Source organism: Ylistrum balloti, unplaced genomic scaffold (assembly GCF_031769215.1).
Source record: "Ylistrum balloti isolate Yb309-2 unplaced genomic scaffold, AGI_CSIRO_Ybal_v1 Utg370020, whole genome shotgun sequence".
In the NCBI taxonomy this organism is placed as follows: Eukaryota; Metazoa; Mollusca; class Bivalvia; order Pectinida; family Pectinidae; genus Ylistrum; species Ylistrum balloti.
In genome coordinates, this window is record NW_026782088.1 from 477689 (window position 1) to 549777 (window position 72089).

At 36.9% G+C, this 72089-nt stretch overlaps 1 protein-coding gene across 1 annotated transcript; it reads left to right on the forward strand.

Annotated features, from left to right (window-relative positions):
- Positions 1-16401: 16401 nt before the first annotated feature.
- LOC132548623 (fibroblast growth factor 18-like) lies at positions 16402-54575 on the forward strand. Its single transcript, XM_060212496.1, has 5 exons — positions 16402-16514; positions 37341-37404; positions 46408-46588; positions 48761-48867; positions 53920-54575. Exons 1-5 carry the CDS (start codon positions 16402-16404, stop codon positions 54322-54324), a joined length of 870 nt encoding a protein of 289 aa, XP_060068479.1. The 3' UTR covers positions 54325-54575.
- The last annotated feature ends 17514 nt before the right edge of the window (positions 54576-72089 follow it).

A 72089-nucleotide genomic window follows, 5' to 3' on the forward strand; every position in this document is an offset into this window, starting at 1 on the left:
AAAGAAGGCACAAACACAGCGTGATTAGACTGGGGCTCTTCAGATCTGTCCTGGGAGAGTCATATTAATACAGGTACTTCCTCGTCAGGTTATATATAGAATGTTGAAAATGTCCCCGAGAAACAAAATAATCATATCTCAAAATTTTATTAAAATCAAATAAAGAAACTGGAATTATCTTGGTCTTTTTCGATGTACACAAAGATCATTTATGAAAAACTAGCTATATCAACCTTAGCTGTGTGAGTATGGTAGAAAGAGAAAGTAGAAAGCAGACCAATCTCCTATATCAACTTTAGCTGTGTGTGTATGAGAGAAAGGAGGAAAGCAGACCAATCTCCTATATCAACCTTAGCTGTGTGTGTATGTGAGAATGAAGAAAAGCAGACCAATCTCCTATATCAACCTTAGCTGTGTGTGTATTAGAGAAAGGAGGAAGCATGCCAGTCTCCTATATCAACCTTAGCTGTGTGTGTATGAGAGAAAGGAGGAAGCATGCCAGTCTCCTACATCAACCTTAGCTGTGTGTGTATGAGAGAAAGAGAAAGAAGGAAAGCAGACCAATCTCCTATATCAACCTTAGCTGTGTGAGTATAGGAGAGAGAAGGAAGCATGCCAGTCTCCTTTATCAACCTTAGCTGTGTGAGTATAGGAGCGAGGAGGAAGCATGCCATTCTCCTATATCAACCTTAGCTGTGTGAGTATAGGAGAGAGGAGGAAGCATGCCAGTCTCCTTTATCAACCTTAGCTGTGTGAGTATAGGAGCGAGGAGGAAGCATGCCATTCTCCTATATCAACCTTAGCTGTGTGAGTATAGGAGAGAGGAGGAAGCATGCCAGTCTCCTATATCAACCTTAGCTGTGTGAGTATAGGAGAGAGGAGGAAGAATGCCAGTCTCCTATATCAACCTTAGCTGTGTGAGTATGGGAGAAAGAGAAAGTAGAAAGCAGACCAATATCCTATATCAACCTTAGCTGTGTGAGTATGGGAGAAAGAGAAAGGAGGAAACAGACCAACGTCTTATATCAAACTTAGTTGTGTGAGTATGGGAGAATATATCCAATTTGCCGTAAGCAAAGTTGAAGACGTTCATGTCACAGAAGAGGAAAGCATATGTCTCCTTGGATGGTGTAAAATTACAATTATCCTGAAATAGAGTGGACAACTTCAATCTTCAGAGAGAGAGAGAGAGAGAGCAAGATATTAAGCAGTGTGAAAAAGGTAAAAAATTTCGAAGAGTTTAAGCATTGTAATGTTCGATAAGCAGGGATGAAATTGTTCATATCTCGGACTTTTAAGAAGAGGAAAAAAGCGATGTGATCCAGGCAGATGAAATGATTTCATATTCATGAACAGGATAAAGAGTCTTTCAAATTCCCTTTACACGGTTTTCCTTGTTTTTGGTTTAACGTTCTTATAACTTTTAAAGTTACTGATAAAACAATAATTTTTGTAGATACAGGAACAATAGAACATCAAAAGTGTAATAATTAAGGAGTGGTTATGTTCTGGTTTCTCCAATCTTCAATAAAAGAGATTCAGAAGAAAACGAGAAACCATGATTCTCCGAAAAGGGGACATGTAAAAGGCCTCTAACGATATTCATGTTTTGTGTATCTTACTTAACTTGCCTCGTGCCCTCCTGTAGTAACAGTGCAGACGCATGTCCTGATATCTCGGCTTTGGTTTTGGGGCGCATGTCCTGATATCTCGGCTTTGGTTTTGGGGCGCATGTCCTGATATCTCGGCTTTGGTTTTGGGGCGCATGTCCTGATATCTCGGCTTTGGTTTTGGGGCGCATGTCCTGATATCTCGGCGTTGGTTTTGGGGTGCATGTCCTAATATCTTGACCTTGGTTTTTTGGGACGCATGTCCTAATATATTGGCCTTGGTTTTGGGGTGCATATCCTGATATCTTGGCCTTGGTTTCTGGGCGCATGTCCTGATATCTCGGCCTTGGTTTTGGGGCGCATGCCCTGATTTCGTTGTCTTGAGTAAAGGTATGTATACTGATCTGGCTTTTGTTTTGGTACTACTTTCTTGGTCTTGATTTCGGTACATATATCCTAGTTTCTTGTCTTGATTTGGGAGGGAGGGCATAACTTGGTTTCTTTGCCACCTACTTACGTGTTCAGTTGAAGTAACGTGAAATGGATTGGCAATCCTGAAAATTAAACATGCCATCTTTTAACGTATTGATACAATACTGTGTGATATACTAACTTTTGGTCTTATTTCAATGAAATGATTCTGACTTAGTTTCGTAATGATAAGTATTTTCATATCACATAACTTTTTTTTCTGCATTGGTATTAACATACGCTAACACGTGTCAAATACAAACAGGGATGGGGAGGCTATTCTATGAGAAATGTCACCCGTACATCGCCGCAATTCGTTCTAATTCAGGCACAAGTCCTCGTGTACTTTCAAAGTCATCCACGAGATTGCGCAAAATCAATAGCAGTATTGAAGTATCTTAGACTTTTAAATATATATTTTTAATAATTTTCTTAGTACGGGAAGGAGTGTTGAAGATAAGATATGTCAGAGGGATGGGATGAAATACCTGAGACACATATTACACTCGGGTTTTATTGCATATAATACTCCGCTTAGCTTTCGGAACCATATTTCAAATTTGAATTCTTGAAATTATTTGAAATGGATTGTCGATGTATTATAGAAGAGGAAGAATGATTTATTAGTATCAAAAAATAGATAGCTAAGTAAACCGGAGAAGCTAATATTTGTTTCCTCGCGCGATTGGAATGTAAACTATGTCGTACGCGAAGTGTCGGAATTAGTCGAGTATTTCCATTCACGAAAGTTGATTTCCTATGACGTCACGCAGCACGTTCATAGTCTATATCAAGGTGTATTTCGTTCATTCACTAAATTTAGTGTGTTTACGAGCGAGCGAGGACACTGTGATAAGACTTCTTCACACTATAGCCCAGTGATACGAGTGTTTTAACAAGACAGAATGTCTTCCTCGTGCGAAGTCGTTGCGATTCCTAACTTGTGAATAGTCATGTGCTTATTTGTATTTTTTGCATTCCAAGAGGTGGCAAACTGCTGTCAATTCCTGTATTCCAGTGTTGACAGTTTCTGAATTCAGTAGGAACACTTACAACATCGTTTACTTCAAATGATTGATGCTATGTGTCAATCATTTCACTGGATCCTGAATGTCCATGGTCACTTTGTATTTAAGGTAAGTATCTATATTTATTGATATGTCAATCAAATTATATCTAAAACAAATGTTTTTATCTTGTCAATCAATCTCTCTATCTGTAGGTTAGAGATAGGGACAAACATGGTCCCTATATTCATCATACAGATGTTACAAAAGCTAAGTAAGGCATGACATCAGTAATTTTTTTTGTCAATAAATATACAGTTTGATATTATTTTATTAAATTGATAGCAACGAACGACGCACTTGTCCTTGTGGCAGCCATGAAGGACGGATACACGATAGAAAGGCATCACGGAACATATATATCACCTATTTCCGTGATGTGACCCTTTGATTATTGTGGGCTACAATGTAAATACATACAATGATACGAACACCTCCATATATACATATCTATGTAGAGAAATGGGTCATTATACACAGGTATGACATCCACGATAAGATTATACTATATATATAAACACTTGCGGTCTGTTTGATCATTTTAAAATCATCCTGATTAATTATTTTGGTGCTCTATTACTGGTATATTGTGTGTGAGGTTCATGTAAGGTCGTCATCTTCATTTTGACAGGTAGAGTCTATCTGTACGTCAGGTATACAGGTAAAACCCTCACCCGGCGCCAGGTACAAAGGTAAAACCCTCACCCGGCGCCAGGTACACAGGTAAAACCCTCACCCGGCGCCAGGTACACAGGTAAAACCCTCACCCGGCGCCAGGTACACAGGTAAAACTCTAACCGGGCGCCAGGTACAGATAAAGCCCTAATTGGGTGCCAGGTACACCGGTAAACCCTTAACCGGATGCCAGGTACAAATTGTAGAACTCTAACAGGGCGCCAGGTTCACAGGTAAATGTGTCGTTACTACACACTGACCTGTATATGTTGTACAGGCGTCCTGTACGTGTCTATGTGTCGTTACCTACACACTGACCTGTATATGTTGTACAGGAGTCCTGTACGTGTCTATGTGTCGTTACCTACACACTGACGTGTATATGTTGTACAGGAGTCCTGTACGTGTCTATGTGTCGTTACTTACACACTGACTTGTATATGTTGTACAGGAGTTCTGTACGTGTCTATGTGTTGTTACCTACACACTGACATGTATATGTTGTACAGGCGTCCTGTACGTGTCTATGTGTCGTTACCTACACACTGACCTGTATATGTTGTACAGGCGTCCTGTACGTGTCTATGTGTCGTTACCTACACACTGACCTGTATATGTTGTACAGGAGACCTGTACGTTTAAAACGATAAGTTTTGTACAGTACAGGAATCTTGTAAGATGTGTACAGTACAGGAATCTTGTAAGATGTGTACAGTACAGGAATCTTGTAAGATGTGTACAGTTCAGGAATCTTGTAAGATGTGTACAGTACAGTTTGTACAGAAGTTACCTTTGTTTCGTTACTTACACTGTAACGTATATAATACAGGTTGTAAAGTTTGTAGTAAACTTGTAAATATCTAGGACAACTGTACAAAAACACCGTCCCCACCACTTAACGTGTCAAGAGCTGCTGTACATATGTGTGCGTAAAACTCTCAAGATATTTACTCACGCCGGAAATGATCTATATCAAATTTTGAAGAAAAAGAATTATGCTTAATAAATTTTGCGATATGAAAGACATCAAGTTTTTCCTCTCAACTCTACGTTATCAAACAAATCTCTAACCTTAAAGCTTCAGAAAAGCCATGAAATCGGGAATCTCCACTTTTCTATCTTGCCGTCACTAATTATTGAGCAAGTATGTACTATCGATAACTAATGTGCCTCTTATTTAATAAAACGAAATATGATACTTTTTTTCTAGATTAGACTTTTCATCACGGGGATTTTATCAGACGTTTAGTAACATCTCTTCTGCTTGTGCTGTCTCTACATCTCCAAAACGCTTTTCTATATTAAGCCTGACTTCAAACGCTTGTCATGTCTTTTATTTGTAAGGAAATTGTAAACATCTAATTCAGTACTAAGATATTTCTTTGAGATGAAGGTGCAATACATTATTCGTCCAGGTTTAAGCATTGTGATGGTTAGAGTCGGCAAGTGTTGTAGAGATTGATGTAACTACCAGAATCTGATTTCTGAATACTTTCTACTTTTTAATCATCCCATCTTCCGGTTAAAAAATATAATTAACACCGACGTGCTACTTTTATTATCTGCTATCTCATTTAATTATTTTATTTTTGTTTACTTTGTGACAAGGTCCTCGTTTATTTAATGCTTATTTTAGTTCACACAAACATTGAGTGGGCCACCTATAAATCACTATCTTAGATCTACAGTATTTGTCCTATACAGATCAGGAAATTCGACATTATTCAATTAAGCAATTTTCTAAACATGTACAATCACACGTACACACACAACTGGCCCTTTGAATCGCCCTACTTTGTGATACAGATATCACATTTAGTTGTAATATGGATATTATATTTAGTTGCAGTAAGCCAGAGGGTGCATTAACAGTCACCGGAAGTGCCGCCATTTTGTAATTAATAAATATAAGCTAATTGAACCGTTCTCTTTAGATTTGTAACTATTCCAACATTTTCTGTTAACTTATTCTGCTTAGTTCAAATCAAAGAACACATTCACGTGCGATCGTCACGTTTTCACAGGGTTTTCCATCAAGTTATCTATTTCTCCGTCACGTACTGCATTTTCTTGGTCATTTCTGTGATTAATTTGGATAAACGGGACACACAAGTTCGAGATACAATATCACAACACAAAGTACTCTTTATCACATCGTCTGCTTATTTGCATGATGGGTTTTGGATTTTGGAGTGAAGCCACAGCACCATGTCTCTCGCACTCGATGTCCGTAAACACTTTATCTCTATAGAGGCTAGCCTGGAGCATATAAAAACACAAATATGTTTATAGTTTACTATAGTGACCTACTTGTATATATATATATATATATATATATATATATATATATATATATATATTTAGTATCCAGGTAGATAAAAGGAAGTCTATCTGTTGCTATTTCACTAAATTATTTCATGACGAGTTCCTTTAAAGGATTTAGGTATAAACAAAAATGTTGGCAGTCCTAATCCCTATAAATAGACCAATAATTTCCTCGACAATACAGACATTTGTACTACGATTACGAAATCAGACTTAGCCAATCGCAAGTTACTCGCTCATAGTTAAGTCAACACTGACCATTCATAAGGGAACCCATCCTTTAACTTACTTCTGATGTAATAAAGCTGTAAAGGAGAAACACATTTACGATAACGGGTACTGTAGGATCACTGCTACAGGACCTGTTTAATGGCGATTAATGTTTATCAGTCAGTGTCCACGAGATAAGAATATTTATACAGACAAGTATTCGTTGTTAATACGTGCTTAGAAAAATATACTTGAAATACAAAACCTGATAATACAAACGCGAATTTATCAGAAACTCGACCCCATTTGCTTTTGGTCAGAGGATTCAAATGAGCGTCGTAAATAGAAAATATAAACCGACTTTTGTAATTTGATTGAAATGAATATTTAAAAAAACTGGGAGAAATTTTCAGAAGATTTTGGCTTGTCGTAAAAAAAGTATTTCTTTGAAATATGGTCAATAAGGTAAGTAGTTTTCCTGAAAGATATATTTGTACCAGCGTAATAGTAGCAAACTAATCTGCAGTCACACCATCTCTGTGTTTATATTATCATCAACTTCTTGTTGAAGGCACAATATAATCTCTCACTGGAATCACAAACAAAAAATAGGACTTTTCTCTAGATTCTGCTCCCCTTTGTCTTGTCCATAAGTCTTCTTGTGTATTAATTCAAACTCGGAGAATAAGGTATATCAGACAGGAACTTGTGTAAATACCATTAACGTGAAACTAATACAATTGAACCCCTACATTAAGTTAGATGTGACCTAAAGATGACTTAGATAAGAGGAGCCGTAATGTCAACATCATCGGTATCTTTTATATCCTAATTAACGCTCGACCATATGAATGCAACATTGACAGACACAGGCCCGAGGTAAAAATGGCCTGCGACCCCAAAGTACTGTTATCAGTGTTCAGTTACATATCACTGGTCAAGTCTGATTGGTTTCGTTTACAATCAGATCATACCATGATAGTTAATCGCTACGAATAATAACGAAGATTAGCGAAAATATCCGGAAATGCCTGACGGCAATTATTTTAGTCTAGAGATTAGTATTTCTATTGTGTTGTAATATGAACAGGTGGGTATTGGGAAATGTAATAATAGAAGAGTGACTGATTGTGATACACGTGTATCTATACATGAATGTAACATTTCAGACAGCCTATAAGCTTTTAGTACAAGGCTAAAATAACATAAAGAACTTCTGGAGGTCTTTGTAAATAGCAAGGCTACATAACACATAAACAAGTGTAGCCAGGATTGAATTAGGAATCCTCTTTTATGTATATATAATGTATAGTGTCACTGGTGATTGAAATGTAGAAATTGACCAGTGATCCACAGTTTGAATATCTAACACAGAGACTTTAAGATACTGTACGTGACGTCAGCCAGTTTCATTCTCGAGTGAGTTTTCCGTCAATGTAAGAGTGGGCTATCTCCTCTTAAGTTCCCGTTTTATGACGTCCATATTTTATTTGACGTCCATAGGCTTATCATTGATAAGAGAAACCTATATGTTGTATATATATATATATAAATGTTCAGGTTCCTAACACGCGCATGCACGTGTAAGTGCTGAACCGTGAATATTGTTCCACTGATAAAGATGTTGAAATAAAGCTTTTAACAAAATGTTGTTGAACAATCATACATCATTATCACCTGTCTAAGGCGTGGCTGTGACTTATGGACCTGTCAGATTGAGAAATTGGGCATCCCAGCACGTGCTTATCATTACCGATAATGTTCAAGCGCTGTAGCCCGACCCCCGGGACAGTGAGTACAAGTTGTTTTTGTTGATAAGAGTTGGATAAAGGAATATCCTTGTTGAAGTGGCAATGACAAATTTAATTGGATTGTTTGTGCTTATTGTGAATAGGTCAGTATAGATATGACACTATCTAGTCACGTGACCATCATTTGATGTCATGTACATTGTATCTTACAGTATTAACATCAGCTATGCTTGTCAAAGAATGGAAACTGGCGATAGGAGATTGGAAGAACTAAGCAAGACCAAAAGTAACTGATTAGAATATACTTATAATCATGTCTAGCAAATGAAATTGCGATAACATGCTGCTATCGTTGGGTTGAATTTTTGTTTTGTTTGCTGTGTTCATCACCCCTTGAATAGTCAGCGTCATTTTAAGGCGGTGTCTCTCTGTAAAAGCAGATTGTTACCTCACTGAACATCATGCAAGAGACCGCCACATGCTTTCAACAGCGATTCGGATGAAATACATTGCTCAGGGCCAAAATACATGACTGTGTATACCCGGATATAGGGTTCGAAACACACATCTCAAGTTTGAGGCTGTATTAGTCCGGTGTCCTACCCGCTGAGCTTTCACGGACCCAGTGTATGGATGCCCCGGAGACAAGCGGTATTGTATAAGATGGTATTTCAAGTGGCGGACAGGAGAGATACGTGTTAGATCGTGATGGAGGGGATAAACCTGGTGGGAAATGGAAGAAGCTGGGGGTAAAAAAAAGATGATTGCTCGAGATCCCAGCAATACAGACAGACCCTTCATTGACCTATAAACATTGTAACTGGTGGTTGACACTTCGAGTTGGTCCCCAGTGGCGGACGAATAACGCTCAATCTTATATTAACGTGCTTCCTCCCTATTCTTCTATTAAGGCCCGTAATACCTAGACAAACAGCAGTAAACAGGAGGGGATTACGTCTTTCTATACATGTCACTACATACATTAATATCATACTCTAAGTTGTATATTAGAAAAACTATCTTATTTATGAAATGCCAAAATGTTACATCATTTATTGATAAAAGTAGCCATTAATTTGAAATGAATTAAAAGTTGTTAAAGAAATCAAATGCCAAGAGGTATTTTGTGTGTTTGACTTTTCTAGGGCATGGCGTTAGCCTTAAATCGTATCAGGGTTAAACTTCCAGGTAAAAAGCATGTCAATACACACCAGATTTACCTGCACAATACTGCAAGGTATCACATCTCAGCACGCTGTCCCCAGGTCTCTCTGATTTTGTTTGACGACGGAGTATTTCAGAAAGGTGCTGACTATTTGATTGTCTCCGGATGTCTTTTAAGTTTGCTTCACACAGACATGTTGCACGACGAATGTGGCATTAACTGTAAATCGATAAAATAAACAACACAAATCGGTTATAGATCAAATATCACGTAACAACAATCTCTCTCTCTCTCTCTCTCTCTCTCTCTCTCTCTCTCTCTCTCTCTCTCTCTCTCTCTCTCTCTCTCTCTCTCTCTCTCTCTCTCTCTCTCTCTCTCTCTCTCTCTCTCTCTCTCTCTCTCTCTCTCTCTCTCTCTCTCTCTCTCTCTCTCTCTCTCTCTCTCTCTCTCTCTCTCTCTCTCTCTCTCTCTCTCTCTCTCTCTCTCTCTCTCTCTCTCTCTCTCTCTCTCTCTCTCTCTCTCTCTCTCTCTCTCTCTCTCTCTCTCTCTCTCTCTCTCTCTCTCTCTCTCTCTCTCTCTCTCTCTCTCTCTCTCTCTCTCTCTCTCTCTCTCTCTCTCTCTCTCTCTCTCTCTCTCTCTCTCTCTCTCTCTCTCTCTCTCTCTCTCTCTCTCTCTCTCTCTCTCTCTCTCTCTCTCTCTCTCTCTCTCTCTCTCTCTCTCTCTCTCTCTCTCTCTCTCTCTCTCTCTCTCTCTCTCTCTCTCTCTCTCTCTCTCTCTCTCTCTCTCTCTCTCTCTCTCTCTCTCTCTCTCTCTCTCTCTCTCTCTCTCTCTCTCTCTCTCTCTCTCTCTCTCTCTCTCTCTCTCTCTCTCTCTCTCTCTCTCTCTCTCTCTCTCTCTCTCTCTCTCTCTCTCTCTCTCTCTCTCTCTCTCTCTCTCTCTCTCTCTCTCTCTCTCTCTCTCTCTCTCTCTCTCTCTCTCTCTCTCTCTCTCTCTCTCTCTCTCTCTCTCTCTCTCTCTCTCTCTCTCTCTCTCTCTCTCTCTCTCTCTCTCTCTCTCTCTCTCTCTCTCTCTCTCTCTCTCTCTCTCTCTCTCTCTCTCTCTCTCTCTCTCTCTCTCTCTCTCTCAATCGTCGTGACATCTCAACCTTACAATGGTCGTGACATCTCAGCCTTCAATGGTCGTGACATCTCAACCCTCAATGGTCGTGACATCTCAGCCTTCAATGGTCGTGACATTTCAGTCTTCCAATGATCATGACATCTCAGCCTTACAATGATCGTAACATGTCAACCTTCCAATGTTTATGACATCTCAGCCTTCCAATGGTCGTGACATCTCAGCCTTCAATGGTCGTGACATCTCAGCCTTACAATGGTCGTAACATCTCAACCTTCCAATGTTTATGACATCGCAGCCTTCCAATGGTCGTGACATCTCAGGCTTCCAATATTTATGACATCTCAGCATTCAAATGGTCGTGACATCTTATCCTTCCAATGGTCGTGACATCTCAGCCTTCCGATGTTTATGACATCTCAGCATTCAAATGGTCGTGACATCTCAGCCTTCAATGGTCGTGACATCTCAGCCTTTAATGGTCGTGATATCTCAGCCTTCCTTGGTATTGACATCTCAGCCTTCAATGGTCGTGACATCTCAACCTTCCAATGGTCGTGACATCTCAACCTTCCAGTGGTCGTGACATCTCTACCTTCAATGGTCGTGACATCTCAGCCTTCCAATGATCGTGACATCTCAGCCTTCCATGGTCTTGACATCTCAGCTTTCAATGGTCGTGACATCTCAACCTTCCAGTGGTCGTGACATCTCAACCTTCAATGGTCGTGACATCTCAGTCTTCGAATGGTCGTGACATCTCAGCCTTCAATGGTCGTGACATCTCAGTCTTCCAATGTTTATGACATCTCTGCCTTCCAATGATCGTGACATCTCAGCCTTCCAATGGTCGGGACATCTCAACCATCCAATGTTTATGACATCTCTGCCTTCCAATGATCGTGACATCTCAGCCTTCCAATGGTCGGGACATCTCAACCTTCAAATGTTTATGACATCTCAGCCTTCCAATGGCCGTGACATCTCAGTCTTCCAATGGTCGTGACATCTCAGCCTTCCAATGATCGTGACATCTCAGTCTTCCAATGGTCGTGACATCTCAGCCTTACAATGGTCGTGACATCTCAGCCTTCAATGGTCGTGACATCTCAACCTTCAATCGTCGTGACATCTCAACCTTACAATGGTCGTGACATCTTAGCCTTCAATGGTCGTGACATCTCAACCTTACAATGGTCGTGACCTCTCAGCCTTCGATGGTCGTGACATCTCAACCTTCAATGGTCGTGACCTCTCAGCCTTCGATGGTCGTGACATCTCAACCTTCAATGGTCGTTACATTTCAGCCTTCCAATGGTCGTGACATCTCAGCCTTCAATGGTCGTGACATCTCAGCCTTACAATGGTCTTGACATCTAAGCCTTCAATGGTCGTGACATCTCAGCCTTACAATGGTCTTGACATCTAAGCCTTCAATGGTCGTGACTTCTCAATCTTCCAATGGTCGTGACAAATCAGCCTTCAATGCCCGTGACAATTCAGCACTTGATATAGTTTTTAACACACTTATTACAAAGGTACACACTCCAATTTCACAAAATTACAAACACAATGTAGACAGGGTCATATTCCGATGTAAAATCTTTATTAGGTTCATTTTAATCCAGAAGTCAGGTGATTTAAAAAAAATACTGAAATACCGACAAATCGCGATGGTATTGTCGGTAAGGCATGTTTAGGTATAGGAAAGAGACTAAAGGCTATACGTTGGATATATGTGACATTAAACCGCTTGAAATACCGTGTACCTTCATTGCAGTGAAGATGGAGGCAAGGCATATCTTGGCTTGAGGAGATATATGTTAACAGTATTGACCAATCAGAAAGGTGTCTTCCATTGGTTGCGCAGAAATCCGCAGATTTTCCTGCTGATGTGCAGATGAAGACAGTAGTTGTGAAATACACAGAATATTACAAATTGCTTGCAGGATACGCTATAGCGTTTTGAACTACGGCGAACTACAGTTTAGTAAACGCGAGTTCAACTTTCGGAAAATACATATACATTTGTATAACGGATCTTAAATAAGTTTCAATTTATATAAGAAACAGCTTTTTCTTTCTATTTCAGAGCTCCGAGGCGAAGTCAAATTTAAAAAGGAAAAGTGTCGAGTTTGATAAATATCTAATGAAATAGAATAAAGTAAGATGGTGTTAATGATATATTTCACACTGCAGATAATTTTGTAAATATTCGTCTAAATAATCTTCCATAAGACTGATACAACGTCTAAATTGGTCATATATATCACTCTGTATGGCTTTCTTTGGTGACGACACAATGCATATGACGCCATGAAGTCATGACATCGCCATGAAAACAATGGAAACCTTCAGCCAATCATAATTCAGCTAGGTCACATCACACGTGTGATAATAACAAAAGTGTATGTAATTGGCGTCATTACACTAAAAATAGTGTGGTTATGTCATAAATGTACTTGGTAGTTCATTACAAAATGTCAATTTCAACATTTATCGGTAATTTCTAAAAATGTCTGTGTATTAAAATAATATTTCATCCTTGAAAAGCCATATACCAAACCTTAACCATGTTCACATGAAATGATAGTAAATATCCGAGCAAAGATAGTGAGTTCAGTCGAAGCCTTGATATACGTAACATCAGGTGAAGTTCCGATATACTAGTTCGTTACTTAGCCATAGCAGTTCGAGATTTTTTGGAAACTGGTAAACGGTCCTGGCTGTGCTGTTTTGTTGTGTCTATTGTCAAGATACTTTACCTTTATATTTCTAAATGGAGTATGACGGGCCTTCCGTATGTTGTTCAGAGAGGTAATCACTAGCTACTAGAATACCGTGGCTGTTCACGGGGCGATCAAACCGGCGAAACAAAACTCAGAATTAAAAATTGTAATTTCTCACCTGTCCCACTTTTTGTTTTTCGAGTTTTTGTAAACACAACTGACAACGCAGGTGGTGTATATACATTGTGTTTTCTATTGAGGTAGGATTAACGCTCCGCACAGATCGCTGTAATCAGAGAGTCACGTGATATAGTTATGAAATAGCCAGAGACGCATTTTTCAAACGTATAAAATTATATTTAAGCTAATATTAAACAACACAAATTGCCGAATGTAAACGTTCCCATTAGATAAGCGGTAGGTCGATTAGGCATTTTCATTTTAACAAATTAAAAGTCATAAGAAGTCCAGACTTCCGGTTCGACTCTTGTCAGCTGTCTTCAGGGAAATTCCATACTAATAAAATAGTGGATAAATAGAATCATACTATCGGCACAATGAAAAAGTTTCTCAACAATTTACAAGTTGACAAGTTTACAAATTTACTGATTTTTAAAGCATACGGGAAAACTAATTAAACATAAATCTGTTTCGGAGACAGGAATATCTCAAACCTAGTGAAACTGTTTGGTTGGTCAACATTCGGGTTAATAATAAATATTGACCAGAGAATTCATACACGATCATCATTGTAAAAATGGTGTGTGTCTACATGTAATACGTGAACACGAGTGTAAGGCATCAGGCTCAGCTGGCTGTTTTATCCTTAGTGGTTACGCTTTACATTGAAGTGATAAAGATGAAAACTACTTTAAATTGAATATACTCTTATTAGAATCGTGAGTTGCATATTTTCGAACCAATAAAGGAAAGTTGTGTTTACCAGTATAAAAGTAGTCGACGATGACTACCTAAATAATATCTTTATGGTATAATTGAATGTTAATTTGAGGTATAACTTGATTCCTATTATTTGTTCACTGAAGTGTTTTACTCGGGACTATTATTTACAAATAAACTTTACTGAAGTGTACATGTGCTTATATAATAAAGGTAGTGTGCGTCAAAGTTGTGGGCAAATATAAAAATAAATTAAAGATGAAGTTTCTTTATTTATAAATACATTTTTTTCTATTATAATATTCTGTTTATTTGTTAATGACCGTCACGATGTCATTATTGGTAAAGAAAACAGTATACTTAGGTATGTTGGTGATTGACAACATCGATACACAGCTTTGGTACATTTATTGAAATTTGCTCTTTATGATACAACATCTTTTTTAAAGTTTTCTGGAAAACATTTGAAAATTGTGTTCACTTTCTTCATTTGTATTCGTATTTTATACGCAGGAATTAAAATATCAAAGTTTGCAAATTTGTATTCTTTATCAAGTAAGGGATGTTAAAAGTTTATGTAACATGACAATTGGTAAGGCGCAATGTTAAAAATTTCTTATCCATATTTTCGCAAATTTTATCCAAGAAAAAATAAATGGCATCATAATTATTCCTTCTTCCGTCGAGGGAATATGTGACCAGCCTACATGCTTCCAGTTTTCGTTTACTTTGACGTCTACAAGACCCGCACCAATCCTTCTCAATCAGGTTACAAGTACACTCTACATTGTGATGGCTACCATTATCTCAGTATAATTCAGTTGCTTGAATAACATGCAAATCGCACCTCAGTTTCTACACTATTTTCTCATAGGAGAAATTGAAGCCTTAAAAGGGATTGATCACGAGTCGAGACATTTACACTAATTCATGTAAACAAAACATCCTAATATTATGGTAATATGACATTTAAATTGATGATTATGAACTAACGTTAACCATCCTGTGGTATTATATTTTCTAGCGGAAGGATATTCATGTCCACCTACGCACTCCTACGATTGGCAATCCTACGCGAATCTCGAGATGTTACTTATCCGATGTAAGGGGAATAAGTCCGTCAGTCGAACAGATATGTTGGTCCACGGGTTGTGTCCTAATCACATTGATTTTCCTTGAGCTTCATTCATACTGTCGAGTACAGCGTAACGCGAGAGAGGAACTAGGTACAGAGGGCAGCGACACGTGCTTGATATAACGAGCAACATCACTCATAACTGTATATCTAATAAATACAAGCGTACATTTTTTGCCACTTCACATAATTTACAGTTTAAATTATTTGTGATTAATCTTTGTTATGAAATGAATTAATTCGATTTTGCATAGGTAAATATTTCAATGTAAATTATATATATAATGACCATCAAAATATGTTGTGTGCTTTTCTGTTGCATATGTACATCTCCAATACCGCTAATCGTCAGCTCACACTATTTCCTAATCGGGATCAATACCGTAGGCCCCGAAATTGTGACATTTTGATCCCCCCGTCTCCTATGTCAGTCCTGCACGACTCGTCCTGTCTGCTCCGCTCCTTTGAAGTCCCAACTAGGCCTGTTCCGTCAGGTAACTGTGCCCCTACTCTTCACCGCCATCTGACATTTCACGGCCTCGCTTTTACATTTTATAATCAGCTTTTATTGACTTTTTACAAACTTTATGCGACATAGAGTTTTTGAAAGCTGATTAATATCGTTTATTAATGTTTATACTTGGCCCTTTACCTGTGTAAATCAATAGAAATCTCGGTCTCTTCTCTAAAATGACTTCCTCTATCGCTAGTATTAACCCTCCTCTTAATCGTCAAAAGGGTTTCTAGACGAAGTAAACTCCTGATAGGTTTACGAACAAGTGTTCTGTATATCTTGTAAGTCCACTCCGTGCCTCCAGCAGAGAGAAACCTGCTCTCTCTGTCCCATTCGACCCTTTAAAGGGACTTGTCTGTCTCCCTTCACTGACCCTTGTCTGTGTATTCATGTGCCTATTGTTTTCTATCAGCCAATCAGAGCGCTGGTCACACTCGGCGTTCGGTCGCATAATGTGTATTTTGGCTAGTGAGACTGTGTGTATAGCTTAGCTATCAGTTGAAAACATGCCGGTGTAACTGGCGGACGGTACAAACCAGGTCCCGTGTTTTGTAGTCGTACAGGTGTGTGTTTTTTTCTCGGAAATATCGTAGTGTTACCATTTCCCCAAAATTTTGGAATAATACCACACATTTTAAACCTGGTACATTAAACACGGATGGAATTGGATAGCTGATGTTTCGTTTTCATACAGTGGTTTTAACGAAAAAAAAAGTTGGAATGCTTTTGAAAGATGAAAATTCAACAACCACAGTACGATATGTATAACAAGCATGTGGATTCACTCACGTGGTCTGTGGCTTTGCACCTGTCTGGAGGTGCACGGTGTGACAGCCTACGGAGGATGTAAGGCCCGCCACAATCACAGCAGATATTAGTCCAAACATAGAATTATTGAAATACAAAATGCCGTACAGTGTCTTGAAAAGTAATATTACGATATATAATAGTACGCAATCTTCGTTATCATGTGCAGTCCGTGATACAATATTTGGGATGTAGCTGACAAAGTGAAGGTCTTTAACTCAAGACAGTGGAGTATTAACAGCCCGGGTGGATTTAAAACCGGCTATTGATTATAATACATAACGTATATATAGTTATTAATGTTGGTGGTAATCCTGATTTTATCTAAAAATTGGTACCTCCATTTACCAGGTATGTGTTCGTAGGGAATAGCAATGTTGAGGGCACTACTATAGTGTCAACGTGTTGCGTGCCGAAGGGAAGTATTTTCTTTACTAACCAAGCATTTTCCGGATCTGGATATATATTTTCCCCAATATTTTACCCAATAAACTGGGGATCTCATGATAGCCCGAACGCCAGACCTCCGCCGGCCAGATGAGACGCTAGTGTATCTAACATGGCCACTAGCAGGAGGACTCGGAAACTTAGCCCATTATGAGGAGGAGATTGTCGCCCATTAATCCTATATGCAGGTAAGACACATATAACTACACAGGAAACCGACTTTTTTCTGTATATCAATCAATAACTTTTTTATGTGAATCTCATTATTCAGGAAAATGAGATAATCATTCCAGCAGGGGTGGTACACAGGAAAATCACGTCAAGGACTGAAGAACTTAGACTTTAGATATCAATGGAGAGTTGTCCATGTAAGACACGAATGCGTTTGTTTTACTAACACTACGTGGCTAGGAATGGTACGAATGTCTTCACTACGGTATGCCCTCGCCGTCGATCTTAAACTGGCTAATTATATTGATGTATGTATATTGTATATACATATTGTGCGACGTATTAATTAGTGGATATGTAAGTGTGCACGTTTTTGTTTTGATTTGCCTGGTCAATCAGATCGATCTACCACTACATACTACGCCCTAGGCTCACCACTTGTCCCCGCAGATTTAATTAAGTAAATCTGATGAAATCATACTTTGTTTATTATTTCGATTAAGATTTAATGTTTAATATTGGATTTCATGTCTATTTTAAGGATTCCTGTCCAAGGTATTCATCTTAAACTGAAATCTTTTTGTTAAGTTTTCAAGATTTAAAACCAGACACTCGGGAGGCTTTATTTAGTGGATTTTAAACATATTCACATGGACTACGAATATCTACACAGGGCCATAACTCATCTCAGTAGTTGTGATGGCTTATCCGGGTATTGTCGTCAAAGAAAATAGAAAAAATGCAGAATACCTTGTAAATTTGAAATATGTAGTTTAATTTTGTATTAATGGTTGTACGGATGCAGTGTATAAGCACCTGATCTATTTAACTACATCGCTCGAGCTCTTCGTCAATGTACTGCTTGACAAGCCGACTGAAACTTTATGTGAAACCCCCAGTCATCAAAAAATTTAATCATAAAACACAGATTTATGAATCTTTGAACTTTTTAATAAAAGTTTAATTTCGTTGTGATGTCGCTCGACTTTAGTGTGATGTACGTTGATAATGTTAGCCGGCTTTAAGAATCTCAACCACGATAATATAAAAAAAATCACTTCTCTTTCCCGGGATGTATACAGGTAAACTTTAAAATTTACACAGCAAAACGCTGTATAAAGTATCGGGTCTAACACTGCAACCGAGGACGTCTTTTACAGCCCTTGTTTAGCTCCCGATAAACACACATGAATTTATAGCAGTGAATACTTATCTGAACCACTTGTGCACGGTAGACGTTTCTTCTGCTAACTTTCACCTCACTTTGCACGAGTGTCTTGCCCTAGAACACAAGTAAGAAGATATAGGGCTTTTGAACTTGCTAAAGTCCCCAGGTGTTTTGTCTAATTTCGTTTAAATTTAACGTCTACACCCCAAACAAAATATATTTCTGTACAAGAAAAAGTGACATGTGTCGTTAAACATACTAGACTTTAGAATGTACATGTGTCCCTGTGTATTATCACGGTACAGATTTATGTAGCGAAGTCCTGATTGCGAAATATGATCATAAATCTTTATATGACTAAAATTGAAGTTAAACAAATATTGTCAATTGTTTCTATTTTTGTACCGGATAAGTGAGGTTGTAAATTTTGTTGAAAAAGAGAACTTTAAGTCGTGTTTTTTGTACGGAACAAAATGCAGATAAAAAAAATCTGCATCGCCACAAATAGCGTTTTATAACTTGAAATTGTTTGAATTGAAAACAAATACGGGAAAGGCTCCAAATCTCATGTCTGATAATTGAAATGAAAAACAAAAAAAAACATTGATGAAATATCATAAACAGCAGGTCCACTGAATGATTATTAATTTTTAATGTGATATGACAGTGTTTGAGGGCACTTAATACTGATAACTAACGACTGTTCATACAATCATTGGGTATATCTGGTGACTCCTTTATCTAATCGGCCCTGTGTGGATCCGGCTACTGAACAGCACCAGCTAACGGATCAACAGACGCAATAACAGGACTTACGTAAACATGTCCCCGAGAGACCTTGGTGTTCAGTATCCGTCATAAATATATATATTATCAGTACACAGCTTCTAAAACGCGGAAGATAACCCTGTCAAAAATTATAGACATCCGTGTTATCTTGTTCAGAAGAATGAGCTGACATCATTCTCGATAGGCCGACCGACATCGGGTTACTCAACGTTACTAGTTTGATAAAAAATATAAAATCAAATATATTTACACCTTTCGAAGGTAAATCAACATATCAAGTAAGTGTTCACACCCGTTTGTTGAGTTAATTTAACTTTTCAAACGTCTGGCCAAAATAAATTTTAATTCTATGGGAACATTGCTCTGAAGTATAGTCAATCACTACCTACCTACCATCGTTACGTAAAGTTTAACGTGGAGAAAGTGTATCCTAACCTCACCCAGTTTTTATATCCAGAACAGGTGACGGCTTTTAAATGATCATATCAATTTTATTTTACTATGACAACTTCACTCCATATCAATATTTTAATACACATAATGCTTCAGAAATATGCAAGCATTATGTAGCTTCCCACATATTATTTCAGAGACAAAAATAGACCTACAGAGTGATATAGAGGCCAGTGTGATACAGAACTCAATGTTTAGTACCAGTTACATGTACTGATCAAATAGATGTGACCGGCGATAAGACATTTTTAACGCGTGTTCCGTATCATTTTTTTATTGATCATCAGTCTCTAAGTGCCATCTTAGTCTTAAACACACATGTACTGCCAGATAACCGTGTGCACGTCTAATGTCTAGTTCTGTGTTTGCCTTGCTTTGACCTTGCTGTGACCTTGCTGTAATTTATACCCATTAGATTCCCTCCATTCTCCCTAACAGGGATTGCATAATTGTGTAAACCCGTCAAGGCGACAAGACACCTCTGTAGCAGTCCTTAAACCATGTCATTCCCACTATCTAGCCTTGACTTTGGCATGTCTTTTAAGTTGTCGCATTTAGATTGAGAATATTTATTTATTTTTATCTGCTATTTGACAATTCTTCAAGTGTTGAAAAAACATGTTTACGTATTTCTAAAATCGTTTAAGGTCAGTGAAAAACACCGACTGATCTTGAAAGCAACGGGTTGATTTCTTGGCAATATTCATAGAGAGTACATTGTAGTATTCGTTGGCGAGTATGTAACTTCCTGTTGTTGGTGATTATTGTCGACATTGGTTGTCGACATTGGTTCTAAGTTAATACGTTATTCAAGTTGTCCACAACCGCGATATTAGCAAATATTGCAGATTGATAATGTGATGAAATGTTTATGTGAGAACGAAATAGTAACACGGATATTTCCTGAAGATTTGCACTGGGATAGTAAACTTAGAGAGGCATGCATGCAAATAGTCGGCCGCACCATATCTCTGCTCTGTTAACCAAATACATGCATACAAATGACGACTGTCGTTTCATTTTTCATTTCATTTTAATTTTCAATTGCAAATCATTGGAGCTTAAAACTAGCTGGTAAACCTCTATTCACGTACAATATATAGTGCAGTTTAAATACAGACATGACTAGGAGAGTGAACATGTCGATAAGACCCCAAACATCACTGATTATTTGACGCTTTTTCCACAAAATCTTGTTGAAGTAGTCCCATAGCGATCCTATCTCTCTAGTTCCTCATGTTGATTATATACCGTACATTGTAACATACATGTATATAATTGCAGTTCCCGTGTAAAAAGCGGAATAATTTAAATAGTTCAGTTCAAATTATTTCTTTTCATCGGCCTATTTTTTGTTTAATTAGTCCAGAACTTTTTGAATGCGGTGGGTCAGTCTGCGTGTGTTATTCGCTTGAAAAGGTGGATTTTTGAGACGTATGACACCTGGAATTAACACAGGTGATTCGGGTGTCTAACAGAGCTTGATTAAAGGTGTGCGGGGTCCATGCATGGTTTTTATTTTGGCTAAATCTATCTGTCAGTCAAAGCCTAAACTAGTATTATTTTGTATTGGTCGTGTTGGCTCTAATTCTACCTCTGTCTTATCGCGACAGCGTGCTTTTCCAACACGTTGGAGTCCTACCTGTAGATAGTACCTGACGAGTATACCGTTGGAGTACCTGTATGTAACTCACCTGTTTAAAGGGCTCCCTCTGTCATTATAGACTTCAACACAGAAATATTAACTCCCCACCGAGGCTTTATAAAAAATACATACGGAAAGCTGCGTGTCGTGTTCGTGATTCTGTCTGTCTCTATCTTGACTGACCAATGAAGCAAAGAGTCTTACACTGATGTTAATAAACTATAAGAACATCAGCTATAGAAATCTTAGCATTGTGTCGCGTGAAAGCTTGCCTGGGGATACCATTTTACACTTACACATGTTCTACTTAAGATATATCTGATAATCAGACATTCCCTGCATTTGTACCTGTATGTCTTTAGAACGTCTTAGTGGTACAAAGAGGTCTCCACACAGGTGTTAGGGTACCAGGTAGTATTAGTAAGGTGTTACAACCTAAACACCTCTCGTCATTCTGCTAACAACACGAGTGTCAAAGACTCAGATGAAGACAGCTCCGTCAACAGTAGGCATCGCTTCCGTCTTCTGTTGTCCGTTTTCCGTTACATAACTTAGTGACACCCCTTTTATAGAATGAACATGGCTATTTACACTTAATCTGTCCTCGTAATGGCCTTACTAATTGACCTCTCGCCGCAGTAATGGACTGGCTCCCAGGCAAGTCCACAAAGGGGCCATCCGTCACACTGGACATTAGTCTGGCGTAGAAGATATTTGTTACATGACACTAGGTCAGAGGACAAGACACGGTGATCTTTTTACAGATCATTCCCCATTTATTTCATAATCATTTGCTATTGAAGTTGGAAGAGAATTGATATTGTGACTGTGTCGTTGAATGAATTTGTTTAAGTGAAAATGAATATTCATTATAGTTTCACAAAATGCATTAGCGAAAATTCTGATTTTGTGCTTCCGGTCATTATTTGTCTGTACAAGGTACTGTTTAGACCGAAATATTAGTATTCATGTACCGACATTCTCTGAAATATGGTGTAGGAAGTTATATGTCTCAAACTCAATAATACAGATGTAAAAAAAAGCCGACTACCGGCCTGTCGTCAATCCATAATCAGCATTAAAAATAAACACATTTATGAGGTCTAAACCTATTCAAAGGAATAACTCGAAGTTAAAGAATTATCTCCCAAAACCAGTATATATCAAAATCATACTCGTTTGAAGAAGTTTGAATGAAACTGCAATCCAAAGCGACCCACCCCAAACAGTTTAAGGTAATATCCGTAGACTATTAATGTAACGTTCTGTTTGTATCCAAACTTTAACAGCACTTTACCTTCTTATGTCTGAACAGAAGAAAAGTTTCGTTATTATCATAAAACCATGTGCTGCATATCGATATCAGTTCAGTTGTAGTTAACTTTTCTCAAAACGAATTGAAGTTGATGAAGTACGTTAAAGACGAAATACAAAAATGTATTGTGTTTTATCTATATTATTTTAACGTATTGGCATGATTGAGATATATGGAGCGCATCATTCAGAACCAGATTAAACCGCGATAAAGGGGGTTTATTAAAATTATCAAATTAAAAACCATACTGATGTTACGTCACGAAAACATCGTTATTTATCTCACAAGGATCCACTAGATTAGAATTTTGTACTTTTGAAAAGTCGAGTGGGGGTATGTGTACTTTGATTCTTCATTCTCACGGCGCCAAGTTACAGGGGGACACGATGTTGTAGGGGATACAATTTACCTGATGTGGTGGTGTTGTTGTAATGTGGTGGTGTGTTTGTAATGTGGTGGTGTTATTGTAATGTGGTGGTGTAATGTGGTGTTGTTGTTGTAATGTGGTGGTGAGTTGTAATGTGGTGGTGTGTTTGTAATGTGGTGGTGTTATGTAATGTGGTGGTGTGTTGTAATGTGGTGGTGTGTTGTAAAGTGGTGGTGTAATGTGGTGGTGTTGTTGTAATGTGGTGGTGTTGTTGTAATGTGGTGGTGTGTTGTAATGTGGTGGTGTGTTGTAATGTGGTGGTGTTGTTGTAATATGGTGGTGTGTTGTATTGTGGTGGTGTGTTGTAATATGGTGTTGTAATGTGGTGGTGTAATGTGGTGTGTTGTGTGGTGGTGTGTTGTAATGTGGTGGTGTGTTGTATTGTGGTGGTGTGTTGTAATATGGTGTTGTAATGTGGTGGTGTAATGTGGTGGTGTGTTGTAATGTGGTGGTGTTGTTGTAATGTGGTGGTGTGTAGTAATGTGGTGGTGTGTTGTAATGTGGTGGTGTAATGTGGTGGTGTGTTTGTAATGTGGTGGTGATGTAATGTGGTGGTGTGTTGTAATGTGGTTGTGTAATGTGGTGGTGTAATGTAATGTGGTGTTATTGTAATGTGACGGTGATGTAATGTGGTGGTGATGTAAGTGGTGGTGCTGTTGTGATATTGTGGTGTAATGTGGTGGTGGTGATGTAATGTGGTGGTGCTGTTGTGATATTGTGGTGTAATGTGACGGTGCTGTTGTGATATTGTGGTGTAATGTGGTGGTGGTGATGTAATGTGGTGGTGCTGTTGTGATATTGTGGTGTAATGTGACGGTGCTGTTGTGATATTGTGGTGTAATGTGGTGGTGGTGATGTAATGTGGTGGTGCTGTTGTGATATTGTGGTGTAATGTGACGGTGCTGTTGTGATATTGTGGTGTAATGTGGTGGTGGTGATGTAATGTGGTGGTGCTGTTGTGATATTGTGGTGTAATGTGACGGTGCTGTTGTAATGTGGTGGTGGTGATGTAATGTGGTGGTGCTGTTGTGATATTGTGGTGTAATGTGACGGTGCTGTTGTAATGTGGTGGTGGTGGTGATGTAATGTGGTGGTGCTGTTGTGATATTGTGGTGTAATGTGACGGTGCTGTTGTAATGTGGTGGTGGTGATGTAATGTGGTGGTGCTGTTGTGATATTGTGGTGTAATGTGACGGTGCTGTTGTAATGTGGTGGTGGTGATGTAATGTGGTGGTGCTGTTGTGATATTGTGGTGTAATGTGGTGGTGGTGATGTAATGTGGTGGTGCTGTTGTGATATTGTGGTGTAATGTGACGGTGCTGTTGTGATATTGTGGTGTAATGTGACGGTGCTGTTGTGATATTGTGGTGTAATGTGACGGTGCTGTTGTGATATTGTGGTGTAATGTGACGGTGCTGTTGTGATATTGTGGTGTAATGTGACGGTGCTGTTGTGATATTGTGGTGTAATGTGACGGTGCTGTTGTGATATTGTGGTGTAATGTGACGGTGCTGTTGTGATATTGTGGTGTAATGTGACGGTGCTGTTGTGATATTGTGGTGTAATGTGACGGTGCTGTTGTGATATTGTGGTGTAATGTGACGGTGCTGTTGTGATATTGTGGTGTAATGTGACGGTGCTGTTGTGATATTGTGGTGTAATGTGACGGTGCTGTTGTGATATTGTGGTGTAATGTGACGGTGCTGTTGTGATATTGTGGTGTAATGTGACGGTGCTGTTGTGATATTGTGGTGTAATGTGACGGTGCTGTTGTGATATTGTGGTGTAATGTGACGGTGCTGTTGTAATGTGACGGTGCTGTTGTGATATTGTGGTGTAATGTGACGGTGCTGTTGTGATATTGTGGTGTAATGTGACGGTGCTGTTGTGATATTGTGGTGTAATGTGACGGTGCTGTTGTGATATTGTGGTGTAATGTGACGGTTTGAAGAGATAAAGTGTTTACAACAGACACGGTGCTGTTGTGATATTGTGGTGTAATGTGACGGTGCTGTTGTGATATTGTGGTGTAATGTGACGGTGCTGTTGTGATATTGTGGTGTAATGTGACGGTGCTGTTGTGATATTGTGGTGTAATGTGACGGTGCTGTTGTGATATTGTGGTGTAATGTGACGGTGCTGTTGTGATATTGTGGTGTAATGTGACGGTGCTGTTGTGATATTGTGGTGTAATGTGGCGGTGCTGTTGTGATATTGTGGTGTAATGTGACGGTGCTGTTGTGATATTGTGGTGTAATGTGACGGTGCTGTTGTGATATTGTGGTGTAATGTGACGGTGCTGTTGTGATATTGTGGTGTAATGTGACGGTGCTGTTGTGATATTGTGGTGTAATGTGACGGTGCTGTTGTGATATTGTGGTGTAATGTGACGGTGCTGTTGTGATATTGTGGTGTAATGTGACGGTGCTGTTGTGATATTGTGGTGTAATGTGACGGTGCTGTTGTGATATTGTGGTGTAATGTGACGGTGCTGTTGTGATATTGTGGTGTAATGTGACGGTGCTGTTGTGATATTGTGGTGTAATGTGACGGTGCTGTTGTGATATTGTGGTGTAATGTGACGGTGCTGTTGTGATATTGTGGTGTAATGTGACGGTGCTGTTGTGATATTGTGGTGTAATGTGGTGGTGCTGTTGTGATATTGTGGTGTAATGTGACGGTGCTGTTGTAATGTGGTGGTGCTGTTGTGATATTGTGGTGTAATGTGACGGTGCTGTTGTGATATTGTGGTGTAATGTGACGGTGCTGTTGTGATATTGTGGTGTAATGTGACGGTGCTGTTGTGATATTGTGGTGTAATGTGACGGTGCTGTTGTGATATTGTGGTGTAATGTGGTGGTGCTGTTGTGATATTGTGGTGTAATGTGACGGTGCTGTTGTAATGTGGTGGTGGTGATGTAATGTGGTGGTGCTGTTGTGATATTGTGGTGTAATGTGACGGTGCTGTTGTGATATTGTGGTGTAATGTGACGGTGCTGTTGTGATATTGTGGTGTAATGTGGTGGTGGTGATGTAATGTGGTGGTGCTGTTGTGATATTGTGGTGTAATGTGGTGGTGGTGATGTAATGTGACGGTGCTGTTGTGATATTGTGGTGTAATGTGACGGTGCTGTTGTACTGCTTACTCAGAAATTGGCTGAAGAGTTTTAGATTTTATATCAGAAGGTGTGTAACTCTATAACGATTGTTAGATATCACAGCGGATGTATAACTAAAACGAAAATCGAGACACAGTAGAATTGTAATAGGAAATATGAGGAAAAAAGTGTTTTATTGAAATATTAAGTCAAGCTATGACTTATTAAATAGCCACCACAATCTGCCAAAGATCTGCCCCGACAGTACATTCTTCACAGTGAATATGTCTTTGTAATGTAAAATACCGAAATTGCTTAGGTATGCAATCCTTTTGGCCTCGTTACCAAAAGCTTAGTTAACAAAATCACCCTATTCTTTTTCATCTTATTGTCAACTTGGTGAACTATTTAATGATAAAACAACACAATTATGACAGATAACATATATTATCATTGAAAGTGGGATGCACTGCTATATCAAATATAAATTGATATGAAACAAGAATATCTATGTTTTTTCTTTAGAAATTAAATCACGATTCAATAAAGCTGACTGTTTTACTCCGTGACAAGCTAGTGCTGTATAAGGCTATGGAGTGAAGCTAAAGGGATTAATGCCATATCACAGAAAAAACCCAGATAAAATGTGCTCCCCTGCCCCAGTCAGGTATGCCGATGCAGTGCTGACAATCACCCCGATCCCAGTGTGTGACATCCTCTGCGGTATTTGTCCTATTCTGCTCTGATCCCAGACTCTGTTAAAGGTGTGTTACATAATATCCACAAAATTAACCGAATATCATTTAAAACTTTCCTAATACTGCTACATCGACAGGAAGTGCGCTTCGCTTGTACCAGATCGGTTCTCATGGATCACTATGTTCAAATGCCTGAAGGTGTGACAGCGTCTGACATTACCTACCTATACCTAGCCCTACCCAGTTTCTATGTCAGACGTACCTGTAATAACAGGGTATTTTAAGTATTGATGTCCTTAATTTTAAGATGAATACTATTTCAATCATAGTGGAAAGAAGATGTATTTATTAATTAATCTCATTCAAGACGTTGATGTGTAACAGTGTGTTTATGAATCGATGGCGCCCTTTTTTTTAAAGTCTTTATAACATACTGTGTGACAATGGCACTATTAGGAACATCCAAATTATTGTTAATTTTTCCTGTCTGCTGGTCCCTCTAGACCCTTGTATTAGAGCGAGCGGCCAGTTAAGGCCCCTATGCATAGCGGCAATGATCTGCTAACTCGTGACTATGCCGTACGTGAGGCTTTTAAAGACGGAGTCTAGGTCCCGTGGGTAGGCGACAGGCTCGCTGTGACCGCGTGCGCGGATAGGGTTCGAGTCTCGATTATTACAAGATACGGGCATTATGACAAAGAACGGTTCCCTTTGTGTAAGGTGTCTAAGCTTGAAGATCGAGTTCCGATCACTGACGTTCCGTAATTTTGTGTGACACTTCAGTCATGTTTGCATACCATTTCGTACCTGTGGCTTGGGAGTCGTGACCCAGTCAAGGACATGCAGACTTATTGACAGTAGGAACCACACCAGGTATGGAATCAAGAGTACCTGTCTTCTAATCCCTAGGAATGTCCGTCCTGATATGTCCTTTATAAACAACCTTGAACCTGCTGATACAGGCAGGACTACGGAACAAACGCTTTCCCGTGAACGAGAATCAGCATATACTTTCTATATGACATGAAAAATGGAAGTGATAACATAGAATCCTATAGTGATGCTGGTTCTCCAGATAGTCTCGTCTCTGTCACGTGAATACCTCTCTAGATAGCCTCGTCTCTATCGTGTGAATAACTCTCTAGATAGCCTCGTCTCTCTCTAGATAGCCTCGTCTCTATCGTGTGAATAACTCTCTAGATAGCCTCGTCTCTATCGTGTGAATACCTCTCTAGATAGCCTCGTCTCTATCGTGTGAATAACTCTCTAGATAGCCTCGTCTCTGTCACGTGAATAACTCTCTAGATAGCCTCGTCTCTATCGTGTGAATAACTCTCTAGATAGCCTCGTCTCTATCGTGTGAATACCTCTCTAGATAGCCTCGTCTCTATCGTGTGAATACCTCTCTAGATAGCCTCGTCTCTGTCACGTGAATACCTCTCTAGATAGCCTCGTCTCTATCGTGTGAATAACTCTCTAGATAGCCTCGTCTCTATCGTGTGAATAACTCTCTAGATAGCCTCGTCTCTATCGTGTGAATAACTCTCTAGATAGCCTCGTCTCTATCGTGTGAATAACTCTCTAGATAGCCTCGTCTCTATCGTGTGAATACCTCTCTAGATAGCCTCGTCTCTATCGTGTGAATAACTCTCTAGATAGCCTCGTCTCTATCGTGTGAATAACTCTCTAGATAGCCTCGTCTCTATCGTGTGAATACCTCTCTAGATAGCCTCGTCTCTATCGTGTGAATACCTCTCTAGATAGCCTCGTCTCTATCGTGTGAATAACTCTCTAGATAGCCTCGTCTCTATCGTGTGAATAACTCTCTAGATAGCCTCGTCTCTATCGTGTGAATAACTCTCTAGATAGCCTCGTCTCTATCGTGTGAATGACTCTCTAGATAGCCTCGTCTCTATCGTGTGAATACCTCTCTAGATAGCCTCGTCTCTATCGTGTGAATACCTCTCTAGATAGCCTCGTCTCTATCGTGTGAATACCTCTCTAGATAGCCTCGTCTCTGTCATGTGAATAACTCTCTAGATAGCCTCGTCTCTGTCATGTAACGTCCTGGTTCAACAACACATGTCAATGGTTTTACCTACACAACTCGTTTTAATTCATTCGAATAGTGGCATGGTTCAGAATATGAACATGTACTTTACGTTCTGTTATCTGTTATGTGAAAATTACTAAATGTATTGAATGATGAGGCTAGTACACCCCCCCCCCATTAGATTTTGTATATTCTGTCAATCACGATTGGTTTCCTCAGGCACCTTCTAAGCTTTAGAATTAAGGCCCTAAGCATCACTAACGAGTCACAGAAAGACGAAACAGCTGTATGGTACAATTTAATTCATTATTTAACTCTATTGTATCTAACTGTTACTTTGTATTGTTATTCACTAGTGTGTCTTTTGTACTATCCCCTGGAAACAAAGCAGTTTGTGGAAACCACGTCAGCACCTGCTTAATGTGATGCCGTATTGGTTTCATATCTTCACTTGTAACGGGTCATCTACAAATTGTGACGTGGTTGTTATCATCGACAAACTGAAATGGTATTTTTGTTGGATCCTGAACTGTGTACCTGGTGCCATAGTGATAATTGTGACATGGTACTCGTCACACACTCATGGGCTAAATTACAGTAACGAGACTCAGAGGGGTTGAAACAAACTTGTTATCATATAATCAAATATATGTAACTTGTGCATACAAATATCATGACACTTTAATGCCAGGTAAATACAGACAAAAATGACAGACGTGTTCATTATTCGAACAAGTACTTGTGCTTTGTTTTTAGACAGAATTTGAGATGACTGTTTGGCCAAGAGCTGTATAGATACACTCTAGAACATGTCGTTGCCCTTCTTTGTCGGCACAGCTGGTGAAATGACTATGTTACAATATAGTGATTATTGATATAAGCATGTTTTTAAAAGACTGTCTGGAATGTGATGGTCGTCACATCAATGTATTAAGTGTAATTCCGGATTAATTTAGGGACATAGTAATAGTATATAGGGCGACAGGAATGCAGATAACAATGCAGTTACGCTCACTTTTGTCTCAATCCGTTGCACGCCTTTTGTAATGTTTGTTGATCTTGGTATCAACTACCTTTAGAACATTCCTGTAGAGTTTGTAGTGTCGATATTGGTATGTCAGCTCGAGTTAGGTCGTATGCAGCGAGTCACCTGCTACATCATAAAGAAGTATCCTTTTAAAAGAACGCCGAGTATCTTAAAGTCATATATTTAATTGTTAATATCATACTGAAACGATCATAATAACAATCATAATCAGTTGTTTTGTAATAGGTCTTAATTATGTGTTGTTCAAGCTCAGTTTTCCTTTTAAAATAAGTTACATACATAGTTTAATTTCAAGTCACGTTTCTATCAATTAAAATTGTAATTATGATTTTAACGAATTCTGTAATTGTGTGTCATATTTGATTTTTATTACTGCTGAAATATGTAGAAATGATTTGCCGCCTTTTACAAAATTTATTTAACATTATTTTCATGGTATTATGTAAATAATCTTGTGATTAACATTTCCTGTCTGTTGTGGAATTAAGATTAATCATGTCACATTGCTAGGGTGAGATTAATTGCCACATAAAGTACATTGATATCTTAGCATGTGTTTTAGGGATATCGGCCACTCGTTCTGGTATCGGAGCACTCGTACCTGTTATCGTATCAAAATTGCACTGTTGTTGATTATTAGTCTCGTGTCTTGTGTTATATAGAATTTCGCCATACCTAAACATCATATTACACGTATGTAGATATTGGGGCAAACATCCATTTGAGCCGTGAAGATTTGAAAAATGTGATGTCAACTATGATCACTATTGTGTCATCAGTATTAGTTAGATAATACATAGCACTGGCATGCTGTACTTTAACAAATGTCACACATAAGGGTGAAGACTTAATTATGGTTGATATGCATTCGTTTTCATAGTGTGTGGCCATGTTTTAATGTCTTTGTAACAATATAGTTCCTATTAAACACGAAAAAAATCAACAGGGGAAAAGACGGACTATGTCACTGTATGTGAGAGATAGCTCGCAGTCGGGAGACAGAAACACAGGGTTTTTTTGGAAGCTGGTTTCTTGGTGTTGGGTATCCAGTATTCTTTTCACTCCGCATTTTATGGTTATATATTTTCCACCTCTCGTTATTTCCATCTGCTACCCGATATGTATGCTGTGATCTGTTAATTACACCTGTCGGAGTACATTTGTATAACGATATACCTGGACAATACCTGAGTATAACCGCGCAAAGAAACACTATAAAATTATCGTGAGACATGCTTACTTCCAGACGGGACTTATTCCACCTTTCCATCTGCTTGTCGATAACAAACCCAACCTTGTCATTCCTCCATTGATAAAAACTGTCGGAATAGGACACTTCCTTTTTCCTAGGAATAATACCTTGTCATTGTGGATGTTTGTAACCCTGTCAAATGTGTGACAAATTTGTTTTTGAAAACGACTTAAAACTAACAGACAATTAACTGTTTGTGTCGTGTTTGGATGTCAGAGGGACACAAGACAGTCCGCCTGACTCAACCTGTGGGAAAATTAAATTTAAATACTCGTCATGCATTTCTATATAACTATTTTAAAGGTTATAAACGAGTCAATGCATTATCTGTCTGAAATTTTATCCTTTTTAGTGGTAAATGGGAAAATGATGCCTGTGACGATTGATATCGAACTATATTGTTATGTTATCATTTATAGATTGAAGAGATATGCCAGGTCTTTTTTAAAATGAAATGTTCATTATTTTCGGTTTAAGATTGATGGATTTTTATAACCGATCTTTTCAAAATGTGCATTATATTCTCCAGGATTTTGGACCACACAATCAATATGTAGGGTCTGATTTGTCTAAATCCACCTCTCTACGAATAGTTTACACTGCAAGAAAAATATGGCATAGTTAGCATATACTACTATCTTTACAAGTTGCTATCGTTTTCTAAACCTGTTATCTATGATCCGTTTCTTTCCTCATAATGTCTTCTAATGTACAAGGATTTTTTTCAGTATTTAGATAGCAGGAAATAGCACAGTTTAATCTAGATATCTTCTCTCTCTGACGAGGCAAAATACTTCAAAAACCTTGTATTAGTTGGGCTTAAACGGTCTTACTTCAACGGGTTTCAATTAAATGATTCTTTCAGTTGTTAGATGGTGCGACAAATGTTTAGGACGGGCAGGTTATAACAATTAATAGACACGAAAAGGTAATACCTCTACACTATCCAAGCATATCGTCAATGTTGTCAACTCATGGGACATGTTGTCAAGGACTTTTTAATTCATTTCACAAGGCCAGTGTTTCATATTTACGAGAAAGCTTTAAATAAATATAAACATTTATTTTACAACAAGAAAGGTTTCTTATGATCATAGACATTCAAGTCGTTCATGACTTTTGTTTTGAAGTTCTCTTGCCACTACTCGCTCTTTCTGATCAACTCTTTCAACATTCCAATATACATTCATTTATTTTTAATCGACTTTTTTTAACACCTTTTATGAATGCTGTCTATCCTTATAACAATTCAGAAAAAAAATCATTTAAATTTTTATATGACTCGCCTTCATTTTGTAATTTGTTGTCAGGAAATAACACCTAGAAAAGAGTAGTGTGATGGAAATGAACTTAATGTCTATTTCTATTTTAACTTATTGCACAATATGCTTAATAACATAACCGGATAATTTATTGAGATTGATTTCGCCCAAGGCCCCGTGGATCCCCCGCCGAGTGTATAACCCCAAATTTGGAGTATTCAATAGCTTCTCTGTAGTACGGCGTAGAGAATATAAGAACATAAAACTGTTCATAACGACCTCTCGTACTTGTGAAAAAAAAATAAAGGAAAAAATTGACGACTCGGTTGAGATTTAATTGACTGAAAGTGAAACTGAAAATGTTGTTAAACAATCGTCTGGTCATAGTGCTATTTTGCATCAGGAAAATCGCACATGTTTCAAACTAAAATAAGGCCAAGACACTTACTAATGTATTGCTCTTTTAAAGTGCCCTGTTGTACCATCTGATATAGATGACATTAACCATATCTGTATCATTTATGCCCTAATATGGTACCAGAATTATAACGTGACTTTCTGTTGAGTGGATTTAATTTTATACGTACTTTTTGGATTTCATGCTATTTTTTTTTAAACATAATTGATATAATCATTTGACATTGCAATGATACTGTACTTTTAAATTTTTTGAATTAGTACGTCTAGAATGAAAGAACGCAGATGTTTCAGTGTTCTCTACCTGACACACTTAGCCAGTGGTTTTAACCTTTTATAAACATTTTGTAATTTCGTTGTCCTATAAATGCCACGTTTAATGTAGGCGTTATGTGTTAAATAATTTGTTTCATACTCTTGGCCCGATCTTAACACCCCGTCCTAGACGATAAACTCTGACGTGTTAATTCCCCTCTGTGTTGTTGATGCGGACAGAAAAGACACTAAAGAGATACTATTCAGGATTATTTCAACGTTTCTTAAAGAAAAAATGAGAGCTTGGTATTGTGGACGTGGGACTCGGGTAACGGGGTACTTGATTCTGGGTGGCGGCGTGGATAGGGAGTTATTTTCCATAGTTAGAGATAATTACGTCCACAAAGAGAGCCACAAGTGTTGCGTGATACAAGCATATGTTATTATCCAATCTCAGAATTTGTTTAATGCCGTTACACTTTACCAAGGTAGACAAGATCAAACGATATCTCCTTGACCTCGGAGAACTTGTTCTTTCGATCTCTAACCTTTCTCCAGTATGAGGTCAACTAATCACTTTCACATTCTTACGTCAGGTAACAGGTCACGCCTCTATGGTCAGAGCAAGGCATACAGGTGCAGCAACGTGCATATACGTAATCTTTTACTCAGTGGTGTATGCCAGCACATTCACTTTGATCAGTCACTGGGCAATGTATCTCCAGACCGAGGCTAAACGTTAATTTATTACTGTAACTCACCAAAAGAATCACGGGAAAGGATAAATTGTATGTAACAGTTACATTTAAAGTGAAATTCCACACAAGATACATGTGACATTTCTTGCTCTCTCTTGTGTTCTTTGATTGAAGGAATGACGTCATTGAATACGTCAGATTGAGACAATTAATTCTAATTCGTTTTCCTCTTGTGAAACCTTTCCTGCATGCTAAGATTCATATAAACTCACTCCTGATTCTGTAATTATGATAATGATCACAAAACATTTAATTTTATCTGGATAATTACATTTTGTTTACCAGAGATTACAAGTCTCCTTTAATAGACTATTTGAAATAGTCTTGGTCCTCCATCAAGCGTTAACTTTAATCGTTTTTAAAAGATATTATCTTTCCGATATTTATAGTAATCACATGCTCCTAGACGTTGTATGTTTATTCTTGTTCATATTTCCTCTGTTAATATTTTGCCACGGTTTGTTTTTATATCAACCAAAAGGCTGTTTTATCATATTTTGCCACAGTTTGTTTTTATATTAACCAAAGGCTGCTAATACGTTACAAGGGATTCCTCGTTACTATTTCATTGATTTTGTGTTTGAATTAAGATTAATATCAGTGTTGTAATGGTGTTCTGTAATACATTATATCATCTCGACTTGACCTACAATGACGTAGATGTAACAACTCTCGAAAGAATAACAACAGCAAAATGTATGCAAATTCACGGTACATGTAGGCCTATATGTGTTTCAAAATCGAATCACAGGTTGAACAAGCCAATATCCTTCACTTGAACCTAGGGCCTTTTATCGAAATAAATACGATTTTTAAGCTAATGATAATGCTTGTGTATCCCTATAATAACACGAGGTATTATTGATCTTATAGCCCGAATTTGGTGGTTATCACTGATTGTGAGGATTAATATATGTTTATACTAGATATTATAACAAACAGCCAGGTACCGGCACCACCTGTGTGTGCACCATATCAGATGGGAGAACATTCCAAACATATTTACAACAAATTTCAACTTTTAAATCAATCAGCTTGAAAGCATTTGATTCAAACACTCACATAAAACGGGTTCTATTGGCGCGGTGACGATGCATCAAAAGCACCGACAGTATGTAAATTGTTTCTCAGTAAATATTATTTATTTGTTGAACGAAACATCAGCCAGTATATAGATTTAATAAATAACATACAATTGTTGTGGTATTGACATTGTAGGAATACTTTATAAGAAGTTGTTGGCGTGAAAACAAGACTGCATGCATGTTTAAGATAAACTAAGTTGATGGAATAATCATATGTTGATGTTAACTAGAATGTTTTAATATTGCTGTATAATACACCACATGTTTATATGTAATATTTATGAAACATTATATACTTACATAATATTAAAACAGATCATAAATTGTATGAAATTATGTAAATGTGATAAATGTTGAGCACGTGTGTACTTATAAAAGGTCATACCAATGCAGTGTAATACACGTGTGAAAATATCATACTAGAACATATTGATGATTTAATACACGTGTATAAATCTTCATACAGACGTGTAATACACGCGTGTAATACGTTAATACCATACTAGGACACATGAATTATTTTGATACACGTGTGTAAATCTTAAACCTGACGTGTAATACACGCGTTCCAATATAATTCCAAATCTATATGATACACGTATGTTAATGTTACTTCTGAACCATAAAAAAGACATATGCAAATTTTGTACTAGAAATTAGAATGCGTACATTTGTAATGCTATTGTTACAAATGTTGAAGTATATTAATTACATCTTGTACAAATCGTCTTAAGTTACCTAAGGACAACAGAATTACTAGGACGAGGTCTCCCAGTAATCGGTTATTCTGCTGAGTAATTGAAGAATAACAAATTAATTTATGGTGTTATTGTGTCTACAACACTGACAAGGCTGTCAAAAATATACAAATATTCTAAAATGTCAAGCCTAAGTACTTATAGCATGTACTGGAGGTCCAGCTACACTTCATGTGAAGGAGGGTATTATACTCTAGTACTAACAGATTAGGAACATGTTTCGCTGGAATGGTTACTTTAGTATATGGCCTTGGAGAGTCATGGGTAGTTGTATTTTCACGGGCGTTTGGGTACATTGTTGCCAGTAGTTTTCGTTTCTGTAGATGGAGTGGACAATTGTGGTTATCCTCGGTAATAAGGAGCTAATCTGTTCTCGTAGAACACCTGCGATCTTCAGAGTATCTGCTCACACAGCTCACAATCTAATCAAACATTTACCCTACATACCACTTTGTTGTGACTCTATACACAGGTAAGATTTCTTAGACGAAATCCCGAACTTTGCTAAAAAGACCAACACCATATATGAACAATTTATAGTTTGTATTGGACCAACGTTGAATATTTATGACCAGGATTCATGCCTTTTTAACAGCTTTAAGACGGAAGCATTTTGTCGTAAACGTATCTGTCAAATACATGCGATATGTCCGATACCCCCATTAAAACACGATAACCATACATAGAGAATAGAAAACGGTCAAACGTGAAGAGCGAAACTTTCAATATACTCTCGAAATTTTCACTACCGTCATTTTACCATAGATAATCACAAAACCTTCAATATACTCTCAAAATTTTCACTACCGTCAATTTACGATAGAAAATCACAAAACCGTCGATATGCCTTCGATATTTCTCTACCGTCAATGTGGTATATTCTCAAAGCCTTCAACGTACACTCGAAATTTTCACTATCACTCATAACTCATGTTCGGTTAAATACTGCGTCTATCTCATCATTTACAATATATATATTTCAAAATCTAAATGAAATCGTCGCCACTTAGATTGTTAAAAATATGACTACAGGTATTAAGGTTTATCAGTTGATTGCCGTGTTATTCAGTAAATGTACACTTGACATATGTACGTATCAAATCATGTTATTTAACCCATTGAAGTAAAAGTGTAATGACATCACACAGTTTTTGAGGTCGAGTGAAGACAAACATATCACTAGAAATTATAAGATACTTATCTTCGAGTACTATGTTGCCATTATGTCATGACTATAGGTGATGCACTATGACTGGTCTAAAAACTGGTACAATATATCTGCTCTTTCTTTTGTGGGATGTTGATGTCTGATATTAACTCGTTGTGTTTTAGGATATTGATGCCTGATATTAACTCGTTGTGTTATAGGATGTTGATGCCTGCTATTAACTCGTTGTGTTATAGGATGTTGATGCCTGATATTGACTCGTTGTGTTATAGGATGTTGATGCCTGCTATTAACTCGTTGTGTTATAGGATGTTGATGCCTGATATTGACTCGATGTGTTGTAGGATGTTGATGCCTGATATTAACTCGTTGTGTTGTAGGATGTTGATGCCTAATGTTGACTCGCTTTTGTTGTAGGGTGTTGATGCCTAATGTTGACTCGTTGTGTTGTAGAATGTTGATGCCTGATGTTTACTCGTTGTGTTGTAGGATGTTGATGCCTGATGTTGACTCCTTGTGTTGTAGGATGTTGATGCCTAATGTTGACTCGTTGTGTTGAAGGATGTTGATGCCTGATATTTTTCTTTCTATGTTGCAGGTTGTTGTTGACACTGCTGCTCATTTTAAGTTGGTGTGTTGTGAACGCTTCAGGAAACTCTGAGGTAGGTTAAAGTTGATAACGCAACTCACATATCTTCAAACTTCAGATGGTGTTCATATAATGCAGTGAAAAGTAATTAGTATTTTAGGAAGATAATTGTGTCATTTGACGGTTATATTATTTGAATTGAAGCGTAGAGCGTCACATATGTAATAGATACATAATTATTGTAGTACAATTGTGTTGTATTGGATTTCTGACGGGGCAGATGTTCTTTCCACAGCCGGGATTGTAGAAGGAAAAAAACTATTCTGCTCTATTATACCGGGGTAATAGAGTTGATATAAGTAATATGTAGATTGATACACTATATACAGTAACATAGGTACAAATTACCGTGATGTTAGCCTTCAATTAAGACTCCGATCGTATTTATGCCTCACCTGAACCGCTGTACAATGGTACCCGTCCGCGAACACCCCGGGTCGGGGGGGCACTCAGCCACGAGGGGAGGTAAAATGCATGGCATTGTAGCTCAAGTCGTAAAACTGAGATGCTTATTTCGATTCAAGGTTATAAATTGACATTGAAAGGAATTACCCTCGCTATCTTGTAATTTAAGAATGTGTTCAAAATGTGTCGAAGAGAAAAAACACCTCCAAGTGCCTTGTCAAGTTTTTTTTCTGTAAAGATCCGCTTACGCCTGATGTTTCCTATCATATTGGTGAAGATGGATGTGTGTTACCGTGATAAGGAATGGATATTCACAGTGGAATGCTTAATATTTCATAATGTTATTCAGAATTTCACGTTTGTTGCGTTCGAAGAGTATTTAGCCCGTACGTGCGGAGCTTATTATTTCAAAGTGTATTTTAATCGGTTTAGTCAGATGGGTAGTTTATTGTTCGGAATGACAGAGCGTTTTCATATTCATTGTTAACGTACTGGTTTGCCATTTATTCAGGTAAATATCTAGATTCTATATTAAGTTGCCTTACGCGGTATACACGGAGCGTAAAAACAAGATTCTGTATTACTCCAGGATGTAATGATATGACAGCAGGAGAATTAACATCACTGTCATTTCAAAACGAACACAATTTTTTTCCTCAACACAAAGTATTTTTAACATCTTGCACAATTAGGGCAATCCATGTGGTGTTCGTTCTAATTATATATTTGTAAACTATGAATAAGGAACAGAGACGTCTTCAGAAAATTAAATATACCTCAGCTAGTCGTTTCATATAAAACTTATGTCATGAATCACGAGCTTTAAAACGTTTGACTGGTCAGAAAATGGGAATACAGAGAGAATCTTATTATCAGAGATGTATAATGGGGGACAGATATGTAGTAAACATGTCGGGCCTGTCAGTTAATAACGAAACTGGTGCATAGGGTTGTTAGAATACAGGTAAACAAAATGTACAGTATTATATAACGTAAAGTCTATGTCAGCAAACACAATCTGTCTGAGCTGACGAACTCTACATTTTTGTTTTGTGTATAAAAATGATGAATTAGAACGTCGGTTTTATAAACGTTAAAATTTTAAACATGATTTATTACATAGTAAGACACAGACTTATATGTATCAAATTCAGTGTAGTGTTGAATTTTATTTCACGGTGACTGTTTCTTCTCATACCTGTATTACAGAGGAAACGACATGCTAATATTGTTTAAAAATAACGACATACATTATTAATGACGTTATCAGTCTTTTCCATGCTGTAAACATTTTCGGTATGTTAACTAGTCATAATTTTAGTGTATTTTTACGTCGACTTTAACAGGTCATTACGTAAATCATGAATAATATTCCATAGATATGATCCTACTTCGAATTCATCTGCTGTAAAATATAAGTTATATTGTCCAGCTAGTCAAACCTCTGACGCCATTGATGGCCACTGGAGCTCGGAAGGTGACGACAACTAATTAACACGTGATCAATCACGTGAGAAGGATAAAAGTCTATAATGATAATTGAACGATTAATTTGTTTTTTTATTAGCATACGTGCTAGTGGATGAAAAATCCATCGTAATACGACACTTGAAATGCCGGTCTGTCATCGAATTATTGATTAATTCATGGCGATGGTAGATTTTAATAGCTCGAAAGCATAATTATCAATAGATTATAATTAATTATAAAATGTAGATACTTGTCATATCAAATATTAAATTAAGAAAGCAATTCGACAGGGACAATTAAATCAATGTTAGTGGTTTGTATTAATAGTGATATGCTCTATAAAGAATGTGTTATAATTTATATATAAATCAATTCTGCGATGGAATTCGTGTATATAGGTGTATATAAATCACTACTAATCAGCTACTGTCAGTAAATACAGTATTCCTGATTTATAGTCAGTCTGTTTGAACATCAATCCAGAACGAATATATCACACAACGCTATTCGGTAAATCGCACGCTTAGTCTTTTATCTCGATATGCAGAATTCATCCTGAAATTTATTTGTAATATTATTTAATACCTATATGCTTAACTTATGAATTTGTGGTGCTAAAATTAGAACGGTAGTATAACAAAGTCTGTCAACATTCTCTGTATTTGTTGGTTGGTGTGATTAATTGATTTTACTTTTCACACGTGTATATAATAATATATTTATACAAACAAAGTGTAATCAAGGGTCTTTGATTTTCCTCATAGCATATTAACTCGAACCGCATGGTACGGAAATCAATGTCAATATATAGTCGAGCTTGAGAAAAGCTCCGAAAAATGGCAACAGTTTGTACAAGCCTTCTGTGAGACTGTTAGTCTCCACAAACTAAATAAACAACACTTCCGATCAGAAATAATTTCTTACTTTCTTACTGTACTCATTTAAAAATCGATTATGTTATATTATTTCATTTTGGTGGTAGTGTTGTAAATACTAAAATGGCAGTATTATATTTCCAAAAGAGTAGATATGGCTAAGCTGTGTATGCTGTGGTTGTCCCGCAGTCAGCACGGTCCCCTCCATCGTAATGTTTTTATTTGTGCTAGGTAAACTCACAGTATTAAGTATGTATAACCAATCGATTACAACTGAATTGTATTGTAAATATTCTATTAAAATGTTTGCACCAATGTATATGATATCAAGAGTATTGGCCACAGTTTGACCGGAACTGACCCACACATACCATAATATTAAGTCTGGACCGAAACTGGCTCCGACCGATTAGCACTTACCCACTAAAGAAATAGTAGCGAACTGTCATATGACTATATTGGCAATGTCAGTCATATCACAATCATCAACACGTAGGGGTTGTTTACTATGAGATCTTAAAAGTGTGACAGAAAATTACTAAAATCACATTTCATTTGTAAACTACACGGGTACAATATGTAGTAAGACTATCAATGTTATTTTACTACTTCATCATTGTAAACATGTTGAAAATACCTCCAATGATCAGCTCTGTCCGCCATAGGATTACGATCATGTTATATAGGGATGTCAGCGTTAAGTGAATATTATCGTCAAATACATTATACACACAGCAAATCGTAAGTCTCTATCACCTCATGCATCAAATCGACCACAATTATTTGTACACCGAAGAAACATGATGACTTTTTATCAGCCTCGAATTTCATTATATATCATTTTTTGTGAAGCATATGTTATGACACAGTCAAGCACACATTTTATCATATAGATATTCATACCCTCTTTATGGTGTAGTCATGCATGACGATGCGACCAGTATCCCCAGAGTCGAACATACGGGGCGTTCTGTTTTCTGACGAAAGCATGCTCTGCATTTCAATGGGATGTGTTGCGTTTTTAAACCGTTTGACCTCTTAAAATTCATTGACTGGATGAACAGGTTCACAAACACGTTTTATATTTTGAAAGTGCATTTTCAGCCGTAATGTTTATTGAATGTACAAAGAATAGTTTGAAAAGAGATGTTGATTCACACATTGAACTTATTTCTGATCATAGCCTTATGAAAATATGATATTTTCCAGACTAGTACCTAAGATGTCAGAAAGAAGTGGATAGTTAAAGCAATGTGCAATGAAGCATTGAAGTATTGCAAATGTGCATGTTTTAGTTATCACAGAAAAATATCAAATATTTCCACCTACATGTAATGGTCAATCCGTTGATCGACAGTCGAAGTGAACCTCCTTCTCGCCTGAAGTTTTTAAGCTTATGCAGACTGAAAAGAAAGACAGTATTTTTTCCACCGTATGTCAATTTCCTCCATTAAGAATTAAATGAAATATATTAGAAGTGATTCTACATTATAAATCAGTTCTTTTTGATATCTGCCTACAATTTATGTACAGGGTGCTATTTTAATGATATTCGTATAAGTAAGGATTTTACTTTTTAAAACAGCAATAAATTATTCGGCCTTCTCAGATGGTATAGCCACCAAGCGGGTTGTTTGTCAACGGTAATAAATTTCAATGCAAATATTGTATTAGGACAAGGCACAGGCGACCCCTGTGATCCCGTGTGTCAGAACATGGTATAAATTATTCAAATTTCGGAACATAAAACGGATCCACCGAAAGATTTCACTTATCATGTAGTGTTAATTAATCCAATGTAGCTTTGGTAACATTTTATTTCTTGGCACTGGTTTCAGACATCTGTAATATTCGTCGTGAGTAAAAGTCGTACTAATCACTTTGATAAACGTTGAATTGATATATCATTGTAATAACCAAGAAAGAAGTACTTATCTCATTATCTATCTTTGTAATATGTTTTTTATGCAATTAAACTTTATTGAATAAATTACAGTAATTCCCTTTAGTGATTTGTTTCTGATTCAGTTTTGATAGCAAGACTTGTAATACCGGGCCTGTAATTCATTTAATAACTTTTTTCAATTAAGAATGGAATTTCCCGAAAAAAATATGATTTATTAATGTTGACCTACATAGTTGACGAATCTTTAATGTAATTATCTGTTTTATTTACGACCTCTTTAAAATTTTTGAATTGTGCCGTGTAGATTTTGATGCATGAACAGCCTAGGACGTACTGGAGCCGATGACGCGGCTTTTTACTTCTCAGTAAATTGATAATATCTTCTTCAAAGCACCCATGTAGCATCTGTTGAATCCCTAGCCTGCTGCTTTTGAATAAAATTATGTACATATGTCATAATCACCGATTAAGTACCGGGGTGGAATTCATTATAACTTTGATAGGTCGCCTTCAGAGGAAATTATATTCAAGCAGCGTATTTTAAACGATGTCCAGAATGAAAACATGTTTTGAAAGGAAAGTAATCTGCCTAGTCATATATATAGTAAACTAAATTAACACTGTTACCTTGTGCAATACATAAAGGAATGTAAATTATTTATATCAAGTCACTTAAAACATAAGTTATTATTTTTGTCTGTATGACGCACAAACATAAAATGCATAATCAAATCATTAAAATTTGCTGTTTTTTAAATCTTAAATTTATTTTTAATTTCATTCCAAAATTTGAAAAAAGTCTGACCTTCTGATGATGAATTGTTTCAATGGTAGTTTCCACTTCTACCTGAGGACGATCATAAGTACAATATGGCAAAACATTACTCTTCAAGTCCATATCGAATGTAATTAATACAAATGTAAGCTTTGGAGAAATGGTAGGAAGGCTGTCCTTTGTAGTGGTCATATTAGGAGAGGTAGTAGTAAGAGGAGGAAGAGGAGGAGGAGGTGATGGTCGAGGATGGACATTTACAGTACAATATGCTTGGCGTGCCAGCTATGTCCATTGAGTATTAAAGTACAGCTCTTGTCAAATACATTTGTTATAAAAAATACAACAACACCTCCGGAAACCCTTCACAAAGCATTGTGTCCACGTGAGGAAAGTCTCACTCAGCGCCACCTGTGGACGAGATATTGATCAAAGCATTCTGGTTGAAAATGAAAGTAACAACATGCTAAGATGAAAAGCCTAATGTAGTGACATTTAATACCAACATAATCTGGGATAATTCGAATGTACACAAATGACGTAGTAAAGGTCATGAATTTGGGCAAATGTCGATGTTCGGCCGCAGCTAGGTCAGCGAAGTAAGACCTATAGTTATAACTGTCACTCAATAGGTCAGAGGGCTGACTTTTGGTAGCAAATATGTTTTAAATAACCACAATTCTCAGTTGACGGGTCTACTGTTACCTGTCGGTGATGGTCGCTTAAAAAACAAATATCAAATCTAGACAAAGAGGCCTATTGTTATATGATTTACCTGTACAGCACAGGTAATTAAGGTTTATAAAGAGAATAAAAAGGTTGTATTCTATTAATTAAAAGGAAATTAGGCTTTCATCACACTGCCACATCTATGGTATTTCATTGACATATTCAAAACTTGTTTAACTTACCTAAGTCAAACCTAGTACTAAACTACGCTACGACCTGTATGGAATTGTGTACACTAGGGACAAATGTATTATGTTAATTTTGTTTTTGATTCTTTAAAGCGATTACATGCAAAACTAGAGTTAATTACTTCAGTGAATTTTACTGTCACGAAAGACCTTACCGTCAAAGTCTAGCCGTTAGAATGGAGCTTGTCTGACCTGTTTGGCTGGCTCCTTCAATGTTGCTGATCAAGTATAGACACCAAGAGCGATATTGGACGGTTTGGTACTATAACACAGGTGTAGACATTCCGTGCCATGGTAGCGAGAAAGTTCTAAACAATTTCAATAAACTAGGTAAAAGTTTGAAAGATCTTCATCCATGTTGTTGGTGCTTCCCATTTATTATGAATATTTAATCTTATATTCATATATATAAAGGTAAGCTCAAGTTTGATTATACAAGAAATAATATTACCTGGTAGTTGTTACTGTTTTGGAACACCTGGTATTAGTCTTCAGGTATTCAGCAGTCTCCATGTAATTCTTAATTTTGTACATATTTTGTCTAGGTTTTATTAAATTTGAGTTAAGATTATGATTATGTTGACATGTTGGTGATTTTTTTTTTTTTTTTTGGGGGGGGGGGGGTTGTTGCTATAATGAACTACTCTAACTAATAAAACTTTAACATTGTTGTATTTCTGTTACTAAAACTCTTACTGTTCAAGAGAAATAGAAACAAACTACTGTGTTATCAACACACAAAACAACAAAAACGTATTAAAACTGACAAACCCACGCTTGCTGAGACCCTTGTTGATCGGGTCTAAGCTATTTTAAAACTTACACTTGGAATGAGTTTTTGTCTGCTTCTTGATACATCTTTTTTCCTAGCAATTAAAGAACATTATTTGGGTACATTTTCGGCTACACCAGCGTTACTTTAATGTACTGCTAAATACTCCGTCATAATAACACTACCGTGGTCATCAAGTGCACCTGGCAATAATTTCCCGCGTTTTATAAGGAAAACAAGAAACCTATTTTTTGCGTTTACATTAAGTTTTTCTTGTCTGAAATAATTCTTCATCATCGACTCTATCATCATGTAAAAAGGAAAGATATGTCTGTAGGTGTCTGTTCTATACGCAGTCACCGATTATAATTGAGGATTTTCTCACAAAACCTTCACCATGTGTCTGGAACTTACAAGCATAACATTATGTGTCATTTTTCATGCTACATTCTTGCATATTTTAAATAGATCAGCATGCATGTAAATTTCCTTTTATCAGTACATGCTGGTAACTGTGGGACATGAAGCGACATATTGTTACCTACAACCTTAATGATGGAAAAGCCCAAAGTTTGCATATTATATCAACACGTTCTCGTAGCTGATGTTAGCAATTTATTTTGTATAACACAACAACGTCCGCCATAGTCACGTGCTTTATATACTGGGGTTTTATTCGTCTAATTATACCGCCAATTTTCTACAGGACATTACTTAGTTAATATGGTCTTACATAAGTTTCAATTTGGTATGTGATTTATGAATCTCATCACGACTTTGTCATTTTAAATGGCCAAATTTAAAAACATCACATTTTAAATGAAAACGACTTTAAAATCCTTTTTACCTCATTATTGTTGTTTTTTGGGAAATATTTTAGAAAACTTAAAGTAACTTCTGTTGTATGTATTTGTTATTCATTGTTACGTTACACTGTGATTTGTAAACGTATGATGTCATTTGTGTTCCTAAAGTGACGTCACAGTAGGCTTTATTACTCATATGTAGTACGCCAAGATATGGCACTGGTATATTCACAGAATGATAAGAAATCTTAATATGTACAACTCAGAACAAGGGAAATAAAACATTCCACTATAAAGATATATTTCTTGGCCTTTAAATGTGTTTGTAAATTTTGTTTTAATCTACCAAAATCAACATTTAATAACAATAATCCATTTATCTGAATTTTGTTTATCACTTTTTGCCTAAATTATTCGTTTAAATGTTAAGATTTTCCCGTAGGACCTTTTTTTGACACTGATTTGAACTTTGTAATATTTAGTTTTGAATTAAATGTTGGTATTTTCCTGGTTTCATCAATACGTCCATTCTCCACAAAGGGTCATTCTAGCCCATTTAGTGGTAAAACACGGAGTGATCGCGGCGATAGTAGCATTCCTTGTGCCCATTTGTCGCTATCCTACCCAGGCTAGTACCCGTACCAGTTCAATGACTTCCCTTTACTCGGGGTTTTATCGCGGTTCGAAATAACCAGGTGACCCGAGCAGGTTAAGAGTTGAAGTCCGATCCGTGTCTACATCACATCCATCATTTCTAATCATCAGACCCTAGTCATTCCACCTCAATGGACATATTATTTTGGACATTCTTCTGGACATGCAACACTTCCCGTACCCAAAATCTTATTTTAAGACTATGTTGAATAATGATGAAGAGATACAGTTTAAGATGGTGCAGAGCAGCTGCTATGATGATAGTGGTCATTCCTTAGCAAATTGGCTTGAAGGGGTAAATGAGGCTGTTGTTTCGTGTATAGTTTTTTCTCTTATACTCTTTATTATATTTTAAGTATATTTATTATAAAATATGTTTTCATTCAATTTTTTCAATAAGTACATCCAAAATTAAATATGTCTTTGAATTATTTCACAGGTTTTCGATTTTAAGGATTTTGAAAGTGTATTAAATACTGACGAAACAAATCCTGGTGACGTCCTATCTTCCCTTTCCTACCGCTACAGCGTTTGGAACAGTTGCACGCGACGTTATCTCCGCATTCGAAAGCCGGGCAGGAACGGTGTGGACGCCAAGGGAGATAAACACGCCAACGACAGTAAGGCTATTTATAGGATTTAATTGCAACTTATTATAGAATATAATGTCTATTTCACCTTAATTTCAATCATGTCAATGCATAATTGAAAGCAATGAGTTTAAATCGTACTTGAAAGTTCTTTTTATTTTTAATTTTAACGAGAACATCATAATATTTACCCATAATGTTGAAGTATCGAATCTAGATACGGATGTGAGAATAAACGAGAGACTTCCAACACAATCAGATTTATACGATAGAGAAATGTATGTATAAATATCATATGTCAGTATGCTGTGGTGCTTTGTCATACTTGGTAACATTCCTTCGTGAGAACCGATTTTATTCATCATTCATTCTATCAAATGCAGGAATGTAAAAAAGATATGGTACAAATTATCTTATTTGTTCAAACAATTTTACTGATGAAATGAATACAACCCTTCCCGACAATTGCTAGCGTAATCGAAAATTATATATGCATTGTCTCCTAAATCACATCAGAACTGTTTACAAATATGCACCTCTTGGCTGACCTCGTTGGAGAACGAGAATATGTGGCACTTCGGGTGACAGTTATTATTCCAATTGATAGAATGAAATACAAAAATGTACAATAATGGAGGTCTTTATCTCAAATGAGGTACATGAATTGTGCCAGCTTGCATTAAAATCTGGCAAGTTAAAGGAGTATTATAGACGATTTATCTTAGGTACAACATTCTGGACTACAGTATCCATGGTAGACAGCGGCTCAACAATACATAACTGTCTTTCCTTTCACAATGATGACAGGTTGACACAACCTAAACGCTCAGCTTATTTCATGCTATTGTCAATTAAATTTGATTTTGAACCTAATAGAAATATATTTCAACTGGAGATATTCAGTCATGACGTATATGCTGATTGGAGGATTAAATAAGATCTCCTAAAGAATTCTGCTTTGTAGGAGACAACACAGGGTGTATTTAAATCGTAAGGAGATAGGTGATAGAGCGGCATCTCCGTAATGCTGATGCTTAAAAGAAGATTAAATATTACATATATTTTCAACTTCTGACCCAATATTTACATTACCCCTTTGACGACATCAACATTTTGGTTGGACAAAGATTATAAATCAGGAGAAAAACGCTGATTATTAGTCATGTATAGTTGAATTTGGAATACACATTGTATGCATTTTCATGCAACTATATTTGCTTTTTGATAAAGAAGTAAGACCTGTTTGAAATACAATTATGGAATTTTCAACAGATTTATATACACATATTCTCGGGATTAACTAACTGTCCATTGGCCAACCGATTCTCTATTCGTTTCCGTCCTACCAAGTATGATATTTTATATAACTAGAACCTTTGGTTTACTAGTACGTGAACTGATTCACACATGTAGTGTTCTCGCTAGGCCTGGCGTTGCTCTCCTATTTCCCTTTCATTGTTACACGTGACACGACTACATAAAGTGTCATAATATTATATTAGGGAAAGGTTGGCGATGTCCACGTCAGAAAGACAGAAACCCCCTGCAATGTTTAGATATTATACTTTGAAATTAAACACAGAAAAGGAGTTTGATAGGTCAAAAATACATTATATGATACATACAAGACTGGCGATCATAGCAGGGATTCCAGAAATGATAAAGTTGTTTAAGAACTGTCACGCGATACTACCAGTCGATACAAATACCTGACATCAAATTGTCTATATCAAGAACTATGGGAGGACGTGTTATTTACAAGGCTTTTGTAATCTTTTTCACTAGATAATTGTGACTTAATATTGTACGTCACAGAAAGGGTGCCTGGTTTATACTGTAGAATATGAAGTTAGATGAATGAGGTATCTATCAAAATAGCCATACTAACAGATGTAGCGGTATAGATTGAGATATACATATGTTTCGTCGATAAAGAGATTCATAAGTAATCCAAAACCTCACCATCACCATATTTGTTTTACCATGTACGTCCTACACACAACTCTCAGAAAGTGTCCCATCCAACAATTACACAGTTAATGGAAGAATTCGGTAATAAAGAGTCTATGTTGTCACTTCGTTAATTAATTTCTTTTCTTTTTGATATGTTTTTCATTACTTCTTCATAAAGCGACAAACAAACGATTCTTCAAACGACAAAGACGTTGCACAATCTTATGCGATGTTCTTTTCTACTTTTAGCCTCAAACATCATTGAATCAATAGGACAGAAAGGCCTTGTAAGGATAAAGGGAGAGGCAAGTGGACTGTATCTGTGTTACTCCAGGCGGGGCAAACTCCGCGCCAAAGTAAGTAATATGATCTTAAATACCAGTAGATACATTGTATCACAAGATACAAGGTAGTTACAGTGTAATATCAAATACAAGTACCAGTAAACACATTGTATTACAAGATACAATGTAGTTACAGTGTAATATCAAATACAACTAGATACATTGTATCACAATTTATTCACTTATGTTGATGCTGCAACTCTTAATCAAAACTTGTCGCCATTTAATAGTTCTCTTTCTTTATCTAATATGTTGAAAAATTTGCATCATAATTTTGAATTTCAAATAGTGTTTTAAGTCATGGCGGTAGGTATTTGAAAATGTTATAATTTATGATTGTATTTACCAAAGTTGGTATACTGATATGCTTGACTGGTTATTTCCTTAAAACAAATGACGACTATAAAGTGTTTGACCTGCTGACTTCTGACCATTACTACTACACATTCCACATATGTTTGGTGATATATTTATGTTCCGTCTATCAAAATCTGATATTTTAATTGTGAAATATTATTAATGAAGAACATTGAATTTAAAATCATGAAAAGGACATCATGGTATTTAAATATTAGTGAATTTCATTTCATGCTTGTCAAGTTCGTGCTAGTATCCAGTTTAATTAAGTATCCGATCGTTGCTATGCGGAGACCACTTAAACATGCCTTCTCCCTTCCTGAAATACCTATACCTGATTAAATTCTAATTTTATTCAAAATGTATAATCAGAACTCATACCAAGAACATTAATATTTTGATTTTTTTTGAATGAATGAGTCCGTGAGTTCTATTTCTTACAAGGGCTAAAAACCCCAGGTATATTTATAAAAGGCAACGTGTAAGTCACTCCATGGCCCAGGTCCTTATTTCAAGATCGAGGACAGTTATGATCAAAAATGTAATAAAAATCACCAGCGTGACAGCCGGCTTTGATATGTCCTAAAGAATTTCAGAAACCTGAAGGCTGACCGGCCTACGTAATAAATCTCTGTATCCCTGCCACAGGATTCCTCAGCGGGCTGTACTGTCGTCACAGCAGTAGCAGAGTAGGTCTTGTTTAAGATTCATATACATGTTTCCTTTTGGAGACAGGCATTACACCTGAGCTTAGTGATGTTAGCCACGAACACCTGTGTTTTCTGACTGATGACACAAAAATGTATCTACAAAAATTATATATGTTTAATTTTACAGTTGATTTATAGTTTTTGAAACGTACATGCACCAGTTTTGTTTTTATCATCGTAACTTGGCAAAACTATCCCACACTAATAATTTACACTTTAACACCTCCGGCGATTAAAACACACAGTCTTCTCATAAATACCTGAAACAACCGGCTCTCACATTAGATGTTTTTAAATAGAAGGGAACCAAATTGTTAAACACTATAACGCTGTCAAGATATCACGAAACCCAGCATGCAAAACAGTAGAATGGTTAAAATAGAAATGGCTAAAACAGTTTAGACACAATTATGCGATTCGACAGCGTGAAAGAGACTTCATTTTAATATATTGCTAGATTGTGCAGTGGTGAACACGGAATTGTACTGCGTTCTAAACTCTGTCCGAAGCAGTAATTGTTTTAGTAAAGCGTTGATGTAAATGATTAAGTAACCGTTTAAAGATAGTTAGTCAGCCCTGTTTGCTGTAGGCCGCCATATTGTTGATGAGGACCACCCCGCCCCCCACGCGACCTGCCAGCATTCTCAGGGTGCCGACAGCACGCGCTTTCGGTTATCTTAAGAGTGCAATCGCAATGTCACTGAGGTCAAATATGAAACAAAAACGTGCATGTCTGATGTGCCAACTACCAATTATATGTGCTCGTTCTTACATGGCTTTGCCAACTTTATCGTACCAACAATTTGAGATAAAGAGTAATTAAATGATGTGGTCTACTCTCTGCCGATTCTACTGAAATGGGCGAAATACTTGTAATGATATAGTCAATAAATATTGTTTCAAACGTGCATATAATTTAGCGCAGATTTGTAGATTAGCACTGTTAAATTAACAAACAAGTGTATTATGAAAGAAAGAGAGCAACACCTACGTTGTCATCACCTCGACTTGAGGTGAGTGTGAAGTTAATTACCATCTGTACCGTATTAATACCGGACCATTGTTTAAACTGAACTTGTAAACCGTTTCAAACATTTATTCATATTTTCGGTGAGTGTTTTCTACGGTGTCGTATTATTTAAATCTTACAGCGACATAAATGTTAGTCCGTCTTGGGGGACATCGGAGCGTTCGGCTACAAGTGTGTCATAACATTGCGGGTGATATGCCGATATAGGTGTCACTGTCGACAATGACGGTGATGATACCATAGAACAGAGATTGATCGAGCCTTTCTTATACAGTGTCGACCAGTTCAGAACCAATAGCCATTCAGAGTTACTCATGAGATAGGATGTTTTGTCCACGATTTCGAGGTACACATAGATGTGATAAAACAGACATCGCCTGTCAAACCCAATTTTGGCATGGAATGGTGTGCGTGAATTGTACAACTGCTCGACGAAGCAAGAAAATGTGTCACTTGATTCGTATAGAATAAGGAGTCAAGCTAAAGAATAATAAACCATATTCACCTCTTACTCCGTGTGTGTTTGTTCTCGTCTGAAAAGTCATCTACCTACCAAGCTGTCATAATTTAGGTGAAGAAATTATAAATATGAAATGTCCTCGCGAATCGCATCAATAAGTGAGCTGAAGCATACACGAATAAAAGAAATTCTACTAGACATGTGTACAGAGGAACTAGGCTGTAAACTAAAACCGGTATCATAATACACATTTCACAATATAACCCTCTGAAAAAGAAACATATTCAAGTTGGAATTTCCAAAGTCTTTACGCTGAGGGGGAGTACCTTTTCGAGCATATCTTATATATGACAATACAAAATGTATGATAATCGTGACGTTGATGAATATATTGATTTGTTTGATAGCTTATTCTCTATAGTAATTATCTAAACCGTCAACAGTATTTGAAATTAGGACAAACCCTTCAATGTTTTAATGCTTTCTTTTGTCATCATGCAGTATCGTTATCTCAAAGACTTCTTCCAAAGTTTTTAAAGATAAGTTTTAGTCATCCGGTCACGTGATAAAAGTGAAAGAATTAATGGCAGGACCATAGGGCAGCGGTTGCACTAAAGATTAGGTATGCCGTAACCTGCATGTCACGTTTTACTTCATTCAAATAGTGGTTAAGAATATACACACGTACCAAACGTTGTTAGAAATTATCTGATATAAGAATTTTACCATATCTATTTAATCATGAGGCTGCTTCACCTCCCAGTCTGCATTTTGACTTTTCTTTCGATCGCTGTGGATTTTCCTCCATCGCCTTTAAGACTTCAAATTTCGGCTCCTAGCATCACTGACGATCCAATGAAGGACAGCCGTTTATGTATTTTAATTCATTGTTTGGCTCTACTAAAACTAACACTAAATGTTTTGTAAAGTATTAGAGTACACGAGATAGAACGACATTAATGTCAGTAAGCAGCTCTTCTACAGACTTAAAGTTAAATGATATTAGAAAGCAAACCAACATATATAATAGTAATCATACACGGAATCGCAGACGCTGTCCTTCAGCTTATGTTTTTAAAGAATATTCAACAATGTCGGGTTGACGTTACATTAAGAAGTGAAGGTTAGCCATCATTATCAAGACAAGCTGTGTGTGTTATGTAATGGTTGGTAATGTTTGGGAACGTTTAGTTGGCCGAAATTGCTTCATGTTTTGTGGTTTTTGAGTACCAAATTAGGTCTGTATGCCTGTGTCGTATGGGCTAATTACAGTGTTGTGTACATGGTATAATGACAGACTGGTCTCAGATATGCCTGCCTCTAAGTGATCTCGACCCACATGTCTCGATCGAGTAGCCGGGTCGTTAGACCGTGATCTAGGGATAGAATAGAATAGCCCCTTTTATAGCAAGGGCCCTGGAGTATTGCACTAAATCCCCTATCATCCCTTTCTGGGGGGCTGTTCCGGATAGGCAATCGTTTCATGACCAATCGTTGATTTTTATGTTTTTATCTCCTGAAGGTATTAAGCGGTAAACCAAGTAATACTCGCTTGTCTGACTTTTTAAAAGCGATGAATAGGCCTAATACCTTTTTGTAAGCAGTCTCGTACATTTTAGGATCATATTTGAAGTAATAAATCAAGATAAATCAAGGATATTTTAAGCACAATTCAATATGTCCTGTCAATTACCGATTTATGGAACGTTGGACCGTTATCAATGCATTCCGGGTAGCAAAGTGTGGAATCGTGGTCGAACCCGAAACGCGATAAGCGTCTAGGTCACTCTGACTACAATAGGTGCAAACGTTTCATTGAACATGCCCATATGCAGGTGTGACTTAGTCATGGAACTGTATATAAGTACTATCTATATCTCTTGGTCGATCATTAACACAGTAATACAGAAGTGGACTTGACATATGTGTGACTTTAGGTTTTAACGCCTGACAAATATAAACAAGAAAAGTATTACTGACCGTGTATAAACAGTAAACAGAGGAAAGTTACGAACCCCTCCCCCCCTACGCCCCCACCCTCCCCCCTCCCCCCATCCCCCCATCCCTCCCTCATCCCCCCCTATCCCCCCAAAAAAAGCCCATATATGAAAAATTGATTATATCAATATATTTAATATCAGTAAAGCTGTTTAGTATATATCAGAAGTCGATTTTAAACAAAACATTTGAGAGAGCGTAAATACGTTTCTGCAGGAGTTCAAATCAGCTGTCTCACTTTACTGCATCAGTCGCTCCTCTCCATCTTTTCCTACAACGGAACCAATATGACCAGCTTTCCACTAAGCTGTAAGATAAATATGTTGACTTCATTTCCTTTTTGTGAAATTTCCATTTCTTGACAGCAACATAACTGCATTTATTGAATTTTGGATTATGACTTTCTTCATATGTTAGTCTTTTCCGGTTTTTTTTTCAGCAGAAGACAAATTAATGAATTAATTATGTGTCAGATCGTATATATTTCAGTTTATTTTGTTTGTTTCCAGGCAAGACATTCAGAGTACTGTACGTTCAGATGGGTCATTAACGACAACACAAGACATGACGAATTCCGGCTGAATGTGAACAGTAATTGGTACATCGGCTTTAAGAAGTGGAGAAGAAATAGAAGAAAAGGATCTGGGAAACCTCTTCCTGGATATCACTATAGAAACCCCAAAATGAGGAAGTGTTATCAGTTTCTTGTAACGCCGTTAGATCCACGGCCTCAACAATCGCGGCCACCGATAGATTGGGAGGATAAAGCTATAGTTAATTGGGATCCAGAGGGGCAGTATATCAGACGGACACGGAAACATAGACCTAGATTTCGTAAACAGCATAAACACCGCCACGGTCACGGGACGAAAAAGAATGGCCGACGAAAACATCGAAATAAAGTGAATAGATGAAAACAATTTAGTTCTCTTTAGGATTTAATCAATTACCAGTAATTCACTGTGAGCTAGACCAAAGCTGAAAACATTCCGCATGCGCATGCGCTGTTTTTGTACGCTTTGTCCCTAGCAATCCAGAGCCCAAGCGGCATGGCCAGTACAGAACATGGAACCTTTCGGCAAAATCGCATAACATTTTATCGTTTCGTTGCGATAATACGCAAACAAAATGCAGAATTTTGCATCGTTTGGACTTCCATGTCTGATTACGTGATCCCATTGTGTGGAGGAATATATTCCAAATCAAGACACAAGGCTTTGTTATTGATCATGTGATTGGAAAAAATCTCAACAAAAGTGGTCCGAAAGAGGTCCGTAAAATGAGCAGTTCAGTGCGACAAAAGTATTGTCTTTCGATAAACAAACGTGTTGGGGTGGATATACACCCATGTGATATGATGTGACTGTATCGGTCACACGCCAGACAGGACTGAATTTATATTGTATATTGTGAATGGCAATTCGTATTGGATATTTTATACCATTTTCATTCATGCCAGTAAAACACATTCATCTCCCATTCACATTAAATGCTGTATCTATACTTAACATCCGGTCAGTGTCGGTACTGGATGGGTACATATATCAGTGTCATTACAACTCTTCATCTTAAATCCAAATCCTTGAGACGCTCAAGTCAATGCTACCTCGGGTGCCGGTGATGATGACGTCATTGAAAGAATAACCACAATGAATGACACGGATAAACGTTTGGTTGAATGATGTTTTTGAACCCTTGATCCTATTTCAGACTGTCGGCATGCACCAAACTGACATGTGTCTCTTACACTAGCACAACTGAGGGTGACTGGCGTCAACACAGTGTCGATTGCCCGAGGTTTAAGTGACCATCGACGGCAAAACACTGGCTTTTTTTTAGTTATCTTCAATATTGATAAAAAGTCGGTAAAACGGGTATTTAGATGCATTTCCATATGCAATCGTACATCTTTTTTCATTTCCCTGGGTTTCTACTGTCCCATCTTCTTATAGCTCTTTAAGTTAAACTTTAACATGGTTTCATGCTTGTTGCTAGTATACAGTGAAATAAGAATGCCAGTATAGTTCGTGAAGTCAGTTATTTCATAATCAATTCAAATTAAAGCATATCTTGAAATGACACAACTCAACTACAAACAAGACTAATGTTTTTACTGATCCTATCATCAAATTCCTTTTTAAATAACTGAAAACTTTTCAATGCAGGTTCCATCTTTCAATTATGACTTTTGGAGATATGTAAATATTTACTATGATTTTGTTGTTACTGGAGGGTTCTCTTAATCAGTTTATGAACAGCATTTGAATGTATACTTGTATATTTTCTCGTATCTTTATGAAGTTTTTGGATACTTTCCGACTTTCTGATGTTCTGGTGGGAAAAAAGTCTTACAAAAAAAGGAAAAGTAAATTATGAAGAACCGCTAAAAATAATTACACGTCAGTCATTTGCATGGTGGAAAATGAACGATATGACAGGAAAGTGTATGTTTGTAGGTATAAATGGTCATCTCACTGAGGTATATATCGTCTAGTCTATATTTAGGCTTAAATGAAAGTAGCCCTAATAATCTTCATAAGCATTAGAACCAGTGTATTTGTAATTACTTGATCGTTCAGGGAAACCCCAAGCAGCCATCGTCATGTACTTACTAAGTGTACCGTTACAGAATGGTCGCTTCACTGCCGCTGTTTATAGGTATAGTAGTGAAGACAGCATATATAAACATATATACATATATAAATGTATAGAAAAAATCACATAAAAGTTCAAACAATCTTAATTGTTCCTCGTTAATGCAATGAATTGTAAAAGTTGTAAAGATACTTAAAATTGTACTTATTTATTGTATTTTGTAAATTAAATTATACATAATCAAGTCAATATGAAAATAATGGATCAACTGAATATTGATTTTGAATTAGGTTTTAATTATATTGGATCAGACGAGGAGTAATCTCTATCTTCTTTCTTTTTGTGTTATTTCATTACCCACTTATCGGTTACTTTTGTCTGAGCGAGAGACTCCGGCCAGTATCTATATTTAACATTGTATCCTAGTGGTAGTTATGTTGTTAATGACGTCATCGATAACGTCACTAATGACGATTGCTTTACGAATGCATCCGAAATTTGTTTCTATCAAAATGTTAAATTGGGGGTCACGATTGGAATATTAAAAATGTCATGCATTTTAATGAAATGCAATAAATTACAAATGTTTCCCTACAAATTAAAATAGGACTTTCAGGCAATGTTGATAAACATTTTTTTATTACACGAAGTATGAGTGTTGTATGGTCTCTATTGTTTACACTGAGTGTATAGTTGATATTTATTAACTATCAATTATTGAAGGTGAAATTGAACGCCTATAACTAACTATATATGCTTTTCGTGGTAAGGGATATCCTAATGGTTATCCAACTGTGAGGATAATCCCTTTCTCAGGCCCAGCAGACTTTGTTTAATGTAAATATCCATTGTATCGTGATTGTTACATAGGCCAAAGACATATTTATTAAAGAAATCGTGTACATATGAAATATCTGTACATGTACATAATGTTACTTTGTCCCGTCAGATATTGTGTATTGACACCTGTTAGATACACAAGAGGAACGCATTAAAACCAATAGAAATGACATAACTAAATTTGTCTGTTTTATTTTTTCCCTCTTACTTTCATTACGATATCAAACTGGATGTATACAAAGATCAACGACATATGACAGTTTTAGTAAATTGAAGTACAACAGCAATATATAACAAAATAATGACGGTTGTAAAGAAACAACAAAACCCAATGATGTCTAGTCATTCTGTATTATAATATATGTACATATGTGTGATGGCGTTGTGGTCGAGGGATATAAACTCCGTTTCTCTCTGGTTGCCATATATCACTCAATGTTTACATTTTTACTATTATCTGGAGATATTCACGTCATGTATGTAATATTGGAGATCGTATGGCGACATCCTGCCTCAAAGAGGTTTCATTTACATACGCGATTTAATAGAAAGGTACAAATCAAATATTTAAAATCCTGAACTAGAATATTTAAAATTCAGTGTCATAAACAAAAAGGCACCGACACAAAAAACGCCATTATGTCCTTCCGAATGACTTCGTACGTTTAGGGCGCTCATAACCCCGTCATCACTTACTTCCGAAAGGCTTCACAAATCCCGACACTCCTGACCTCACGACAACACGTTCTCTCTTACATGTATGCATTAGCACAAAAGTACGACCTTTGTATTCTCGAATACATTTGTGAGAAGGAAACATAACAATATTCTGAACAAAAAGTTATAATTTCATTCCATCCGTTCGGAATATTGAATAATGTAAACATTCAAATTCCTTTTATAAACGTGAGCTACACGAACCGAAAATCCTAGAACAATGGTTAATAAAAGAAATAAAACGCGGAATGTTGATGGTAAAATTAAACAGCTAAAACTACAATGTCATCGAAATCAGACGTTACACCAAACAGGATGACATGATGCTATAGCAGTGAGGAACAGACGACACCTAAACAAAACATGTAACCTTGGTGTCAGTAGAAACGAGGAACAGACAACACCTCAACGAAAGATGTAACCTTGGTGTCAGTAGAAACGAGGAACAGACAACACCTCAACGAAAGATGTAACCATGGTGTCAGTAGAAACGAAGAACAGACAACACCTCAACGAAAGATGTAACCATGGTGTCAGTAGAAACGGGGAACAGACAACACCTCAACGAAAGATGTAACCTTGGTGTCAGTAGAAACGGGGAACAGACAACACCTCAACGAAAGATGTAACCTTGGTGTCAGTAGAAACGGGGAACAGACAACACCTCAACGAAAGATGTAACCATGGTGTCAGTAGAAACGGGGAACAGACAACACCTCAACGAAAGATGTAACCATGGTGTCAGTAGAAACGGGGAACAGACAACACCTCAACGAAAGATGTAACCATGGTGTCAGTAGAAACGGGGAACAGACAACACCTCAACGAAAGATGTAACCATGGTGTCAGTAGAAACGGGGAACAGACAACACCTCAACGAAAGATGTAACCATGGTGTCAGTAGAAACGGGGAACAGACAACACCTCAACGAAAGATGTAACCATGGTGTCAGTAGAAACGGGGAACAGACAACACGTCAACGAAAGATGTAACCATGGTGTCGATAGAAACGGGGAATCAACGAAAGATGTAACCATGGTGTCGAGTCAACGAAAGGGGAACAGACAACACCTCAAGACAACACCTCAACGACAACAATTAAACAAAAGATGTAACCATGGTGTCAGTAGAAACGGGGAACAGACAACACCTCAACGAAAGATGTAACCATGGTGTCGATAGAAAAGGGGAACAGGCAACACCTCCACGAAAGATGTAACCATGGTGTCGATAGAAAAGGGGAACAGACAACAATTAAACAAAAGATGTAACCATGGTGTCGATAGAAAAGGGGAACAGACAACAATTAAACAAAAGATGTAACCATGGTGTCGATAGAAAAGGGGAACAGACAACAATTAAACAAAAGATGTAACCATGGTGTCGATAGAAAAGGGGAACAGACAACAATTAAACAAAAGATGTAACCATGGTGTCGATAGAAACGGGGAACAGACAACACCTCAACGAAAGATGTAACCATGGTGTCGATAGAAAAGGGGAACAGACAACACCTCAACGAAAGATGTAACCATGGTGTCGATAGAAAAGGGGAACAGACAACACCTCAACGAAAGATGTAACCATGGTGTCGATAGAAACGGGGAACAGACAACAATTAAACAAAAGATGTAACCATGGTGTCCATAGAAAAGGGGAACAGACAACAATTAAACAAAAGATGTAACCATGGTGTCGATAGAAAAGGGGAACAGACAACAATTAAACAAAAGATGTAACCATGGTGTCGATAGAAACGGGGAACAGACAACACCTCAACGAAAGATGTAACCATGGTGTCGATAGAAAAGGGGAACAGACAACAATTAAACAAAAGATGTAACCATGGTGTCGATAGAAAAGGGGAACAGACAACAATTAAACAAAATATGTAACCATGGTGTCCATAGAAACGGGGAACAGACAACAATTAAACAAAAGATGTAACCATGGTGTCGATAGAAACGGGGAACAGACAACAATTAAACAAAAGATGTAACTATGGTGTCGATAGAAACGGGGAACAGACAACAATTAAACAAAAGATGTAACCATGGTGTCGATAGAAACGGGGAACAGACAACAATTAAACAAAAGATGTAACCATGGTGTCGATAGACACTAGAAACAGACATTACCTCAACAAAAGATGTAACCATGGTGTCGATAGAAAAGGGAAACAGACAACACCTCAACAAAAGGTGTTACCAGGGAACCAGTGATACCCAGTAGTTCACAGTCCTGTTTGACATCTCGTCATTTCAGTTCGAGTCCTTCCTTTGTAGATCAGAACATGATCTGGATATTTAGATGTTACTGTGTTTAAAACTTAAGTTTCTAATAAACTCATGCCATCAATATCATTCATGTATTGTTATCTATCAATGTCATCATGTTAATTTTCCGTGGGAAGTATAATCGTCAGAGTTGAAATTGTAGTGGAAATGAAGAAAATGCAAATGTCTCCGCTTATTTTCTCGTGAATTTGAATAAGGCGCAATTTATTAAATTCATAAAATGATTTGCCCAGTTAATTAATAAATAAGCATATTGTTTTGTTGCTTCAACAAAAAACTAAATTTTCGTACATGCTGCCGCTGCCACATAACTTGCTAGCCTGGTGCAGTAATTTTAGAGAGGGAGTTTAGTTAATTACCTTAAGATGTAGCACATGTATATTTTAAACCCGACATTTATCATAATAAACCTAGCGCCCAGGAGAGACTTCACAGCCTGTAGTGTCCCCAGTCGCAGGCATAAACAACCCACATTCGCCAATAGGTAGGTAAATAACCACATGTCCTAAATCGGCCTCGCTATGATAGCAAAGTCAATATTTTATGTCGAATTCAAATGGCAAAGTTGCCTTACAACATGTGCACGCCAGATAGTGTTATCCTTATTCAGGTATCAGTAAATATCTTGATCATGAGAAGTTTGTACTATTCACTAATTATGGATGTATTATAGCAAGTAGGTTTATTTGACAGTTTATTTATGATAGCTTTACGTTATATTAACAACCAGGGTCATTTAAGGACATGCCAGGTTTGGGTGGTAGGGGAAAATCAGTACCTGGCGACTGCCCTACGTAGGTCTCGAACCTGCCACCCATAGGTGGAGGCGAATACTACCCCCAACCAGTAAGTGATAAACCACATTCGTTTAACTATGTTATATTGTTGGTTAAAGCTACAATACGTCCAGATTACAAAAACCTGAGAACTTCGATACTTGTCGGTATTGTAGGTTTACATTATAGAAACAAAATAGTTTCTCATCGTGATATCATCTCATCTTTGTGTGATATGAAGTTGACGTATTTGATGCTCGATAGTTTGCCTGGGGGTTCCGTTGCTATATACCTTGTTATCATTTGAGAACGTGATATTTCCAACTTAGATTGACCAAGGTTTACATGGCGGATGTCATCGATGAAGCAGAAGACGCTTACTCTTCCCAGACACCTGGTCTACCACTCCCATGTTCTTTTCAAGGAGTCTCCTTGTAAATATTTCATATACTCACATTTTGCCCTAGTTTTACTGAATTTGAGTTCATATTTAGGTTATGCTGAAAATTGGTAGTTTCTTGGTGTTTGAATGTCAGGAAATAGTTTAAAATAACTATAAAGACTATAACTGTAAAGTCTTTCATCTTCTGACCAACATAGTAATGGTAATCTTATCATTTCATTGTGAATCTTTCAGTACAAATGTCGATAGATCATGAGGGACAAGATGATATCAAATCTTCGAAGACATTCTTTATATTGTTAAGGTGACGTTCAGTAATACAATAAAATAAGGCCTGGCCAGTGTAACCCAATTTAACACAAAGACAATCCAACATACTCACAAAATCTAAAAATCAGCAACCGAGAGCAAACTCTGTACAAGAGTCTTATCTACACTGAAAAATTTGTAAAAGTACAGGGAACATAAGACCAGGTGTTCCGGAAGAGTAAGTTTTGTAACAACGAAACCAGCAGGAATACTTATATATCAATAAGATCATGATGATGACCATAAAACTAGTTAATAACATTCACCAACCTGCATCTTTGGAATCCCTGCGTTAATTTATCTACCAGCTGTTGACGGTAACGATGTGAACATTGTATTAAGTACTTTAAAGGGTGAAATCGATTTCACATGTAGACAGGGCGTTATTATGTTTATTTTTAAGTCCATTAGCAACAAATTTGCTCCAAAGTCTCGTAACTTAATATGCAGTTTTAACCATTCACTCAGTAGACGAAATTATTACATCGAAACCATCACACAGAAATACATTGTAAAGCTAAGCATACCTGTATACATGTTCATACCGAGATATGTTGTAGACCGTACTCCATCATAAATAATCACACATATCTACAGCCTCTGATGCCCTCTCGATCTGTTGTCTATTACAAATAAAACACAATTACCTACAGCCTTTGATGCCCTCTCGATCTGTTGTCTATTAAACATAAAACACACATATCTACAGCCTCTGATGCCCTCTCGATCTGTTGTCTATTACAAACAAAACACAATTATCTACAGCCTTTGATGCCCTCTCGATCTGTTGTCTATTAAACATAAAACACAATTATCTATAGCTTCTGATGCCTCCTCGATCTGTTGTCTATTAAATATAAAACACACATATCTACAGCCTCCCCCTCGATCCGTTGTCTATTACAAATAAAATATCTACAACCTCTGATAACCTCACGATCTGTTATCTTTTACAAATCATACACACAAATCTACAGCCTCTGACGTCCGCACGATCTTTTACTTATCACATGCCCCACACATATAAAACATCTACAGTCTCGATTTAAATACTGTTTCCCTATAACATGCCGACAGAGCTTTGATGAATGATCCTGGGAATGACAGACCAATGATATTGGTTATTCCCTATAACATGCCGACCGAGCTTTGATGAATGATCCTAGGAATGACAGACCAACGATATCGGTTATTCCCTATAACATGCCGACCGAGTTTTGATGAATGACCCTAGGAATGACAGACCAATGATATCGGTTATTCCCTATAACATGCCGACCGAGCTTTGATGAATGATCCTAGGAATGACAGACCAACGATATCGGTTATTCCCTATAACATGCCGACCGAGCTTTGATGAATGATCCTAGGAATGACAGACCAATAATATCGGTTATTCCCTATAACATGCCGATCGAGCTTTGATGAATGATCCTAGGAATGACAGACCAATGATATCGGTTATTCCCTACAACATGCCGACCGAGCTTTGATGAATGATCCTGACCAATGACCAATATTGGTCTCGTGAATTGATTTCGTGTTGTCCCGGATCTAGTGTGCAGGTTTAAGTACACGTATCTGCACATCCTGTAGTATCGCTGTTATATCTGTTTGTTGTTTTACGCTCTTCATGTCTTTAGAGGAATACATATTATACGTACAAAGTCTACACGTGTATAACACTAAAGAGCACTGATGACAAAGTAAATGGGTGTTGGTAAATGAATGGAATCTAAGATATTCTAAGGCCTATTTGAGTCCTTCTCGCCCGTATGCCCGTACTAACAGGTTTTTGGCATTGCCTGCAGTTGAAACGTACCTTCCTTTCCATTCAAAACCCTTTCATTAAGGAATTGAGAGTTCCATTTTAGCATCAGTCAGTCGTTAAATCCTATATATCTTTTGTCTATTGAGAGCAATAAACATACTATATTTAACTCAATAACGTCCTCACCATGTCTTTGTCGACCTCGTGGCTCATAGCAAATGCTCTCTTTCAGGTTCTACGCCATAAATTGCTGTACAGCGCTCTGATGTCAATAGTTATAATACCTGTTTTGGAACACAGCCCTGAAACAAAACAAAATCGAAAATTACCTGCCAAAATCTCTGAGAATAATTTGTTTTGTACTGCCGCTAAATGAGACAAATTGGTTGATATACTAACTCCGAGTGTTTGTATTTACTTAGAAACAGGAAATGACTTATACATAAGTCTATTGTCATTAGAAAGCATCTCGCGCTAATGAACTAGCCGTTATTTATCTTCTATTTTTTTTTTTACTTTAGATGTATTGAAAAGCAGTCGATACGTTATATTAAACAGAAACCAAGTCTACGATATCAAACCAATTCATAGGAATTCAGTTGATTCCATTTTGTGCCAGAGTTTATCCAAAATAAATTTGTAATGGCTATTCTCTGAGTAGTGATATATATATATAAATGTTCACTTCGGATTTGAGAAAGTTTCAAATGACTTTGTTTGTCGTGTGAAGATCCAGTTATGTAGATAGGTATGAGTGCTGCCTGAATATTGGTCGGGTTTACTCACATCTTCAACGTTGTTCTAAGAAAAAGAGCATTTACAATCAATCAGAATCTAAAGTATTATTCCAGTCCGAGTTCCTTATTTCACGATCACTTTGCCAGATGTCGACAGCTGACAGATAAACACACAGGGTTTCTATTCATGTAGGTTGATGAATAATATGGGAAAGTCTTAAACGTCCTAATAATGTTCTCATTGGGATATATAATGTTTCCTTGTACCATACGAAGTTTTGTGTGTCTGATGCTTGTTAGTTTGCCTGTTGGTTATGTTGTTGTTAACAGTACTTAGTTCAATTGACCAAGGCTTACATAGTGGGTATCGCAATGTAACAGAAAACGCTTACCTTCCAGCATGCACTGTCATATCATGCTGGTATCAGTGATCCTGTGCAAAACATTCTTTCGTTCATATTTTGTCTCTGTTACATCGAGTTTAAGTATGAATTAATATCTGATTTTTTTTTATCCAGAACTACAATGTCATTCATAACAACAGTCTATCGCCGTCTTACGAAAGCTGTCGTTTATCTAAGATCTCAATGTGACTATGACATCACTGTCACCTGTATCAGACAAATGACCAGGGTGATGAGTATCGCTGAATTTACACTAGATTTGCACGGAGACTCCTGGAAAACTACAAGGAGAATAAGATCAGGTATTCCGGAAATGATAAGCTACTCTGATTCATTGACGACAACCTATATTTAGATCTTTGCCAATCAAGCAAGTCCGTACAGGACTGATACCCCTGTTCTGACAATATACATCACACCAAGTTTTGTTGCTGACAGTTTTCTGTACAGAGAAAGTTAATGAAGAATGTAAACGCAGCATACAAACAGGAGTTCATCAGAACGAATCCGGAACAGATCTAATAACCAAGCTAAATAATCAGTGATTGCTGCATGCTTGTTAAGTACATTTAATTCATGTAGTTAATAGAATACTGATCGGACTCGTCGCTTCTTACTGGTATTAAACGATCTGCGATTTATATTTCCATACTGTGGTTGGTATTCACTATATGAACTAAATTGAATTTTTCACTCTATGAACGGAAATACCGACATATGTGTAGAATCTGTCACCTTTAAAACGGATCTAAATGAGGCTTGACAATATGTTGACATAGATGTGAATCAATACTTCAGGTAACGATGTCAATCAGTCAATATATATTTATCGACAAATAAACGCTACGAAGAGTTATAAGTAGTCATTTTTAATAATAGAAATGAAAATGAGATTTATACACCAACACGACAATAAATAGCACACCTACGAAAATAACTTGGCTATCTGTAAGCTGTGAGCTCCACGTAACGAAGAAGTAAAAGTATGTGTTACGTATAACAAGGTAGAAATCGGACTTTTGTGAATAAATGTATGAGAATGGAAATGAATTGTCCTCCACCAACACATTACGGAAAAACACAATATGAAGACTCCACATATCGTGCTGATTGTGGTCAATGGTCATGTAAAACGGTACAAGTGCTAATTAATATAAGCAGTAACTCAAACGTAATTTGAGATATATTGTACAAGAAATTAGAATATTTTTACCTAACTTATTTTAATTATGTCTTTCTAGATATACGTAATGTAACAGAATGATTTCCTGAAAGAAAACTGCAGCCATAACATAATTATAATCCAATCTCAAATTCAGTCAAACTATGGCAAAATATGAACAAAAGAAAGATTAACACGGTACTCCTGAAAACGGGGAATAAGACCAGGTGTTACCGTAGAGTAAGTGTCTTACGCTTCATCAACGACATCCGCAATGTAAATCTTATTGAAATCAAGTAAGTAATGTCACGTTCTCAAATAAGAACATAGTATACAATAGTAGAACCAACAGGCAAACTAACGAGCATCAAACACATCTAGCTTCATGTCCACAACGAAATAGAATTTTTCTTAATGAGATTACGATGACGACCGTAAAGCTTCCCCATACTTCTCATCAACCTGCATCTTTTGAAACCTTGTTTTATATGAGTTTGTCCTTTAGTTGTCGACTTCTTGCAAGAAAATCGTGATAATGGGAGTAGGCCCCTGAATATCGAATGTAAAATCGTAAGTTTTGGATGCAGAGCTGTTGGTATACTGAAATGGAAAATCCACAATAAGGAAATTCAGATGTTGTCAACCAGAAACTCGATCGTTTTTAATATTTCGTTCTCCGTATATTTCTTTAATTTCAACGTATTTTTCACGAAAGACGCTTCAGTACTGTTCACAACCATATATCTGCAAACCCCGTCTTTTCTTTGAAAAGAAAGCTCTCATAACAAGAGAACGTAGGCGTTTTTTCCAGTGTAGAATGGGGTATGGTGCTATACAGAATGGAAATATCAAATGCTATTATAAATGTTGTTTTTTAGAAGCGGTGTAAAAGATTGGTAAAAAATTCTCTGAAATTTACTTTTAATTCCACTTATTAAATAAACAATATCATAATAAGACTGTAAACCAGATTTGGCAGTGCAAAGGATGGTAGTTAGTAGATTTGACAAAGGTTTAATTGAGGAGCTAGACAGGCCAGCAACAAAACTTTAACTGTATGGATTCTTGTGAAGTTTAGGAATCCGATGTAAACGGGGGATGTCCGTATCCCTATCATTAATAGGCAATCCATTTGACTGTAATACTAAAGTATGATTTGGAGAGATAATATAATGTATAGGATGAGTTTCCTCCGTTATTAAGCAAGTCTAGTTCTCTTTGTGTACAGGAAATGTAATAATATCTGCAGACATAACGATACTGAGTATGAAATTTTATTTGTATAACTGTCTACTCCGTTCTCTGTGTTAAAGCTGTTTCATCCATTTTTTAAAGTGATTTCATTGTATCTTTTTCAAGTTTAGGTTTCCTTTTTGTGTTTTAATAGTAGTTCAAATAAAATTAAAATATCCTATAGATATGTATATCCGTAATACCAATCATTCAAATACATGTATACTAAAACTGTTTTCTTAATCTCAAAGACGACGTAGAAACAACCTAAAACGTACAGATCATGAATACATCTGTGTATTCAACAATAATTCGTATTCAAGGATATTGAACGATAAAATTCCCGTGTTATAATCAAATTTTTGAATGTAGAACATGTTACATGTTCCACAACTCTAAAATGTCTACATGCATGTGTATTGTATGCCATATATTAACATGAAGGTACAATAGAAATAGAAAAGGATATGTTCGTGTAGTGGTAGACAGGAATGTACTTAGCAGTGATAGTGAGATTTGGCCTAAATACATAACACCGCAAAATATTCTCGCTTACTAAATTACGACTGCATACCAGCCTTATTAGATGGAAAGCCATATATCTACCAGTATATCAACCCATGTGTTATGCTCTCGCCTGTATATCCATTTAACATTGTATTAATTGCTTCATGGCATCCAAAAATACATAAAAGGAAATAGAGTTATTAATGCTGATTTGTAAAACCATCAACTCATTGATGATCAAAATTAACTGGAAATAAAACAGCAATTTGATAACACAGAGCACAGGTGTGGACCGTCTTATGTTTATGTATAAGCAAATCACATTAAATTTTAATAAACATAATGCTATTAAAAGTTCAATGTATTCATAAGAATAAATTAAAACGCAGTTAACTGATTAGAAAAGTAGGCCGATTCCGACTAGCGATGATAACCTCTGCCTTTTTTCATACATAGATACATAAACTAGCACAGGTTACGTCACAAGTCACAATACTATTCAATGTATTTCATGATGTCACAACAGAATTTAAATTTGATTAATGACTACCTATGGCATATTTCAAAATCCATATAAAAATACACCGGGATAGGTTTGTCTTTATGTCTGATGCTTTGGGGCGATAAGCATCAACTTCTTACAAGTCCCAAAGAGAGAAAGTCACCATCAATGGCACCTCTCCGCATTTCCAATGTTTAGGGCTCCCATTCGCACTGATGAAGAAAGACACATTCTTGACCTATACAAAGTAATATTCCTGATGTTAAGAGGGTGCATATTTCCTGTATAGATTATAGTTGAACACTCGAAGTAAGGACAAACATACCAATGTACTACAAAGGTTCTGAACTCGAGTGCATAACAAGCCTGAGGTCTATAATTAAATATCTATTCGAAATACTGTACTAATTATATGTGAGTGTTCTTTGATAGAGCGAGTTAAATATTTAGAACAAATTTACTTTTCAAAGGGTTTTACAATCAGGCCGTTTCTTATACTACATTTAATCTAAATATCATTCAAATCTTTAATTTGATCAAATTCCTTTCATCATTGGTTGCTCAATTTGTTTGTTTTAATTTATGATTTTAATCATAGGTTAGAATTGTGCTGATTTAGATGTAGTACATGTCTAGGTCCTTTGAACTGAGAGTAAATTGTCATACTTTCTATGGCCCTATCAATACATTTCAAAGGTGGTCCACCCTCAATAACCAGTCGACAATGGGCCAGCTCTCGCAGGTGGAGTAACGGACAGACTAATGGTAGGCCTACCAAATGTTTCCATCGATAAAGAGAGGTGATTAAATGCCGTACAATTAGGATATGTTTGTCTGACCTTGAGAAAAATATGCTTATTGGGAGAGATTACACGATTATTCTGTTGATGAATTGACCTCGACAGAAGCGTGTGTACTGTTGTGAAGATATTATTCAGGCTGAATCTGTGATTTATGGGGAAATTCAAGACAAAACACACACCATGACAGTTAGATTTCCAGCTTGCAAAAGTGACCAGCGAACAACATGAATATAACTAGCTATGTCTTTTGTTATATTTATATAGATATGTATTGCCTGTCAGGTATTGGTGAAAAAGAATGCGGACTGGACCCTAAGTGTTAGGACAGCCTACCTGGACTTACCTGCGCCGTGTGTGTCTGAGAGGTGGGTGTCCCGTGTACGCCACTGTGCTCGCTTTGACTGACGTGTTTAACGAACATAAATATAACAGTTGTGACAAGTTGGTTAAAACGCCAAGAGCTTCAACTCACAACATTTTGCATACCTACATAACAGGAATATCATGGTCAGTCATCCATCAAAATGCTTTAGTTCTAAAATTTAAAGTTAGAAATATACATCTTAACAACACATCTACATAGGTGACAAACACGTCACACAATGCGTTTTTGTTGGAGAACTAATTCAGTGGAAACTGTGCAGCGTCTCCGATAGGTGGTATTGTGAAGTCGACGAACGGGTTAATTGAAGTGCAAAATGATTAATATGCTCTCAGCTGCCCTTAGTATGGTAGGTCTTTACAAGCTGTAGTCTTTAAATATTTTGGTGTCTATCAATGATGTGTATTATAAATTTTCTCACTGTCAGTATGCTACATTGTCCAGCTTAGACCTCGACAAGGGCACCAAAAATAATAATATTTCCGGATGTATTAAACACATTAACGTCATGGAAATCATGAAATATTATATCTATTATTCGTGTTTAGACTGGTGAAACAAAAACAATCAATAAAAACCCTTGAATACGAGGACTGACCGATAAGTTGTGAGCCTTGTATTGAAAACGTTAAGCAGGGATGTAAACATTCAGTTTTACTTTTTAAGGCTGTGTACCCGAAGACTTGTGTCATTTTGTCAGTTTATGTCGAAGAGGTAGCATCTAAATAAACAAGGAAATTGACTTTTTGCAGAAATTCATTATTTGCATGAGAAAGGTATAGCACCTAAGGATATCCATACTGATATGGTAGTAACACTGGGAAATGATGTCCATTCATAAGCTACAGTGAAATAGTTGATGGCGGAATGACAAATGTGGCTTTGAATTGGTTGACCATCCGCCTTATACGCCTGATCTTGCTCCAGCAGGCTTTCATCTATTTCCAAAGTTGAAAAAACCCATTTCCGGTACCCATTTTCGGTCAGATGATGACGTCATACATGCAGCGGAGGACTTTTTAAGGATTCAAAAAAAGGACTTATTTAATTGTGGCATTGAGACCCTGAAACATCGCTGGCAAAAGTGTATAGATGCTGAAGGGAATCATGTTGAAAAATAATTGAATATGTCCGCCAAAAGACAACCCCTTATGAGGCTTACAACTCACAGCTGTCGTACCATGATGTCTATTATATATATAAATATTAGCGAAACACATGGACTGAATGAAACATTCCGGTGTTCTTTATAACATCTGTTGCTTTGGTAAAACACATGCATTCCATAGAAACGGCAAATACATCAGTACTCATTATATTGGTCCGGCTGTTAATTGCATGATCTAGTTAGTGTGGCATAAAGCCTATGTGTTCGAAAAGAATTCTTTATTTGTTTGTTACTTTGGTCCAGTAAGACAAGAAACACATGTATTACATAACTTCGTAGTGGTAAACATACATGTGATAGTAGATATTAATCCTCTTCGGGTTAACAACATACATTTTGATAGATTTTTTGGAATTTTCAAAAGTTTGAAAATAAAAAACCCGTAATTATGGGAATAGTGCACCTCGCTCTTGGTTTTAACTTTTCTAATTTGGTTTTCTTATTCGCCTCATAGGTTTCAACATTTAGGTTCTAAACATCATTTTTGAGTCCTAGAAGGACGAAACAGCTGTCTTCTGTAGTTTGATATACACTAGTGTGTCTATCTTTATACAATACAAAATAGTGGTTTTTTGTGTCGGTACTTGCCCTTAAATACACCATTAACTATTATTCCAACAGAAACAATAAGGGGTTAATGATATCTACTGTGTAGCAGTGATACTTAATAAATGGAGGATTGGAATGCCATAGATATGTTTTTTGTTCATTAAATGGGCGTGTCGAATGGATACCGAACTACCAATCAGAATAGCGTCTTCGAGAGGAGGGAAATATCACATCTAGCACATTAGTTGATAGCCTTGTAGTAAGGTCCCGCTCTAATTAGAGGTATATCAACATGGATACAGTGTTGTCAGAGAAATATACAGCAACATACTGTACATAGTTGTTTGATTAAGAAAGCGTTGTGATCAGTAATAGGTGTATGATATATACAAATATAAAATATATTTTCACAGGTTCCTGTTCTATCAATAGTTACAATCAGCTGAAGATGATTGGTGAGGATTGTGATCACTATTATTACCGGAAAATATGAAAGGTTGATGATCATTAATTTGCTTTCTGCTTTATTCACTGATAATCGGAAGTTGTTGAAATAGATTATTATCCTGCCGGAGTACAACACTTTCTCCCATTTTTTAAAGGTGACTTCTGTGTTAACTGGTCTTTTCATTACGTTTTGCCCTAGTTTACTAATGGATTCTAATCATTGTCTTTATTTTACTCCAGTCTTCCCTCTTTCTCTTTCTCATTGCTTATGATATATTGAAAAGGAGGAAAAGACAATATAGAAGGAGCCGTCATACAGAAGGTTTAAGTCGAAGAGCATGCTAAACATACGACGTTAAATAAACAGGCCATCACAACAGTAAGGATGTTGATATCTTAGATATCGCCGAAGTGTTAGTATTTACGTGTATCTATCGTTCACCAGATCAATGGATACTATATATAGCATATTCACATGGTTTTAGTCTCTCTGTACATCTTTCTTTTGTTCATATTTTGCCCTAGTGTTACTGAATTTGAGTTTGAATTATGAATATGTTGACATGTTGGTATTTTCTTGTTTGTTTTTTTAAATATACGTAGTAAACAACCCTAGTGATGAAAATATTTCAAGTGAAATGTAATTTATTTAACAAGATATTTTTGATTATGAAAACCATGCTTTATAAAGAATTCATAACAAAGTAAGAAATCGGTCTCGTTCCTGCTGTTTGAAAACACGTTATATGAGTATACATGATGACTATGTCATATGAGATTGGGCATACCTACTAAAATGGAAATTCAAACTAATATCATGGAGTGTTGCCTATCTATTTATATAATCATCCTTGTAGATCACATTTAACCTAATGTAACCCCCGTCCTCAGTGGGCGATATCAACATAGGTTTCATTTTACTTTTTATCAGTAACAAGTTGGATGCAAATGGTTTCGACAAGGGTCGCTTGGTACTAGTTTGTATTCCAACATCAGTCCCCCATAAAGTGCTATAAATAGAACTAAAACGGTGGGATATTTTACCGCACCATATATGACTTTCAATAGAGTAACAG

Coding starts and splice junctions, on each gene's coding strand:
- LOC132548623 (XM_060212496.1), top strand. CDS start 16,402: ATGAAAATTCAACAACCACAGTACGATATGTATAACAAGCATGTGGAT. Junction 16,515..37,340: donor TGTGACAGCCTACGGAGGAT/GTAAGGCCCGCC, acceptor TCTATGTTGCAG/GTTGTTGTTGACACTGCTGC. Junction 46,589..48,760: donor AGATAAACACGCCAACGACA/GTAAGGCTATTT, acceptor TTCTACTTTTAG/CCTCAAACATCATTGAATCA.